The 71,757-nt window shown below is 31.7% G+C and overlaps 6 protein-coding genes and 1 pseudogene across 7 annotated transcripts; 3 read left to right on the forward strand and 4 right to left on the reverse strand.

Moving 5' to 3' along the window:
- Positions 1-8,890: 8,890 nt before the first annotated feature.
- LOC129915063 (serine protease 3-like) lies at positions 8,891-11,047 on the reverse strand. The gene is made up of 3 exons (XM_055994523.1): positions 9,617-11,047; positions 9,304-9,548; positions 8,891-9,257 (listed from the first exon to the last, which is right to left on the reverse strand). The coding sequence occupies exons 1-3, from the start codon at positions 9,841-9,843 to the stop codon at positions 8,932-8,934; spliced, it is 798 nt and encodes a 265-aa protein (XP_055850498.1). The 5' UTR covers positions 9,844-11,047; the 3' UTR covers positions 8,891-8,931.
- Positions 11,048-16,916: 5,869 nt separating this feature from the next.
- Positions 16,917-19,103, forward strand: LOC129916784 (collagenase-like). The gene is made up of 3 exons (XM_055996918.1): positions 16,917-17,403; positions 17,471-17,730; positions 17,812-19,103. Exons 1-3 carry the CDS (start codon positions 17,177-17,179, stop codon positions 18,108-18,110), a joined length of 786 nt encoding a protein of 261 aa, XP_055852893.1. The 5' UTR covers positions 16,917-17,176; the 3' UTR covers positions 18,111-19,103.
- An 11,720-nt stretch (positions 19,104-30,823) lies between these two features.
- On the reverse strand, positions 30,824-32,747 carry LOC129915064 (serine protease 3-like; annotated as a pseudogene).
- Positions 32,748-33,421: 674 nt separating this feature from the next.
- LOC129916785 (serine protease 3-like) lies at positions 33,422-36,183 on the forward strand. Its single transcript, XM_055996919.1, has 3 exons — positions 33,422-35,328; positions 35,398-35,657; positions 35,729-36,183. The coding sequence occupies exons 1-3, from the start codon at positions 35,066-35,068 to the stop codon at positions 36,025-36,027; spliced, it is 822 nt and encodes a 273-aa protein (XP_055852894.1). The 5' UTR covers positions 33,422-35,065; the 3' UTR covers positions 36,028-36,183.
- Positions 36,184-37,025: 842 nt separating this feature from the next.
- LOC129915065 (uncharacterized) lies at positions 37,026-38,282 on the reverse strand. Its single transcript, XM_055994525.1, has one exon. The coding sequence runs from the start codon at positions 38,280-38,282 to the stop codon at positions 37,026-37,028; it is 1,257 nt and encodes a 418-aa protein (XP_055850500.1).
- Positions 38,283-38,850: 568 nt separating this feature from the next.
- LOC129916786 (serine protease 1-like) lies at positions 38,851-39,753 on the forward strand. Its single transcript, XM_055996920.1, has 3 exons — positions 38,851-39,123; positions 39,201-39,460; positions 39,520-39,753. The coding sequence occupies exons 1-3, from the start codon at positions 39,026-39,028 to the stop codon at positions 39,657-39,659; spliced, it is 498 nt and encodes a 165-aa protein (XP_055852895.1). The 5' UTR covers positions 38,851-39,025; the 3' UTR covers positions 39,660-39,753.
- Positions 39,754-51,451: 11,698 nt separating this feature from the next.
- Positions 51,452-56,566, reverse strand: LOC129916789 (uncharacterized). 2 transcript variants are annotated; one of them, XM_055996926.1, is made up of 6 exons: positions 56,369-56,566; positions 54,293-54,442; positions 54,149-54,223; positions 53,653-53,942; positions 52,667-52,932; positions 51,452-52,609 (listed from the first exon to the last, which is right to left on the reverse strand). In XM_055996926.1, exons 1-6 carry the CDS (start codon positions 56,559-56,561, stop codon positions 52,555-52,557), a joined length of 1,029 nt encoding a protein of 342 aa, XP_055852901.1. In that variant the 5' UTR covers positions 56,562-56,566; the 3' UTR covers positions 51,452-52,554. The 2 variants fall into 2 exon arrangements, with proteins under 2 accessions (XP_055852901.1, XP_055852900.1); XM_055996925.1 differs by having other exon boundaries at positions 54,149-54,442.
- Between the last annotated feature and the right edge of the window lie 15,191 nt (positions 56,567-71,757).

Below are 71,757 nucleotides of genomic sequence, written 5' to 3' on the forward strand. Positions count from 1 at the left end.
ATAAAACTTGCCTTAGCTTAGTGAGTAAACCATTTATGAATGTACACAAATTAAAGAATCTTAAGAGAATGTTTCTAAGAATAGCATTATAAAAAATAAACTACGAATGACAGAAGCAATCGTGTAATACAACTTGATAGAAGAAACAACGAATTTTGACTTCGATGTGGTAAGCTACTTCTAGCAATTTACAAAGAATTTTCAATGTAACGCACTTTCAAAAACATCAAACTCGCTTCCAATGCATTCCTTGCTGACGATGAAGCCATCATATGTCAAGATCCGATATCCCTGCAAAGAGCGCCTAACGTATGGGTGGATGTTCTGGAAGAAAGTTGATAACTACCTACCTACCGCATAAGCACGAAAAAGACAGAATACCTTTTACCACGCATGCTTATTCCTGCCATTTATTTGAATAGATTGGAGTTTCCAAGATTGTCAAAAGTTTAAATATCTGGGGTCTTTCCAATTTTGACAAACCCGAGAAAAAACGGCAAAATAAAATAAAAAGAACTAGTTAAACTTTTTGTCATTTTAAACTTATTAATACCCAGTAAAATAAAATGCACGACTGGGGTCGCACGAACTTGCTCTTAGAGTTAAAGTTGCTTAAATTTTTAAGACTTTTTATATAGAAATTTTGAAAAAAAATAAAATTCGTTTTTAAAAAAAAATAAAATAAAATCTGAAATTAAATTGCCCTCCAAAACAAGTATGCAGTTTTGATTGATATATTAACATGCATTTTTAGAAAAAAAATTTTCAAAATCGTTAGAGCCGTTTTTTAAAAAACTAATTTTTTATAAATAATTTTTTGGAAAAAAAGTTTAAAAATAAAATTGGTATGCCATTTTGTAGAAATCACTAATAAACATCTAAAAACAAAATTTCAAAAAAATTAAATGTCCCGTTTTCGAAAATTTGATTTTTCAAAAAAAAAATTTCAAATTTTTTTTAAAAATCCAAAAATTATTTTTTTCAAAATTTAATTTTTGGCTTATATTTAAATTATATAAATGCTTCTTCACAAAAAGTTTCGTTGAAATCGAATAAGCGGTTTTGGAGATAATCGGATTTGAAAAAAACGGTTCTATGGCAGGTACCGTTAATAATGATTTTCATAAAAAAATGTTTTCATTAAAAAATATACCTTAACTTTAAACTAACACTTGAATTTTTTAAACAAAATCGTTAGAGCCGTTTTCGAGATATTTCAATTTTACTAAAATCGGTATATGACAAGTACCGTTATTTTTGGTCCAAAAAAATTAATTCCAAAAACCCCTCTGGAGAGTCGCCAAATAATGCTACATACCAAGTTTGACATTAATCGGTCCATCCGTTTAGGCTGTAGCTCCTTATACAGACAGACAGACAGACTGACAGACAGACAGACAGACTGACAGACAGACAGACAGACTGACAGACTGACAGACTGACAGACTGACAGACTGACAGACTGACAGACTGACAGACTGACAGACTGACAGACAGACAGACGGACTTCCGGGACCCACTTTTTTGGCATTGTCTATCATCGTAATGTCATGGAAAAATGTTATCTCAACTTTTTTTTTTGTACGAATGCATAACTTGATATATAGTACCTATATCGCAAGTAAAAAAGAGACAAAAATAAATCATGGGTGTGCAAAACCTTCCCCCATTTGGAATCACCCAACAACCCACAAACACTACCATCCATGTCATTTTAGAACGAATCCGAGTTCAACTATTTTTATCGAACATGTTTTACGTAATCTCGTTCCAGTTCTACTACAGCGAGTACCCGCCAATGGTTTCTAAAACACTGTGGTATCAGATAAGGTGTCCAAACAGAGGAAGAAGTTCCGATCGAAGAAGAAGTCGTATAAGGCCGTCGATTATTGTGCAGCTCTAAAACTCCACGTCCCCTGAATATTTTTTTTCTAGACTTAGGCTCAGATTACTTGATTGTGGAGGTACAGTATAAGCTGCCTTGTTGCAAATGGCTTTGATTTACTGAAAAAATGCAGCCAAAGCATTTGAAAATATTCTTCCGAAGTGAAAACATCAAACAATGGCATAATGCGATTTTCCCAGCGGCATCTTTATGAAGAATTGGAACGTATGTATGTTAAAACTCTTATTCTCGTCCCATTTTTGCTCGTCACATCCTTGGTCGGCTCTTACCTATTTCAGTCACCTCAACTCCTACAAAAAAGCTTCGAAACCATTGTAGTAATGATGATTTGTTAACTTTGGTACTGGTAGTCATTAGTTATAGACTTCCTCTTTTTCCACAAGCTGACACCTAGTGCAGACAGCAAATCTACATCCAATCAAACAAAATAAAAGTCATATTTGACGATATACAAAAATTAAAAGGTATCATAAATAATTTGCTGGCATATTAATTTCCCCTGTATATCTGTAGGATCTACTCCAATCAAATATATTATTATAATTCCAATGCGGCATTATACATCATAACATTCATTTCGTTATTCGTTTGACTCTCTACTTGGTTCATCAAAAGTTTTGCTCGTATCATCAGAATTCATGGAATTTCTTATCACTCCTATAGCCGTCCGTCCGACCCATCATTCATGATTTAATTTCACCTACCCAGCTTCCAGCTGCTATATATCTACCATCATCATCATCGTAATTCCAAAGAGAAGAATCAGGTGGCTGAATATCCGGAATATTATAGTATAGTATAGGTGGAAGTGGAATGGGGTGTACAAACGCGTAAGCACGTATACCATCCATTTTGAAGAGCTGCTCGGGGATGCTGGATATGCTGCTCTTTCCTTTCGACTTATGGCTCATGATTCAATTGAATATTATGTCTGACAAAAAAAAAAAAAAATGAGGAAGTCCATTAGGTATACGTGGGTCGGCATAATCAATAATTCATTAAGGATGTTTTTTTTTTTTTGGTGTTGTTGTTTTTGTTGTTGTAGTGAAGTATAGAGGCATCAGAAAACGGAATTCCGCCTCAACTATAATTCATGGATTTTGTTGTTATTATTTAATAAATAATTTAACATGAAATTTGTTCTTTATTTCAGACAAAGGCAAAAGTATTTTATATTATTTTAATTTTAACGAAATGTTAAAGTAGATACCTACCTGATGGTAATTACTAATTTTGCTTTTATGAGTAAAATTTTTCGTAACATGCAATTAAATCAAATTTGATTTCGATTTAAAAAAAAGTTTCCATCAGTCACATGTATCTAGGGACAGACTTCTTAATTCTGGTACCACAACAAAGCTTTGTACATACTTCAAAGCCGCATTCAGTAGCCTTTTCAAGCTCGATCTGCAGCTATCAGTTTCCAATTTCGCACCTCAAGACTTTGGAGATCAAGATCACATTCAACTTGATCGCATCGCTCCATCGTTGTTGTTTTTCACGTCTCTGAGTTATTAATTTTTAATTCGTAGCTTTTTGACACGTTATTTAACAGCTCGAATCGTTTGTCGTTGAACCTTCTCATCCAGATTTTTTTACGAGAGTTATCCTTTAGAAGAGTTTGCCAAGAGGTCTATTGGGTATATTTTTTAGCTAATCGAAATCGAAACTCAGTCATGTGTGAGTGGTTTAAACAATGATGTACATTTGGTTAACGTGAAATCTTTATTGCGCTTTCAGACACTTAAAAATAATCGACTCAAAAAGTTCGTTTCAATGCCTTTTTGCACGATTTATTTTGACAAAAATCATCGATGATGTCATCGTAAGTAAATTGTTCATTAATTCCGACTCCATGCACAAAAAAGCTAAAGCGTTTAATTTTTCTTGGCTCAAGGTCGATCTAAGATAATGGTTTATCCTTTTTAGATAAGAAAAGCTTCTTTCACTAGAACAATTCGTCGCTGGTGTAGATAAGGCCATACGAAAAGCTATGTCCAAGTTCGGATTAAGGTTCTGCAAACTCTGTTTTCGAAGAAACGGCGATAGGCTCTCTTATGACGTAGAATCAAATTTTACCAAATTGCTTTGTGAAGATATGTAGCCTAGAAAATGTATGCATTCTTGAACTAACCCGTCTCTAAATCATTAGGATACACTTCTTTTTATGAGAGAACTTTTTCGTAAGAGTTCATAATGCCAGTTTGATCGTTTTGGTTAAAAATGAAGTTTTTTCAGTAAAATTGTAGTATCTACGCCTTCTTCCTTTTTTGTAATTCGGATATTAGTCTGTATCGGGTTGGAAAAACACCACGGATCGCCTACTTAATCAAAGCGGTTGGCCACTATAACCAGGATACGTTAAAATTAATGATTTGGAGACAAGTTTCAGGCAAATTTTCTTGGCCTCCATTTATTGTGTCTAGTTTCAAATTTTCTTAAGGGTATAAAGTCATGGACACGTCTTAAGAAATTGTTGCCATCTCAGTTTCCTCTACTGGATTTATTCCAAATACCCTTGCACTTATGCCATGAACGGACTAGATAAGAAAAGTTATTCTGACGATAGCTTCTTCGAATTCGCTAAGGGCTGTTCAATTTATGTCATTAAAGCTTGACTTCATTACCCGCCAGAATCTTTCGATTTAAAATCAGCCCAAACTTTGAACCAAAACGTTTATTACTAGTTACATGCAATTATTAAAAACTTCATACATCTTGTCCTTAGCAAAAGGTCCGTAGCTATACAGTTTTTCTGCAACTACTGTCCAAAATCGGCCAGTTTCTAGACTAGTAATGAAGACTCAACTTCTTTTAATAATCCCCCAACATGTTTTGTTTTAATTTTTGCTCTTTTTGAAGTTTTACTTCTTATTCGGCGTTGGAGCAAAAATTTACTTTTTGACAAGAACTGTCAAAGGGATTAAAAAGTATGATGACGCAATTGCCATCTCCAAATTGACAATTGGGAAGTTGAGCCAAACATAGGTGTCCAAAGAAAAAAAAAATAGAAAAAAAGACGAATGCGATTCCAATTGTTAAATAAATACAAAAAAATATCTTGAAAATACAAGTAGTAATAAATAAAGAGATGTTTTTTTACTTTTGATGTTGATTCAACTTTAAAAAACAAAAAATATATTCTAGGATCCATTTTTTTCTTTCACTTTTTTTATGTGTAATAATTATGCACTTTTTTAAAATGTAATTTTCACTTTAACTAGAGAATTTTTTTATTTATTTAAACATTGAAGTGGAGAACAGGTTTTCATTACTTCACAACACACTTTTTTTCACGAAAATATATGACAATATTTGTTCCTGTTGCGCAAACCAGATATAACCAGGCTTAAAGCCGAGCTAAAACTCCAATACAAGTTATCGATAATTTGTATGAGGTAGCTCAGCTAATTTCTTTCTATAATTTGTATGGGAGCTAAAATTTAGCGCTATCTGCATGCTAGGCTTAAATTGATCCAGATCAACATTAATCAAAGCTTTTGTGGTCTTCGTTCTAGTTATGTATGTAACTTTTGTCATCTTTGTGCCCTTTTCTCTTTTGTCCTTGTCGTCGCTTCCCTTGCTCTAGTCGCTCTTGTGTTGTTGTGTCGCAGACACCTTCACAAAACGGCCCATCTAAGAGCGCAATTTAAGAAGATAAAACTATCGATAACAGTTTAATCGATATCTTTTAAAATATCAATTAAAAACAAACAAAAATTAAGATTAAGACAAAATATTCTGTTATTCCAGTAAATGTTTATGTTTATTTGTTTTTAAACCGTGCTTGAATTGAATTCATATTTTAATACCCTCGTTCTAAGTTAAACTTTAGAAACTTTTATTTAAACAACAATAACAGGATAAGTTTACAAAATAATACAGTAGTTTCAACCATACAAATATTTCCCAGAGAGAGGATGTTGTTCTAATAGATTGAGAGGTGGCTGTGGGAACAGATTTTTTTAGCAAAAGGTAACCGATTGACATTTTTTGCTATAAGCACAAGGAGGTCTGATGACGAAACGTAATGAATGTAAGTCTGTAGGCTTATTTCTGAAAAAAGTGCAATACAACGCAGTGTTTTCAAATGAGATGAGATGGAACCAAAAACATACTAGCTCTACAATTGATCTTCCACCCGTAATACCAAATTATAATTAATGAAAATTTTAACGAATCCATCTGCTCACAATATGCACTCAAATTCTCCTGACTTTTAACATCTCGATTGTATTTTTTGGACAGAAAGCAACAAGTAAGATCACTTGAACCAAATGTCTTGAAATCAGGAAATTATGCTCTGTTGTAGTCTTGTAGTGCTAATAATATTTTTGGTTTCATTATCATTTAAGAAACTGCACTGTTATTGAAGTTATATTTCTTTTATGGCGTTGGGGGTTGTGAAAATTTACTAACAAAGGGATAAACAAGTTGCATCTAGTGCTTATAACTGAACAGTTTTATTATGGTATGAACCTACTAGGTGAATTTCTGTGAGTGAGTAGTATAACTTAAATCGCGTGTACATGTGTACGCACACCCTTTTTTTCTTAACGTAGTGTCTTGAAATCACTTTTCCTTTTATGGAAATGGTTTAAAGGCAATAATAACAACGCAAACCGTCATGATTGGTTGTTGAGAAACTTGCTCGTTTTATTTTCCATAATCAAGGCCTGAAGGTCCAAACATTAATAAGTTTAATATTCTCCAATTCGTCCTATTGTTCGTCGGTTCGTCGTATTGGCAACGTGTATCATTTTTTCAAATTTGTTCCCATTTAATCAAAAACCCTGCTCAGGCTCACCCGCTATTTGTCTTCTTCAAACTAATTTTCCTATACCATCCAAGTTTTGTTTACCCTTTTTTTCCAGTACCAGCAAAAAAAAAAAAAAACAAGACAAATTTAATTAAAATCGTTCCTTTTCCTTTAGGATATCTGAACTTGTCAAAACATCAAACATATTTTCTCTCCTTCCTTATAATCCTTTTATTTTTTTTCCTCTAGTCTTGCATTTTTCTTTCCGTCGTCGTAAGAAAACTGATATTACTTTGGTCAACATGAGGCGATAAGCACTATGAATGAATATAACCATGGTGTGACTGTGGGATGTATACAAGAGTGTCCTGAACCTGAACCCAAATCAAAAAGAAGGAAAAACTTTTTGAATTGCGAATAATATCTAATAAAAAAAATCTTGTTTTTTATAACATTTTATGTAATAATTTTTTATTTTGTCAACATTTTTAAAAAGGCTTATATACTCTTACACTTCTTTATTTTTATTTAATTCAACCCATGTTACTGTCGGAAGGAAATAACAAGAAAAATTTCAACAAATTTCATGCTTTTTTTTCCCTCACATTTTCCACGCCCGCCATCATGGCAGAAAAATAAATGTAGTTGTCAAAAGAAATTGCAAAATGTATATAATTTTTACACCGATACACATGCAAAGATATACTTCAATACAATTTTTTGGGGAGGGGGGTAATTCATTAGGGGTTGTTTTTTTGGGGGAATTTTCGGTTTGTGGTCTGTGGGCAATTTAATGTAATTTTTTTTCGTTTGTTTGCTTTATAAAGTAGAGTTTAGAGATTCCATGAGACTGTCAGCACCTCTATAATCTCTAAGGGACCTAGATTAATTAAGATTTATTACACCAAGTCGTTCGGAATAAATTTGTTTGAATAAAAAGCGTATAAGTACGTTTATCAGAGTTAATGCATATGAGTGCTGATTAATCGGTTACAAAGATAAACTTTATGTAGCCTCTGGAATTTTTTCCTTATTTTTATTTTTCGAAGAAGAATTCCGAAAAAAAAGGGAAACATTAATATTTTTTAAGTGCACTTTTAGAATAATTAACAATCTCTCTTCAGGAAATTTTTAAAATGTTTTACATAAGTTCAACAACATTCAACACAAAACTTATATTTAGATGGTTTTCCTGTTGTTTTTTTTAAGTTGCAAGGATGGTTTAAAATGTTTCCTTTTCTCATTCATGCGAATGGAAAATAGTTTTGAACTTTATAAATATTTGCATGTATGTAATTTTGAGTGTTGCAAGTAGACTTTAATGACTATTTTGAAGTATTTGTTTCTGTGGTAGGTTACAAGAGTACAGTCTCGTGCCTCGTCCAGGAACAGGAAGCAGTTGGTATACAACTATTTCAAGCAAAAGTTAAGGAGAGAAAATAAGTAAATACATATAGGAAAATGGCGTTACTGGAAATGTAAGCTACCATTGTAAGTATGTTTTCTACAAATCGTAATTAATTTTCTTTTTCGGTGTGAAAATGAGTAGATGGTTTTAGGCAAGCAATGGCACGTGAAGTGTTTGGGGAAAGGTAACAAAAATTTTTTTTTTAGGAAGGTTTGAGGTAATATAGGTTTGAGGTAAGAATTAGTCGAGCTTAGCTTTAATATTAAAGACTGATTTTTGTGAGTTTTATCACGTTAAATTTTCCATAGAAAGCTGCCTCCAGTTGCCACCATCAACTTGGTTGAGGTAGTTCTAAAACGTTGCCCATGCCGCAGGGACAAAAGTCCCGATTTTTTTTTCGGGACTAGTGTCCAACTTTACTGGGTCATACATTCTCCTACAAACTTTTGGTTTTCAGTTATGAATAGAGTCTAAAGAGCCCTTTCTTTTGATATCTCATTCGACAGATTTGGGATTTTTTTTTAGACGAGGGGTACCCCTTGCATAATTTTCGAAAATCTTAAAAAAAAATAAATTTGTAACTTTTTTAGCTGAATGCCTGTTCGCTGTGATCTTATATCTGCCAATAGAGAAATTTTGAAATAATTATCGTTTTTATTTATTTTATTTTTATCAGTCGAACGCTTTTTAAAATATTCAAGGTTTTGTAAAAAAGTGACTCAGAGCTACAACCAATTGAAAAAAATGTTCAAAAAGATCACAACACATACAAATTTTTGAGTTTGCATTTTATTTGAAAAAAAATCTACAAACATTATCAAATTGAATTGAAACAAAATTCCATGTTTTTCATCAAATTTAGACTCCAGTATGCTCTAAGATCCATAATCTGTACTTGGTGACACGAGTAAAACCATCTGGATTACCTGAAGTGCAACCATCATCTGATACAAATGATGTAACACCAATAAGCGTTTTTGATGATTCAGTGACAAGTGGACCACCAGAATCTCCTTGGCATGTTGATGTTGCCTTTTGTCCTTGAGCGCAAATTGTCGTTGGTTTGGTAGTTTTTTTGTGAACCAACATACACTCAGAGTTTGATATTACTCTTAACGGAGCGTACTGAAGGTCTGAGGAAATCCCTATATCTTCATCTTCAAGGAATAAAATCAATTCCATTTAAGTCATGGAAAAAGAAGTTTAATATCTTACCATCACTAATCTTGCCCCAGCCGGAAGCAATGACTTTTTCGTTCAAATAGCTTTCATAATCATCAGAGCTGGATAGAGCAGGCAAATTGACGACTCCAATTAGTGGTCCAAGAGTGATGGGAGCAATGCGCACGAGAGATATGTCGTTTTCAATTAATCCGGTTGCATTCCAATCGCTGTGGTTGATTGTTTCCAGAACCTCAAATTTCTTACCATCTAAATATGTGTTGCTTCCTAGATAGGCAGTAACAGACCTAGCTCTACAAAAAGAGTAAGAAAATAAATTTTGATGGTTTTGTCAAAAGAAAAGTTAGCCCCTGTATCTTACTCGTAAGTACAGTGAGCAGCAGTTACGATCCATTCGGGAGAAATCAATGAACCTCCACAAAATTGGATTTTGTTACCGCTCATCCAAATGTACAAACCAACTTGGTAGTTGAATTGTCCAGCTTTGGCTGTCAAACCATTAGTAATCCGAGGACTTGGGCTACGTCCCACGTTAAGGGCCGATGTTAAGACAGCCCCCAAAAGCAATACAAAAATTAAACCTTTCATTGTTTTATTCAACTCTACTACCGTGAAACTGATGACTTCTGAGCCTAAATTCCAGGTTTTTATACTAAAAACAAACAACGATAGCCTTTCTGATGACAAATTAAATGTGTGTGATTAGACAAGACGATTTAAATCAATGGATGTGGTAGTCCTTATTTTTCGATTTTGCTTGATAAATTCGTTTATAATAAATTATGAGAAATAAGTTTTCGTTGAAGTTAAACTTTGGATTTTATCTTCATCTATTTAATTATGTACATACGTTTGCTGTTGAAAAATTCTGAGAAATCTTTTAATTGAAATCTTTAAACAGTATCGCAGATAAAACCAGAAATAAAAATCACAACACCGGTGATAAGCAACACAAAAATCTTTGACCACACCGGAAAGGTATGCGGTAGCGACACGAGTAATTTTAATAGCGATACGAGTAATTGTATTAAAAAAATTCCAAACGTTCATACATAAGTCAAACTTTTTTCATAACATTAGCCGTTTTGCTATCGCATACCTTTCCAGTTTGGTCATTCCTTTATTTTTTCTAATCAGGTATGTCCATAGTAGGACACAGAATCGGCTGATCAAAAGGACTTTCTTTAAAAACGACAAAATAAAAAAAATTTTCTAGAAACCAACCAAAAAAGAGAATATGTTCTCCTTAACTTCGGTCTTTCATAACTTCGGTTTTTCGTAACTTCGGTTTTGGGTTACTTTGACGAGCATTACTCTGGTATTCATAACTCCGTTACCATTTGTTATTTGTCTGTCAAAAAATTAGTCTTGTTACCAGACAGACACGGGCTGTCGTTTGGTCTAACTCTAATCGACCGAATACTTTGTCTTATCGAAGCGCGAACTTATCAGAAATAATGAATGTTTGAGTGAGGGAGCAATTTTGGCAGTTTATATAGGGTTTCCCAGAACGAAATAAAAACATTTTGAGGGATAATTCTGGGGTATATTCTTAGGAAAAAATTGTTCTACAGTAACTCTCTATCTGCAAAGTTGATACCCGTTAGCGATGATTAAAGAAAATGCTTACATTGATTTGCCTTTACTCATGTTAATGTTAATATCTCCGTTAGTACTTATGATAGAAATTTTATTAATGTCTTGATTTTTAGAAAAAATTCTATTCTTTTTAACTGCATACCAAAGTAAGCGTTTTCTTCAATCATCGCTAAAGGGTATCAACTTTGCAGATAGAGAGAGATAGAGAGAACAATTTTTTTCTTAGAATATACCTACCCAAGATTTATCCCTCAAAATCTTCTTATCTCATTCTGGGACACCCTGTATGATTTTTTCTTTAATTTCAAAGAACACATTTTTGTATTTTTAAAAAATATTTCAATTTTTTATTTTTTTTTTTTTTTTGAAAAATCAATTTTTTGAAAACGGGTTGATGTTTTTTAGATAAGATTTTATTAGATTTTTATTTCAAGATGACATGTCCTACGCCGCCGCCACAAGGTTGTCCAAAAAGGGAAAAGTCGTGGCAATAATACAAAATCTGATGTTTTATTTTTATTTTTTATTTCTAAGAGAATTATAGACAGAGTTTCAAAGACAGCAAACAAAATAATTTTTTGATTACTAGTTTTAGACCAGGGTCGATAATTTTTGAAACCAAAAAAAATCATAGTAGAATGAAACCCATTGGAAAAGGAGGTGAATAAGATGAAAATTAAAGGAAAAATAAATTACGGGCGAGCCGAGTTCGGGAAGTGGGTGGGTTGAGTTTTTAATGGTAAAAAATTGTATATCTCGATTTCCGGCAAAACTACAAATCCTATAGAAAAAAGTTGTATCGCAAAGTTGTAGATAATAAAAAGATCTACAACTTTTGTATCAACAATTTTTTCACATAACCTCAAAATTTATGTGAAAAATTCAAAAAACCGAGTTTTTGGTTTTTTATTTTTATCTTTTTAAAAAACAAAAATTTTTCTACGAAATTTGGTGAAAACTTACCTTATTATGTCCCAAATACACTGTAATTTATTTGATTTAAAATATTAATTTGTTCACCTTATTTTGACTTAATACCAAAAAAACACCCTAATTTTCAATCGAAAATTCACGTGTCAAAATATCAGCTTTTTTCAAAAAGTCGGTGGCCATTTCGTTCATTAAAATGTCTATTTTCTGATGGTGTAAAAAAATTGTACATTAGTATACTATAGAACATGTTCTAGTAAAATTCAAAAAATGAAAAAAGCTTGAATTCGAAAAAAAAATTTTATCATTGTTTACAATTTTGGCCTATTTATTCAAATTTACACTTTAATTACTCAAAAAACGTAAGATTAATCAATGTTACATGAAATCTTACGTTTTTTGAGTAATTAAAGTGTAAATTTGAATAAATAGGCCAAAATTGTAAACAATGATAAAAATTTTTTTTCGAATTCAAGCTTTTTTCATTTTTTGAATTTTACTAGAACATGTTCTATAGTATACTAATGTACAATTTTTTTTACACCATCAGAAAATAGACATTTTAACGAACGAAATGGCCACCGACTTTTTGAAAAAAGCTGATATTTTGACACGTGAATTTTCGATTGAAAATTAGGGTGTTTTTTTGGTATTAAGTCAAAATAAGGTGAACAAATTAATATTTTAAATCAAATAAATTACAGTGTATTTGGGACAAAATAAGGTAAGTTTTCACCAAATTTCGTAGAAAAATTTTTGTTTTTGAAAAAGATAAAAATTAAAAACCAAAAACTCGGTTTTTTGAATTTTTCACATAAATTTTGAGGTTATGTGAAAAAATTGTTGATACAAAAGTTGTAGATCTTTTTATTACCTACAACTTTGCTATACAACTTTTTTCTATAGGATTTGTAGTTTTGCCGGAAATCGAGATATACCATTTTTTACCACTAAAAACTCAACCCACCCACTTCCCGAACTCGGCTCGCCCGTAATTTATTTTTCCTTTCATTCTTATCATATTCCTCTCCTTTTCCAATGGGTTTCATCCTACTATGATTTTTTTGTACTTTTTAATGTTTTTGAAGGCATCGGCACTGGTCTATTTAATTTATAGCGCTCTTAAAAGTTAGTAAATTTTTTTCTAGAGAAAAAAAAAGAAAAAATTGAACGCTTAAGGCAAAAAAAGTTTCTTTGCCAAATTTTAGCATTCACTGTTGTGATGAATTTTATTTTAGAACACCCTATAAACACTTAAGAGGTCATCATTTTGTTTTTACCAAAATTTGCAAAACTAAAGACAATTTTTAAAGTTTTACCTAATTGTTTTTTTCTGTAAATTCCGTTTTTTAGGAAAATCTGTTTTCGGCCGATGATTCCGAAACACCCTGTGAAATAATGTTCTTGAAATTCATTGCTGTAACCACTACCTCAATCCGTTCGAATGTTATGATTTTTGCAACGAGATAAGTCATTTTGGACAACCGTGCGCCGCACACTGGGGCAGCTCCATAGAGATCAGTGCGCAAAAGGTCACTTTTAAATGTTGTCGAAAGAAGAAAAAACTTTTTCTTTTTTGAAAGAATACAGTATTTATGATATGAAAAATCCATTTTTTTTTTATTTTCATGCCTTGCACTATGTTAGACACGCGATCAAAGTTGATAAGTTCGTTGTGAAATTTGCAATTGGGAAATAGTACATAAATAAGTTCCTTTTGTTTTTTTAATAACTTTGTTATTTATTGTGCCATTTAAAATATAAAATATGTCCATGGAAGGTAAAGATGTGAAGATTTATTTTTTTATTTTAAAAATGAAAAAAAGAATTCTTGTAATTAATTAAGGGATATAAAGTGCGAGTGTTTTTTTTTAGACGTTGTTTTAGCTTTTGTACAATATCTTCCGTGGCGGCAAAAGTTTAGCAAACCTAATAATTGGCGAAGACTAAGACATACTTCCTTAATATGAATGTGAAAGCAGAAGTGCTAAACTTCTGCCACCTATATTTTTTTTTTTATTTTTGAAAAATAGTGTTCGCGATGGGGAAAATACGATAATTTAGGCGACAAGAATTGATAACGGTATTTTGTAGAAGAGTTCAATACAATCATTTTTTACTATGGGAGGGGGGGGTCTATCTCCCCCCGTTTAGGCGGGAGGGGCAATTTTCTAAAATATGACGAAAAATAAAAAAAATTATTAAAAAACAACGGCTACACTTACAGTTATGAACGATACCTTTTTCAAAAGCCAGAATTATATACTTGATTCTAATTTTTAAGTCAAATTATTTAAATTAATTTATCTCTAAATAATCAACTAAAAAGTCAAAATTTGGGAAAAAAAAATAAAAAAAAAACACATTCAATACTATTTTTACCAAGACTGTGAATTTAAATATGAAATTAATCGATGAAATAAACTGCCTCAATTAATTTCTTATCAAATTCTGAAAACCATATGCTTCTATGACTCCTTGTTTTTGAGAAAATTGAAAATTAAAAAACTACCTTTTTATCAGATTTGTATTTTTAGCTGTTTTTTCGGTTTTTACACAAACATAATGTTTGCAAGCAGTGTGCCCCTAGCAACCCCCCTACTTAGGCTTACTATTATAATATTTCGGGTGGGTGCGATTTTGGGTTTAGCCAAATTTTATTTAAAATTTAAGTTTTTCGAATCCAAAAGAAACTTTGTACATACCCAACCTTGCCCCCACCCCAAATCTTTTATTGTGCCCAAGCAGGGGGGTTGCAGGGGGATAGCATGCGGGACAAAGAGGGTCCCAAAAAGGGAGTTAAGTTAAAAAGGTGTTAATATTAGCGAAAATAGCCAAGAAAATGAAAATCTTATACAAAGATAACACTCTTATTTTCAATTTTCTCGGAAACTAGAAGGCATTGAAGCAAATGGTTTTCAGTTTTTGATAAAAAATTAGTTGAGGCAGTTTATTTTATCGATTAATTTCATATTTAAAGTCACAGTCTTGATTAAAATAGTATTCAATTTGTTTTTTCAAATTTTTTTTTCACAAATTTTGACTTTGAAATCGATTATTTCAAAAACAATTGATTGAAATAACTTGATTTTAAAACTCAAATTAAGTGTACAGTTTCTGCTTTTGAAAAAAGTATCTTTTATACCTGTAAGTGTTGCCGTTGTTTTTTAATAATTTTTTTTTTAATTTTTCGTCATATTTTAGAAAATTGCCCCTCCCGCCTAAACGGGGGGAGATAGACCCCTCCCTCCCATAGTAAAAAATGATTGTATTGAACTCTTCTACAAAATACTGTTATCAATTCTTTTCCCCGAAGTAATCGTACTCGTGCCTTTTTTTCCTGTGTAAACACGCAAGTTTATGTTTAAGCAACTTTGTCTTTTCTTAGTAAAAATTAAATTTGAGCTCAGTTTTACTATTTTACATAACTATTAAAGACAAAAAGTCTCTTTAGACTCTTCAAAATAATTAATCGCACAAAACCACTACTTTTGCCCCACTGTGCGCCGCCGCCTTCTATCAGAAAACGGGTTGATGAATTTTATCGAAATTTCGCTTTTATGTGTTGTATAAAAAAAACCCTTTTTTTGCATTTTATAACGGTAATATTTCAAGAACGAAGGCAAATAGAATTTTTCTGATTGCGTATTCGAGTTCAGCAACCCAAAAACCTTCAAAAAAGTATATTTTGGTTCTTGTGGCAAAAAAAGTTTAACTTGAGTGGACTGTGTTGTTTCTGATTCAAAGACCGCTACTTAAATTTTTCATAATGAACTACACCACATAAAAACATAGCCTCAAAATAGCCAAAATGACGTTTTTTGACAGTTTCTAACGGTAATATTTCAAAAACGGAGGCCAATAATAATTTTTTGACTTCATATTCGAGTTCAGCACATTAAAAACTACTAGAAAATTATATTTTGGTTGTTGTGGCAAAAACCTTGTTGACCAGCGTTATCAAGCCCATTTCTATCGCGGGTCGTAGCTCAAGTCCTCGCATTACCAATGGTTTGACCGCCAAATCTGGACAATTCAACTTCCAAGTTGGGTTGAGCAGTAGAATGAGCCTTTTCACCATGCAATTATGTGGAGGTTCTTTGATCTCTGCCGAATGGATCGTAGCTGCTGCTCACTGCACTGAAGGGTAATTCTCATAGAGGCTTCACCTTTGATTTGAAAAACCAACAAATTTATTTTCTTACTCTTTTTATAGAACTAGGTCTATTGCTGCCTATCTAGGAAGCAACGAATTTTTCGCTGGTAAGGAAGTTAAGGTTTTGGAAACAATCATCCATTAATAAATTTGCAAACATTTATATTTTCCCATGAGCTTCGTGAATGGCATTATTTTCCATTTCACATAGAACGTGAAATAGCAAACGTCTTTTTTATAAACTAGACCTGTTTTCAAAACAAAGTTAGGAACTATTTCATATTATAATTTCTAACTTTTAGTCATTCGTCAAGAATATCAAAAAATCAACATCATCATCGGTTCACACGCTCATCTTCAATGATAACCAGCAGTTAATCGTAAGGTTCATTCACAAAGCCAATTTGTACCTAGTAGCAACATGAGATCACCTGTACGTGAGAACGTAAGATTTTCCATAGGACAAATAAATTTTCGCACTCGTATACAGTCGCTAGAGTACTCAAAGATCACGACAATCTGTAGGTTCCGATTGAATTTTACCCATTATTTTGAAGAAAAGCTTTTCCACATTGGCGAAACCCCTTCATAATCTTTTTTATCTTTTCTATTCTTCGGGTCGTTTTCCAAGTGGATGGAAAAAGAATTTGTTCAACCAATTCCCAAGAAATTCGAATCTTCTCCGACCAAACGCACTCACCTCGTATTCTATCTAAGATGTTCATGACAGAAATCTTAAAACCAGAAACGTTCTCTTTCAAGTTCCTTGTCAGATATGGTTTAAATGAACTCGGTAGTTATCAATTTTTATTTCTATAAACAATGAAGACGACCTTCTAATAAATAGAGATAGCTTTAAGAATTTTGTATACTAGTAATCAGTAATTGTTTTGTAATATAAATGAAGAATTGTTAATTTAAATTAACAGATTATTATCCATTGCTGAATAAATAATCAGCATTGTTATTAAAAAAATAATAATAAACTCATCTTTTTTATTTTATGTAGAAATATTAGTGTAAGATTAAACAAAGTTTTCCTTCAACTAAATAAAATTAAATCGAGTTATCAAGAAAAATTGAAAGATATGGACGATCCATTGATTGAAATTGTCTAATCACACAAATTTAATTTGTCAGAAAGGCTATCTCATGTTTGCTTTTAGTATAAAAACATGAAATTTAGGCTCAGAAGTCGACAGTTTCTTTCACGGTAGTTGGAGTTTGAATAAAACAATGAAAAGTTTAATTTTTGTATTGCTTTTGGGTGTTGCCCTAACATCGGCCCTCAACGTGGGTCGTAGCCCAAGTCCTCGTATCACCAATGGTTTGACAGCCAAAACTGGCCAATTTAACTTCCAAGTTGGTTTGAAGAGTACGATGAGCTCTTTCTCCACGCAATTATGCGGAGGTTCTTTGATCTCTCCCGAATGGATCGTAACTGCTGCTCACTGTACGGAAGGGTAAGATTCATAGGCTTACCTGTCATTTGAAAAACCAACAAAGTTTATTTTCTTTCTCTTTTTATAGAACTAGGTCTATTACTGCCTATCTAGGAAGCAACGGATTTTTAGTTGGCAAAGAAGTTAAGATTTTAGAAACAATCATCCACAACGAGTGGAATTCAACAGGATTCTTAGAAAATGATATATCCCTCTTGCGTATTGCTCCCGTCACTCTTGTACCACAAATTGGGATCGTCAACTTGCCGGCTCTGTCCAGATCTGATGATTATGACAGCTATTTGAACGAAAAAGTCATTGCTTCCGGCTGGGGCAGGATTAGTGACGGTAAGAAATTTAACTTCTTTCCCATGATTTAAAATAAATTATCAATTGTAATTCATTAATTATATTATTTATTTCTTGAAGATCCAATGAAAGGTTATCCCAAAGAGCTACAGTACGCTCCGTTAAAAATCATATCAAACTCTAAGTGCATGCGGTTTTTCGAAGGTAATATCAAACCATCGAACATTTGTGCTCAAGGTCAAAAGAAAACATCAACATGCCACGGAGATTCCGGTGGTCCACTTGTCACTGAATCATCAAAAACGTTAATTGGTATTACATCCTTTGTATCAGGTAGAGGTTGCACTTTAGGATTTCCAGATGGTTTCACTCGTGTCACCAGCTACAGATCATGGATCTTAGAGCATACTGGAGTCTAAATTTATGTTTGTGGATTTTTTTTTAATAAAATATAAACTAAAAATTGAAATATTCATATTTTAATTATTATTTTCCATTTGACGTGGAACGTAAAATAGTATAAACCATCATTTTTGTCTTTTTTATAAACAAGACCATTCTCCAAAACAAACTAAGGAGTAAGGAACCATGCATGCGCATGGTTATAACCAAGATGTTTTATAAGTATTTTGAATGCTCCAAAAACGGTTAAAATTAAAAAAAACACCCAAAAATGCTCCTAAAAAAGTAGGTGTTTTTCAAAAATTCATATTTCGAAAAGCGGGGACTTCCAAAAAATTCGTATCAGAACTATTAATGTTTTTGTTTCATTATCTTTTGAATATCATTTTTCAAATTGTAAAAAAAAATTACCCCTATTTAGTGATTGAATTTTTAAAAATCCTTCATTAGTATTCATCTTTAGTTTATAATCTTTCAAATAAGTTATAGAAGGTTTTGATCTCCAATAGTTTCTTTTTAATTTTTAATTGAAGTTTATACGGCTTTGCTAAAAATTTCAGGTGGAACGTGAGAAAATGGCGTCACTTTTTCGTGGATGCTGCCATGGTTCATCGATTTATAAGACGTTATCACGTTAAAAACAAAATTACCAATTTATTGATATTCAGCGAGGTTGGCCGATGCATGCGATCTTGCCACTTCTCAACTGATTCTATTTGCCCAAGCCCAATAAAAATTTTCTTTGAGTTAAGAGCAAATCTCTCTTACAAAAATATGAGAAAATTGATATAATAAATCACAGAAACAACTTCAGGAACATCTCATCAGACGAATAATCAAAATAACACTGATTTTCCCATTCTTCAATCACGAAATAAGAGCTGTACTCAAATTTTATCATTGCCAATGCCAACTATCGGAGTTCGCAGCTGATAAAAACCTTTCGACAAACAGCAACAACAATGATAATCCGCAAAGCTTTTATACTGCTGAATTGATAGGTAGCTCTCTTCTTGGTAAATATATTAGTAAAGTTGATCAGTTTAACACTATTTTACAATAAGCTGTTATGTAAGTATTTGTATAATAAGTCCAAATGATCGGTGATACAATATTTATGGAAAGTATTTGTTTTAATGCTAAGGGTAATAATACTAATACATTGAATTCTATCTCTGCTGAGTATAAACATAAAGTAGATATAGGTTTAATTTCTAAAAAATGGCTTTGTAGATTAATTACATACAGGACCCTCTCTTGAAGTAATACGAATAGTGATGGAAAGCAAAGAAAGATGACTGTGGAGAAATTGCAGAAATTCAAGTTCCATTTGATGCAATATGTTTGTGTTCCGGACTTACATATCCGAAATTTATGCATTTTTTGTTGATAGTGCGTTTCGCGAAACTTCATCCGTCGAAATATATGTACCTAACTTGAAAAGCAAGCCGAATTTGAAAACTTTTATTAAGAATTTTTTCCTATCGATATGTAGGTATCCTTTAAAATTTTTTTTAAATTTAAAATATTGTAAAAAACTTAGGAAAAACTATTCAAAAATGAGAAAAAAGGACATTTTTGATGTTTTTACTAAATAGTCTAATTTTATCCTTTGACCATTTATCGATATTGAACATGTAAAATAAGATACTTAAATTTTCAGCATAATGGTCTTAAAAATAAAATACGTCTAAAATTGGATAAAATATGGGCTTTCAAAATCTATTGTTTTTGAGCAATTTTTCAAAACAAAAAAGTGCACTTATTAAAATCAAAATCGAAATAAAAACTGACCGATATAGAAGCTACAAAGTTGAATAAGGTAAACAAAAGTTAAAAAAAAAGAAACTTAAATTTTCTTAAAAAGAAAAATAAAGAGCAAAGTGGCTCAAATTTAGTCTTGCCCCGGGGCCCCCGCAGCTGAACGTACACCTTTATTCAACATCAACACATACAAATTTTTGAGCTTGCATTTTATTTAAAAAAAAAATCTACAAATATTATCAATTTGAATTGAAACAAAATTCCATGTTTTTCATCAAATTTTGACTCCAGTGTGCTCTAAGATCCATGATCTGTAGCTGGTAACACGAGTGAACCCATCTGGATTACCTGAAGTGCAACCATCATCTGATACAAATGATGTAATACCAATAAGCGTTTTTGATGACTCAGTGACAAGTGGACCACCAGTATCTCCATTAGGGTGGGTCAAAAAAATCGAAAATTTTATTTTTGATTTGGTACTCCGAAAAATCGATTGCTAGACCCCTCTAGATTATACACACCAAATATGAGCTCTTTATATTAATGGGAAGGTCCTCCGCTTTGCAATTTTCCATTTTTACATCAAGCTTCTACTAAAAAAAAATAATTTTTTTATTAATTGACTTTTTAGCAAATTTCTTTTCATATTCTTGTAGGAAATTGAATGCTCTACAAAAAAGGCTTTATACACTTTTTTCGTTTATCTAACCGTTGAATAGATATTTGAGGTCCAAAAATCGAGAAAATCTTTAAAAATTCGTTTTTTGTTCTTAATTTTGTAACAAATTGAAAAATTATAATGATCAAACGCGCAAGACATATTCTTTGCTCCACAAAAAAGGTCTTATTAACTTTTTTCATTAATCTAACCATTCTAAAGATAATCGAGGTCAAAGTTAAAAAAAAATATAAAAAAATTTTATATTTTTAAAAAATTTCTAATTCACTAAAACTTCATTATTTTCAAATTAGCAAGATATATTCTTGTAGGGGCTTAAACGTTCTACAAAAAATTACTTGGAATGAAATTGATTGCTTTAACCGTTTAGAAGATATTCGTATCCAAATCGCAATGCATACGGGTCATAAGAAAACTATTGAAATCAGTGAGCATTGGTTTGGATACGAATATCTTCTAAACGGTTAAAGCAATCAATTTGATTCCAAGGAATTTTTTGTAGAACGTTTAAGCCCCTACAAGAATATATCTTGCTAATTTGAAAATAATGAAGTTTCAGTGAATTAGAAATTTTTTAAAAATATAAAATTTTTTTATATTTTTTTTTTAACTTTGACCTCGAATATCTTTAGAATGGTTAGATTAATGAAAAAAGTTAATAAGACCTTTTTTGTGGAGCAATCAATTTCCAACAAGAATATGTCTTGCGCGTTTGATCATTATAATTTTTCAATTTGTTACAAAATTAAGAACAAAAAACGAATTTTTAAAGATTTTCTCGATTTTTGGACCTCAAATATCTATTCAACGGTTTGATAAACGAAAAAAGTGTATAAGGCCTTTTTTGTAGAGCGTTCAATTTCCTACAAGAATATGAAAAGAAATTTGCTAAAAAGTCAATTAATAAAAAAATTATTTTTTTTTAGTAGAAGCTTGATGTAAAAATGGAAAATTGCAAAGCGGAGGACCTTCCCATTAATATAAAGAGCTCATATTTGGTGTGTATATTCTAGAGGGGTCTAGCAATCGATTTTTCGGAGTACCAATTCAAAAAAAAGAATTTCGATTTTTTTGACCCACCCTTATCTCCATGGCATGTTGATGTTGCCTTTTGTCCTTGAGCGCAAATTGTCGTTGGTTTGATAGTTTTTTTGTAAACCAACATACACTCAGAGTTTGATATTACTCTTAACGGAGCGTACTGAAGGTCTGAGGAAATCCCTATATCTTCATCTTCAAGGAATAAAATCAATTCCATTTAAGTCATGGAAAAAGAAGTTTAATATCTTACCGTCACTAATCTTGCCCCAGCCGGAAGCAATGACTTTTTCGTTCAAATAGCTTTCATAATCATCAGAGCTGGATAGAGCAGGCAAATTGACGACTCCAATAAGTGGTCCAAAAGTGATGGGTGCAATGCGCAAGAGAGATATCGTCGGTGAAACCAGAAAAGTGTGTAACTCCAAATTTTCTGAAAATTAGATTTGAATGCCATCTGTTAGACAAACCTGATATCTACCGTTCCTTAAACTGGGAATCTCCTTAAAGTTCATAGTTTTTATTTTATTAGCAAATTATAAAATGAAAACTCATACAAATGCCTTCAAAACGATTTTGTTTTTTTGTTCTCCTATAAAATTTGCTAAAATGGAGTTACACACTTTTCTGGTTTCACCGACGATATGTCGTTTTCAATTAATCCGGTTGCATTCCAATCGCTGTGGTTGATTGTTTCCAGAACCTCAAGTTCCTCACCGCCTCACAGTGCGGCACTCCTTGGACAAAAAGAAAAAAATATATGTGCGATTTTTACAAAAGTAACGGTTACATCATATAGTCTAATAACCAAACCATTGGAAAACAAATCTTTTTTCCCATTGGGCAGAATAGTTTTTCGACAAAGTCTGCTGCAACTATGCATTGGCAACAAGAAAAAATTTATTTTAGTCAGCCTGGTTTGGTAAGTCCGAACGATTATTTTTCTTAACAAGTACGGGTAACAGTTAAACAAAAATTTTTTTTTGGGTTATCAAGAAGGTATAATGCTTTATTATACACAATATTTTGGAAATCAATTGGAGGTTTTTAAAATCTTTTTTTTTAATTTTGAAAATAACCATTTCATTTCCTTTTTTTTGGAAAAGTTCAGGATCTTTGAATAGACGTAAAAAATTAGCGGCTCAAAATATCCTGTAATTTGTACAGAAACGCATAGACAATATGTTTGGCTATATGCTACTGTATAAATTTACTGCTACAAACTGCTACACTATTTTTAATGATTTTTTAAAAGCGTAGATCAAACCATAAAAAAACATTTTTGTGTAAATAAAATTTTTTAAATTTTTATTTAATTTATTTTTTTGACAGCTGTCCCGTATAAGATAAGAACAATTTAAGGGGTGATTCATGGGTTTATTCAAAGAAAAAAATTGTTTTACAGTAACGCTCTATCTGCAAAGTTACTACCACGTTACGATGATAAAAGAAAACGCTTACTTTTATATACCTTTACTCATATTAATGATGATTTTTCTGTTAAAACAATTGGTATAAACAAAGTTAAGATTTTTGTTTTTAGAAAATATGTTATTCTTTTTAACTGCGTTTAAGAAATTTTTAAATCTTTTTTGGTTGCTCGGATATTGATTTTTAAAGGCTGTTCATTTTTTCTTGTCCATGATAATTTTTGACTGAGGCCAATATTCTTCGAGAAATGTGTTATAAACAAAGCGTTTTATTAATTTATTTTTATGAAGGAAACAATTATAAACAAAAATGTTATACACAAGTTTACCAAAAAACTTATACGTACGTACATTTTATGATACTTAGGAAAACCTGCACCAGGAAAAATCTTAAAAAGATTTGTTTGTTTTTTTTTTAATAAGTCTTAAAAGGTTAAAAAAAAAAATGTTTTTGTTGTTTGAGATAATTTTTATTTAAAGTGCAGTTACAAAAAATATTTAAAGTCCCTACCTTGATTTGGTAAAAGTTAGGTCAAAGTATAGCATTTATAAGTTGCCATGAGAGTTTTGAAATTCTGAGAGCCTTATTTATAACTACTCTTTGAACATAATACTTCAGGGTAAAAGCATAGACTATATAACCACACGAGTTTTGCGGTATGTAGATATGCAGCTTTATGTTATTCTATATTGCAAAAACTTGAGTCAGTATAAATTTTTAAAGATAATCAATAAAGCAAGGAACATGATTTTTTTGCGGCATCATTTGGACAAAAGTAGCGGCTTTTTTGCTCTAAAACAGAAAAAGACAGTTTTTAGCAATGAACCAAAACTGGCACAAAATCAACTGCAACTGCATAAGCCAAACAAAAGGAAAATAATAACTTATGTTATCTCTCATCAGAGAAGAATTTCCGTATTTTAAAAATATTTATGAAATCAAAACTTGTGTTTTATCTTAAGAAATTCTATGTTAATCTCTATTTGTACAAATAAAAAGAAAAATGTACCTATAAAATGAAGAAAATGATTTTTGTCCAAATTTTCTTCAAAAGGCCGCACTGTGCGCCTTGATATTTGTTGCTTCCTATAAAAGCTTAAACAGTCCTAACTCTATAAAAGGAGTAAGAAAATAAATTTTGATGATTTTGTCAAAAGAAAAGTAAGCCCATGAATCTTACTCGTAAGTACAGTGAGCAGCAGTTACAATCCATTCGGGAGAAATCAACGAACCTCCACAAAATTGGTATTCGATCTTGTAACCGCTCAACAAAATGAACAAACCAACTTGGTAGTTGAATTGTCCAGCTTTGGCTGTCAAACCATTAGTAATTCGAGGACTTGGGCTACGTCCCACGTTCAGGGCCGCTGTTAAGACAGCCCCCAAAAGCAATACAAAAATTAAACCTTTCATTGTTTTATTCAACTCTACTACCGTGAAACTGATGACTTCTGAGCCTAAATTTCTGGTTTTTATACTAAAAGCAAACATAACGATACCCTTTCTGATGACAAATTAAATTTGTGTGATTAGACAAGACGATTTAAATCAATGGATCGGGTAGTCTTTATCTTTCGATTTTGCTTGATAAATTTCGATTATAATAAAAAATGGAAAATTAGTTTTCGTTGAAGTTAATCTTTGGATTTTATCTTCATCTATTTAACTATGCACATAGGTACGTTTGCTTTTGAAAAATTCTGCGAAATCTGTTTATTGATATTTTTAAACCGTATCGCAGCTATAACCAGAAATAAAAATCACAACACCGGTGATAAGCAACACAAAAATCTTTGACCACACCGGAAAGGTATTCAGTAGCGGTACGAGTAATGGTAATGGTATTAAAAAAATTCCAAAGGGGAACGTCAACGTTCATACATAAGTCACACTTTTTTCATAACATTAGGCGTTTTGCTATCGCATACATTTCCAGTTTAGTAATTCCTTTATTTTTTTCTAAACAGGTAGGTACATATGTAGTAGGACACAGAATCGGATGATCAAAAGGGCCTTTTTTTAAAAACGACAAAGTAAGAAACTTTGCTAGAAACCAACTATGGACAGGGACACCCTATCGATATGTGACATGTTTATTTAATTATAATGTTAGTGTTTTTTGAAGGAATACATAAATATCTCTAAATCTTGATCACATTTGAATATTATATCTAGCCGAATTTGGCCTTAGCAACGCAACGATAAATTCTAGCCCTTCCAGGCGTGGGACTTTTACTCTCTTGGCTAGGTTAGTGTCCTTGTACAACCCGTAAAGTTTGTCCACACAGGACCAAAAATCGCACAAAGGACTTTTCTCTCCAAACAATCCAAGATATTTTCATCCGCCTTCCTTAAAGCTCATGCATCTGCACCATTATAGTAGGTCAGGGAGGCTCCCGGAAATTACGCCAGATTTTTTTTTGTTGAAAAAAAAAAGCAAACAAATTTTTCATACAAAATCTGCCTGAGTTTTCAGGGAATATTTCCGATTTTCTAGAATTTTTCCAAAAAAATTTCTGGTGCTTTTATCTACATAGATAAAAGTATTTTCAAATTGCAACCACAATTAATAATGCTGGATTATGATCGGGGAATGCGAAACGCATAAAAAAAAATGTACCCCAATGCTAATCAGTAATCACTTAGCATGCTGGTTCCATTGTTGCCAGGCCATAAAAAGAAAATGTATGTACCAAAATTCCAAATATTTTTTTCTGAAATAAAAAAAGAAGAATCCACCCTGAAGTTGTACTAAAAGTTTTTGGCTTTGGCTTTACTTCCAAGTGACTTAATTTGTTTTGTATAATGACAATGACACTTAAATTGGTACCCATAATTTTATTAATTTTTAAAGAATTTTTGGTTTATTATGTTATGACACAGCATTGGATTAACCCTGAAGCCTGAATTGATCAACTTTTTCCATTGATAACACCTGAAAACTTACCTGAGAATTCTTTTGACAATGTCTATGCCGTCCGCATCGAATTGTTAAAACTTAATTAGTACTTAAAGACATAAAATTTTTTGATGTTTTTGAAAATTAATTTATCAAAAAGAATGGTAGGTATAAAATGGCTTAACTTACATTTTTGTAAAAGACTAGGTTTTTAGCTTTATTAAAAATTATAACACGTTATTGTAGGTATAACCATTGATTTTTAATAACAATGTGCTACAAAATAAAAAAAAAAATAAAATGTATGTATTTTTAATTCTTTGGCATTAAACGTGTTAAAAGCGATTTTTGAAAAAGTCTGAAAAAAAATGATTTTCTTTACCAAGCTAAATCTCTAAAAATATAACAATTAAAAATCTGAAAAATGTTCACATGATAGCTACACTTATAAGGTTTGAGTCTTCAAAGTTTTAAATTTTATGAACAAATGGTTTGGCTGGAATATAAAATTGATCGAACTAGGTCCAAGAAACCCCATGTTATTCAAATTAGAAACTTCAACCGCTTGGCGGCACGGGTTAGAATGAAGTTAGAGACTTGAAACTTATTGAGTATTATTTTTAGTTCATTTCCAACCATATAAGATGTTAGGAGCATACAAATTATAATTATTTTAAAATAACGTACCTACACCCTATTGTGCACCTTGTAATTCACATCATGATATGCCATATTTTCTAGTTACGGAAAAAAGTAGCATAGATTCCGCAGTTTCGGTCAAATTCAACAAAACAATACACCAATTTGTGCCTAAATAAATATTCTTTCAGAATATAACCTAACTTAATTTTTTTGTTTGTTTTATTTTGCAAACAAAATTGGGTAAAGTTAAAAAAATTGAGAAAAAATCACTTTTTCAAGATTTATCGGATAAAACCCTACACTTAATTTGTTTGAACAATAGACTTATATACATCATTCAAAAGGTCTGGAAATCTTTTTAAAAACATATAACATATTGAGAATTCTTTAAAAAAATTATTGAGATATTGATAGATTACATCGTTAAGTCTGTAAAAATGGTTTTTTGTAAATAAAAAAAAAATGGAGGGTTCCAAAAATATAACAAAAATATTTTTATGCATTATTCGACCATACAAACAGCCTACAGTACGTAATTTTGTCGGGTGACCATACAAACAAATAACACGGTGCCGCACCGATAATACTTTGTCTTATCGAAACGCGAACTTATCAGAAATAATGAATGCTTGAGTAAGCGAGCAATTTTGGCAGTTTATATAGGTTATAGGGTTTCCCAGAACGAGTTAAAAACATTTTGAGGGATAGTTCTTGGGTATATTCTAAGAAAAAATTCTTTTACAGTTACTCTCTATCTGCAAAGTTGATACCCTTTAGCGATGATTTAAGAAAACGCTTACATTGGTATGCCTTTCCCTTTAGTCATGTTAATGTTAATAACTCTGTTAATACTTATGATAGAAATTTTATTAATGTCTTGATTTTTAGAAAAAATTCTATTCTTTTTAACTGCATACCAAAGTAAGCGTTTTCTTAAATCAACTTTGAGTTGCTGTAGAACAATTTTTTTCTTAGAATATACCCAAGAATTATCCCTCAAAATCTTCTTATCTCATTCTGGGACACCCTGTATAAAAATTTTTTTTAATTTCAAAAAACACATTTTTGGATTTTTAAAAAATAGGTGTGTTTTTTTGTTTATCTATATAGATTTTGTGCAAAAAAACGACATCGAGATTTTTGAAATCAAAACAATTTACGTGTTAAAAACAACAAAAACTTTATCTGTATAGATTTTTGAAAAATCCAGATAATTATCCAGATTTTACTTTCTCTCGATAAAAACAGTAGTGCCAAGGTACTTTATTTGTTGTGTTCATACAAAAATATCTGAAAATATTAACAAAAAAAAAAAGCGGAGAAAAAGATTTTTGAAAAAAACTCTCATAGAAAAAAATAATTAAAAATTTGTTTGACATGGTTGCATTGAAATGTTAATATCTCGAGATATACGCAATGCGCAATGAAAAAACAATTTTTTGAATCCAACATGGATGCCATGGCCATATGAAAATTTTTGTTTGCATCCAACATGGATGTAATGGCCTTCCCACTTCGGAGTTAAAATAAAAAAAAAAAACAAAAGCAACATTTTTGACAGACAGCTGCCAAAGTATATGTACAGTGGTGCCAAATGTTTGCATGGATTTCAAAAATCCCGATGTCGTTTTTTTGCACAAAATCTATATAGATAAACAAAAAAACACACCTAATATTTTAATTTTTTTTTTTTTTGAAAAATCTATTTTTTGAAAACGGGATGATGTTTTTTTATATTAGGTTTTAATAGATTTTTATTTCATTTTATTTCAAGATGACATGTCCTACGCCGCTGCCGCAAGGTTGTCCAAAAAGGGAAAAGTCGTGGCAATAATACAAAATCTGATGTTTTATTTTTATTGTTTTGTTTTTTATTTCTAAAAGAAATATAGACAGAGCTTCAAAAACAGCAAAAAAAAAATAATTTTTTGATTACTAGGGCTCCTCAAAGTTAGTTAATTTTTTTCTAAAAAAAAAAAAAAAGAAAAAATTGACCGCTTAAAGCAAAAAAAAGTTTCTTTGCCAAATTTTAGCATCCACTGTTGTGATGAATTTAATTATAGAACACCCTATAAACACATAGGAGGTCATCGTTTTGTTTTTACAAAAATTTGCAAAACTAAAGACAGTTTTTAAGGTTTAAGTTTAAGTCATTTTGAAAAACCGTGCGCCGTCTGTCAGAAAACGGGTTGATGAATTTCATCGAAATTTCGTTTTTATGTGTTATTAATATTTTATTAAAAATGGCATACCAAATTTTTTTTTTTTTTTAATGGGCACGTTCAGGTAAAATTAGAGACTAGATATTTAGGTAATTTGAGTAAATTGACTAAATTAGTTTGGATGTGATGCTATTGTCAAATTTCGAAATTTATTTAAGAATTGTACCGGTCGCATGTGTAAGACACCAAATTTCACTTTACTGTAATGAATAAATAAAATTAATTATAACCGATAATGCACTTTTTAGTTGTTTTTCACACGAATAAATTTAATTTTGCTTAATTAATTCTTTAATTAAAATTTAAAAACAATCTGCTGTCATGTTGAGAGAAAAAACTTTCCTAAATTTTTAGGGAAAATTTTCTTGCCTAACCTTCCAGTCAGCTTTCCAATAAAATTACCTAAATTGGAAGAATTTTTTTGACAGCTGACCAATCAGAGACCGAGAAATTACCTAAATATTTAGTCGCTAACGTTTCTGAATCTGCCCAATGTAATTACAAAAAAAGGTTACATTTTTTTGTTTTAAAGAACTTTTACCATACCTAAGAGAAAGTACGTGCGACCTCAGTCGTGCATTTTATTTATTTATAAAATTATACGAAATAATTTTGTATGTTAGGCCCATTTCACACATAGCAATCAATTGCTTTACTTTGCCCTGCTCCTGAAAAAAACTTTAAAATGATAAAATCACCGGAAGAACTCTCTCGAAACATTAGAAGGTATTCGTGTTAAATTAATCTAATTATTTCTATCAACTAAATTATAATTGAATTTAACAAGAAAACTTGAAAGATATGGGCAAATCCATTGATTGACTTTATTGTCTAATCACTCTGATTTAATTTGTCAGATATATGCTATCTTATGTTAACTTTTAGTATAAAAACCCTAAACTTATGCTTCAGTTCCATTTAGAGAGTTGAGTTGAATAAAACAATGAAAAGTTTGATTTTTATATTGCTTTTGGGTGCTTTTTAGATAATTTTCGATAATTTTGGATAATTTTCGAAAATCTTATAAAAATAAATTTGTAATTTTTTTAGCTGACTGCTTAGGCCTGTTCACTGTGATCTCATATTTGTGAATCAAAACCTGTTTCGAGTCTTTTGTCCATTTTTGTTACATTCAATATTTTCGATTTTTTTTGGTTACTTTTTGAGTTTTTGTCAATAACTTGAAAAGAAAGCCGAATTTGAAAACATTTATTAAGATTTTTTTTGTAGATACTTAAATTTCCTATCGGCATGTATCCGTTTTAATTTATTTCAATTTAAAATATTATATAAAAAAAAACTTAAGAAAAACTATTCAAAAATGAAAAAAAGGAAATTTTTGATGTTTTTACTAAATAGTCTATTTTTATCCTTTGACCATTTATAGATATTGAACATGTACATAAAGGAAAAAAGAAGATACTTTATTTTTCAGCATAATGGTCTTAAAAATTGAATACGGCTAAAATTGGATAAAATATGGACTTTCAAAATCTATTGTTTTTGAGCCATTTTTCAAAACAAAAAAGTGCACTTAAACACTCTAAATAATAACTGACCGATATAGAAGCTACAAAATGTTGAATAAGGTAAACAAAAGTTAAAAAAAAAACTTACATTTCCTGAAAAAAAAAAAAATAAAAAGCAAAGCGGCTCAAATTTAGTCTTGCCCTGGGGCCCCAGCAGCTAGGGCTGCCAGACGTCCCGATTTCACAGGGACAGTCCCGACATTTAGACTCTGTCCCGATATCTATCCCGATCTATAAAATGTCCCGGTTTTGCCCGAAATTCTGTTTCTTCATCAGCGACCGGGAGCTAATGTTAAAACTGAATGAAACCTCAATGTAAGACTCTTTCCTTAAAATGGATGAAAATGATTTTTTTTTTCTGTTTAAACTCACACAAGAGAATTAGGTAGAGAAATAGGTAGTTCCGATTTGTGCCGACTTTTGAGACCTGTTGTCCCGACATTAATAAAATTTTATCTGGCAGCCCTACCAGCAGCTGAAAGTGCGCCTTTTATCAACACATACCTACAAATTTTTTAGCTTGCATTTTATTTGAAAAAAAGAATCTACAAACATTATCAAATTGAATTAAAACAAAATTCCATGTTTTTCATCAAATTTAGACCCCAGTATGCTCTAAGATCCATGATCTGTAGCTGGTTACACGAGTAAAACCATCTGGATTACCTGAAGTGCAACCAGCATCTGATACAAATGATGTAATACCAATAAGCGTTTTTGATGACTCAGTGACAAGTGGACCACCAGAATCTCCATGGCATGTTGATGTTGCCTTTTCGCCTTGAGCTCAAATTGTCGTTGGTTTGGTAGTTTTTTTGAAAACCAACATACACTCAGAGTTTGATATTACTCTTAACGGAGCGTACTGAAGGTCTGAGGAAATCCCTTTACCTTCATCTTCAAGGAATAAAATCAATTCCATTTAAGTCATGGAAAAAGAAGTTTAATATCTTACCGTCACTATACTTGCCCCAGCCGGAAGCAATGACTTTTTCGTTCATATAGCTTTCATAATCATCAGAGCTGGATAGAGCAGGCAAATTGACGACTCCAATTAGTGGTCCAAAAGTGATGGGAGCAATGCGCAAGAGAGATATGTCGTTTTCAATTAATCCGGTTCCAATCGCTGTGGTTGATTGTTTCCAGTCCCTCAAGTTCCTGACCGCCTTGATATTTGTTGCTTCCTATAAAAGCTTTAACAGTCCTAGCTCTATAAAAGGAGTAAGAAAATAAATTTTGATGATTTTGTCAAAAGAAAAGTTAGCCCATGAATCTTACTCGTAAGTACAGTGAGCAGCAGTTACAATCCATTCGGGAGAAATCAACGAACCTCCACAAAATTGGTATTCGATCTTGTAACCGCTCAACAAAATGAGCAAACCAACTTGGTAGTTGAATTGTCCAGCTTTGGCTGTCAAACCATTAGTAATTCGAGGACTTGGGCTACGTCCCACGTTGAGGGCCGATGTTAAGACAGCCCCCAAAAGCAATATAAAAATTAGACCTTTCATTGTTTTATTCAACTCTACTACAGTGAAACTGATGACTTCTGAGCCTAAGCAAACATAACGATAGCCTTTCTGATGACAAATTAAATGTGTGTGATTAGACAAGACGATTTAAATCAATGGATGTGGTAGAAGACTGATTAAAAAAAAAAATTTTTTTTTTTTTTGTTCAAAGCATTGTTGAAAATATTGTTGGAAATGACGAAAAAAAAATACTGTAAAAGTTTCAGCCCTTAATGTTAACATTTAGTACCGCCGCATCGCAAATTTCTATTTCCCATACGATTTGTATGGGAAAGATTGTGTATTTGTGTTTAGAATTTTTTATCTTTTTTTCAATCAGTCTAATGTGGTAGTCCTTATTTTTCGATTTTGCTTGATAAATTCGGTTATAATAAATTATGAAAAATTAGTTTTCGTTGAAGTTAAACTTTGGATTTTATCTTCATCTATTTAATTATGTACATACGTTTGCTGTTGAAAAATTCTGCGAAATCTTTTAATTGAAATCTTTAAACAGTATCGCAGATAAAACCAGAAATAAAAATCACAACACCGGTGATAAGCAACACAAAAATCTTTGACCACACCGGAAAGGTATGCGGTAGCGACACGAGTAATTTTATTAGCGATACGAGTGAGTCATGGTATAAAAAGAGAAGGTATGATCATTAGAAAAAACTCAGTATCGAGAACTGTCAAAACTTATGGCTACTTAAGGTTTTGACAAATTTGTCTTGGAAATTGTTGTTGCTTTTGACTTTGCCAAATGCCAAACGTCAAAACCTTACTACCCCATTTTGTAAGATGGCGGCTCTAATGATCATACCTTGTCTTTTTATACCATGCGAGTGAGTAACTGTGTTAAAAAAATTCCAAACGTTCATACAATTTCCCTTTAAAAATGGCCGAATATTGAGCGGCATCTTTAGTTTAAATTGGTACAAAGAGTGATAAGTTGGTTTTTTTTGAGAAACAAATTTTAACCATTCTTAGGCTTTATACAAAAATTATTTCGTAAATTTTTATATATAAACCATTGAAAAATGGACTTTTTCCTCGCACTGAAATTTTGTAGCAGAAAATTTTTAGGTAGGTACATTCTATCTATTGAGTTCTAAATTAAATTGGCAATATTTAAAAACAAAAATTTTAGGGCCAGTTGTACAAATATTCCATCCGTGGTTCAGCTACTTTTATCTTCTGAAATGATTTTTAATGATGCAGTTTTACTAATTTGAGGGTGCTCTTTCCGAATTTTAAAACATAGAACAATAAAAACAGGAAGTAGCCTTTAGAAAATGAGCCCGAGTATTCTTGATAGTTTTAAGTCCCATCATATTTTGTTCAGGTCCACTTTTTATTTAAAAGTGTACCAAGTTCTGAAGTTTGGTTTCAAATTTGTATCAATAAAATTTTGATTGTTTACTTGGCAATTTTTGAAATAACTTTAAAAATCGGCAATTAAAAGAAAAAAAAAATATGGCTCATTTTCCAATTCTTGAAAAATTGACAAAGCCTCCATTTCTCATAAAAACTACGTTTGTGTGTGAGAATTGAAAAATACGTCGTTTTCGATTAGCCTTCCGGAAGCGTACGGAATCAATCAGAAGCCTGCTGAAAGAGTTTATTTATTCACACGAAAATGCTTCGCTTCTCAGAAGAGAATTTCCCTTCTTGATTTCCAAACAGAATTCACTCAAAATCATTGATATTTATGTCGCTTTCGAATGGCTTCCACTAAATTCTGAAATTTGCACAAGAAAAGATATTTATAGTACCTGCAACTTTGGTTAAGCAACTTTTTCGGTCAAGCCAATAGTTTAGTAGATATAGACCAATTCGCGTTTTCCAAAATGGCGGATTTCGCCAGGGGGTTAGCGTCCCGAAAACCTGGACTTAAAGTTTTCTAAAATTAAAATCGTTCTCTCAGATTTGAAAAAATCAGCCGTCCTATGTTTCGTTCCACGAAAAAGTCTATCTTTCTTGTACTAATAATTGATTTACCTTGAATAGTATCCTGTTGATCAATGGCGTGTTCAGAAATCATAAAATCCTCAACGGTTTCTTTTTGGATGTTAGGACAAAAAGCCTTATCGCCATTTCTCTTGCTTTGAAGATTATACATTTTTGCATCACAAAAATCAGTTTCAAGCTATGTTAATTATTTTTAAAATTTTTATGGTATAGGTACAAATTCCACAAACCTCTGCTATATACATATTGACACCAAGAGGTCTTAAATAATAAAGCGTAGGTCAATTGAATTCCTATCAGTGGCACTAACAGAATGCAACTAGGAACATAAATACGGTTCTTATTTAGACTGACCTATATTGCATTAGTTTTTTTATCATCACCTCTCTCAGCCTCTTGTCAACTTCAAGTAATTTGAACGTCAACCATGCAACCAAGAATGCAGCTGCTCTTACATGTTAAGAGAATACTCTAATTTCTAATTTTGTAATGATATAACTATTGATTTATGACATAGAGTTAGCAGGTATTCTTTCCGAATATGGAGTTAGCTGTTTTACTCATCACGCGATTTCGTCAACTTAAAAGTGTAACTGAACGTAAATTTTGATGTCAGACGATGCACCTTCCCAATACCTTTCATGCTATATCCTGTATACCTAACTCAATTTAGCCCAAAAGTGGAGTTAGCAGGTTTACACTCTAAGCCGACGATATAAAATTATACGAAATAAGTTTTTGTATCAGGCTTAAGAATGGTTAAACTTTATTTCTTCTAAGAAAATTTCACCTTTGTACCTCCTATTTTTTATTATTATTTCTTATTTCATAATTTTTCTTAACAATTTAAAAATCAAAATACGAGTACTATACAAAGCGTACGTACATATTTAAATAATTTTTCTACGATCAACTACATTTTTGCATTCGTTCACCGAAAGTAGGGCAAAGTAGAGCAATTGATCTTCTAAAAAAAGTTTGAAAATGATGAAATCATCGGAAGAACCCTTTCGAAACAATAGAAGGTGTTAAGATACATCAGCATTTGACAAAGTTAAAGTAGGTAATCATATAAAATTAATCTAATTATTTCTATCAACAAAATTATAATTGAATTTAACAAGAAAACTTGAAAGATATGGACAAATCCATTGATTGAAATTGTCTAATCACTCTGATTTAATTTGTCAGATATGATATCTTATGCTGTTAGTATAAAACCCTACATTTAGGCTTTACAAGCCATCAGTTTTGTTCAGAGAGTTGAGTTGAATAAAACAATGAGAAGTTTAATTTTTATATTGCTTTTGGGTGTTGCCCTAACATTGGCCCTCAACTTTAGAACATCAAAAATTATCAAGCCCATTTCTATCGCAGGTCGTAGCTCAAGTCCTCGCATTACTAATGGTTTGACAGCCAAATCTGGACAATTTAACTTCCAAGTTGGTTTGAGCAGTAGAATGAGCCTTTTCACCATGCAATTATGTGGAGGTTCTTTGATCTCTCCCGAATGGATCGTAACTGCTGCTCACTGTACGGAAGGGTAAGATTCATAGAGGCTTGCACTTCATTTGAAAAACCAAAAAAGTTTATTTTCTTACTCTTTTTATAGAGTTAAGTCTATTACTGCCTATCTAGGAAGCAACGAATTTTTAGCTGGTAAAAAAGTTAAGGTTTTGGAAACAATCATCCACAGCGAATGGAATATAACCGGATCCATTGAAAATGACATATCTCTCTTGCGCATTGCTCCCGTCACTCTTGGACCACAAATTGGGATCGTCAACTTGCCAGCTCTATCCAGATCTGATGATTATGAAAGCTATTTGAACGAAAAAGTCATTGCTTCCGGCTGGGGCAGGCTTAGTGACGGTAAGAAATTTAACTCCTTTTCAATGATTTAAATTAAGTTTTCAATTTTTAATTCATTTTATTTATTGAAGATCCAAAGGAAAAGTCTCCCGAAGAGCTACAGTACGCTTCGATGGAAATCATATCAAACTGGAAGTGCAACCTGTTTTTCGGAGGAATGATCAAACCAACGAACATTTGCGCACAAGGACAAAAGGCAACATCAACATGCCAAGGAGATTCCGGTGGTCCACTTGTCACTGAATCATCGAAAACACTTATTGGTATTACATCCTTTGTATCAGGTAGTGGTTGCACTTCAGGTTTTCCAGATGGTTTCACTCGTGTCACCAGCTACAGATCATGGATCTTGGAGCATACTGGAGTCTAAATTTAAGTTTGTGGATTTTTTTTTAAACTAAAAATAGATGGGATGTGAAAGGAGACACTTTTTTGCTTGGAACTGTAGGCAGGCATGGAAAAGTCGATACAATTGTATCGAATTTGATACAAATGAGTTTGTTCGAGTACAAAAATACAATTTGTCTTAATTCGATACAAATTTTTAATCTGTGTCTTAAAAATTATTTTCTTTTTATTCAATTCGTCTGTATTTTTTTCCTCAGATTTTTTAACCAAAATAAATGTTACAATTTGAGTGTAGTGATTTGTTCATTGTTCTATTTTTTCGACATTAATCAGAAAAAAATAAAATTGCACTTTTATTTTTGGGTCCTCACAATTTTTTTGTCCGAAATTAAATAAAATTTACTCTTTGCGCAGAAAATAATGAAATGTATATGGAAAATTCAAAAGTTTTTGCAAACATAACATTTTGTTTATATTTTAAATTAATTTCTCGTATGAAAAATATATTTCAATACAATTGTCCCCATTTCAGTACAATACAAATAAAATTTTCAGTACAATTAAAAAATGTCATTTTCCATCCCTGACTGTAGGGTTTTTCAGAGTGGGTTTCTCGAAGAGTATGCAAATCGTTATTTTTTATTGGGATTGATTGAGAAGGTGAAAATTTGGGTATAGAAGGATGGGAGAAATTAGGGAAAAGATTAGTTTTAATTTAAAGCTCCAGTTATTTTGAATATTAGACTTAATTTTATTGTTTACGATCTATTTCTTAATACTAATATTTCCTAAGAGTAATGGAGTGTGTGTATGCCCTTTTTGAAAGGCCGGCACACAAGGGGTGAAAAAAATTACCGCACAAACCGCTACATTTGATCAATTCAGCTTGGAGGAAATTTAAAATACGTCGGGATAGTTTGCTGTGGTTGAATGAATGAATGAATGAATGTGTTGTGGGGGAAAGTTGCACTGCGACCTTAAAGGTCTATTGTGCCCCCAAATTTGGCTGCAATTAACTACTTACAGTACAGTCTCCAGTTTGATACTTTTTAGGTATTTGATTAACTGGAGTATTTCTATCGACGGTAGATCTTTACTTGTTACCTGGTGCTGGCCCAGGTATCTGTGTCGATTGTGCATTAGTGCTTCACAGTTGCCCAGTATGTGTTCTGGCGTCTCTTCATTATTGTTGCAGAATCTACAGGTGGCACTGTCTGCCAGGCCAATGTTGTTGAGGTGTTTTCTCAGCTTGCAGTGGCCTGTAAGGATCCCTGTTATTATTCTCAGGTTGTTTCTACTCAGGTTAATGCAGGTTTTAAATCTTTTTTGGTTGTAATTCCCAAGTAGTGATTTCGCCTGTCTGAGTTTAGGAGTCTCTTTCCAAATTTTAGTTCGTTTGGCCTCCTCATCGGTTTTTATCATTTGTTTGATCGTGCTGTCTCCAATTCCGCAATATGGTTCTGGGCCCATAAGAGGTGCGGTTGCACCTGCTTTTGCTAAGGAGTCTGCTACTTCGTTCCCTTGTACTCCAACATGTCCGGGAACCCAGTACAGTGTTATTTTATTTGCCTTGCCAAGCTCGTTCAGCTTCTTCACACATTCCCATACGAGTTTGGAGTTGATGGCGTATGAGTTTATAGCTTTAAGTGCGGCCTGGCTATCAGACATGATGGCAATGTTTTGGTTTTTGTATTTTCTTTCGAGATTACGTTCTGCGCATTTATCTATAGCGTTGATTTCCGCTTGAAAAATGCTAGGAAACTGTCCCATTGGAATGGAAATTTTGGTTCTAGGCCCAAATATTCCTGCTCCAGTTCCATCAGCTGTTCTCGATCCATCAGTGTACCACTTGATGGCGTTTGCATTGAAAGTGTAGTTCGTGGATTCACTTACCCACTTTGCCTTGCTACTAAACTGTGTTTGAAAGTTTTTCTCAAAGTTGTATTTCTTGATCATGCAATCTCTTGGGATGTCAAGGAGGTTTTTAACTGTGGTGTTCGATATTGAGTCCCTTTCTTTGAGACCAATACTCTTGCCCGTACCAGTTCCCTCTTTTGCAAATCTCAAGATTGTTCCGTTAGCAGTACTACTTATTACTTCATGGAGTGGTGTTAAGTGGAGGATGACTTCCATTGCTGCTGTAGGGCAAGTTCTCATTGAGCCAGTAATGCATAAGCAGGCCAATCTTTGAACTTTGTTTAATGTCTTTTTAGTTGTAACTAGTTCGGTTCTTTTGTGCCAAACAACCGCACCGTAGGTGATAATGGGTCTCACCATCATGGTATACATCCACCTTAGGATATTTGGTTTGCACCCCCATGATTTATTTGCCAGTCTTCGGCATATCATAAGGGCTTTTGTGGCTTTCCCGACTGTTATTTCTAAGTGTTTATTCCAGAGGAGTTTACTGTCTAGTGTGATACCTAGATATTGCTGTGGTTGAATTGTAGTGTATTCTGTCATAAATTCCTCTAAGTTTAACATAACTTAGGGGGAAGAAATAGTAGAACTTGAGCAGTTTATGTTCTACTTAAGCAGTTTTATTTGAGAAATAAAGAGAGATTTTCGCTAAAAAAATAATGTACCTATTAGTTACTAAAATGACCACCAATTAATATTAACAATATGAGTTAACATACCTTTACAAATATTAACCATCTTCAGATGTAAAAATTAATTTCAAAAATAGCTGATGGAATTTTCACTCTTTTGTCGTTTATTCCCTACACAAATTTTGACATACACAATTGAAAGATATGGCCGATCCGTTGAATGTAATTGTCTAATCACACAAATTTAATTTGTCATATCTGCTTTTAGTATATAAATCTGAAATTTAGGCTTCGGAAGTCATCAGTTTCACGGCAATGGAGTTGAATAAAACAATGAAAGGTTTAATTTTTGTATTGCTTTTGGGTGTAGCCATAACATCGGCCCTCAACGTGGGACGTAGCCCAAGTCCTCGTATTACCAATGGTTTGACAGCCAAAGCTGGACAATTCAACTAGCAAGTTGGTTTGATGAGTAGGATGAACAGTTACGACCTTAAACTTCAATATTGTGGAGGATCGTTGATTTCTCCCGAATGGATCGTAACCGCTGCTCACTGTACTTACGGGTAAGATTTAAATAGGCTAAAGGCTATCTTTCATTTGAAAGAAAACCAAAAAATTTATTTTCTTACTCTCTTTATAGAGCTAGGTCTACTACTGCTTTTATAGGAAGCAAGGAATTTTTAGATGGTAAGGAAGTTAATGTTTTGGAAACAATCATTCACAGCGATTGGAATGCAACCGGACTAGTTGAAAATGACATATCTCTCTTGCGCATTGCTCCCATCACTTTTGGACCACAAATTGGGATCGTCAACTTGCCAGCTCTATCCAGATCTGATGATTATGAAAGCTGTTTGAATGAAAAAGTCATTGCTTCCGGCTGGGGCAAGACTAGTGATGGTAAGATATTCAACTACTTTTTCATGGTTTTTAAATTAAATGCATTTTATTCCTTGAAGATTACGAAGGGAGTCCCGTAGAACTACAGTACACTCCGTTGGAAATCATATCAAACTCTAATTGCATGTTGGATTTCGAAGAAAATGTCAAACCAACGACAATTTGCGCTCAAGGACAAAAGAAAACATCAATATGCTAAGGAGATTCCGGTATTCCACTTGTTACTGAATCATCAAAAAAGGCTTATTGGTATTTCATCATTTGTATCATATGCTGGTTGCACTTCAGGTAATCTAGACGGTTTCACTCGTGTGTCGTGTCACTAGCTACAGATCATGGATCTTAGAGCATACTGGATTGTAAAAATTAAAAATTATGTGTTTGTAGATTGATTTTTAATATAATAAAATGCAAATTCAAAATTTCTATGTGTTGATTAATTAAAATTTGATTTGCATTTGTTTTCACATTCTTTATTTATAAATTTTATAAATTAATTTTCAGAGATATGCGATGTTGAATTTTCATTTAATTTTTTTAAATAGTCTTTCATATAGTTTGATATTGATCCTTGGTCAGGCACTTCTCCGGCCAGTCGCCGAATAATTTGACAAGTTTTTTTAGTATACTGCTGTTAAGTTTCCCTTATTAACAGCCGCAAATCCGACTCATATCCACTAATTCGATCAATTTATATTGTTTTTTTTTTTGTGAGCCAAAACCCAAACCCACATCCAGGGTATACCTCCTTCTTTGTTTCGCCCCCAGTAAGATATATTGAAGATATCTTAAAACTTTCAATCCCTTTTTCAAAATCATCTTCTTCCTCAGTATTCTCTTCAAGATCACAAGTGAAGCAGTCATGTAAGGTTTTAATAAAACTCAGAAAATATTATATATATTTTGGAGGTCAATTTCAGCAGCATTTTCTGTCGCATTACTATCTTTCGGATAACATTCCTTCTTGGTCAATCAAAGATTGTTGTATGATGGAAAAAAAGGTAAATATTGATATTTCGTTAAATTAATTTCTGCAACAATTGATAAGTAGTCTTCATTGTTATCGGCAGGACAAAATTCTTTGTTGCAAGATGACTTTTTCCGAATCGATACAGAAATTGGATCATCAAATTAAGACACCTCACACAACCGCCTTTGTCATGTCCTGGAACTACACTCTGAAAAATTCTTTCGTGGACGTCCACGTTTCAGGGAATCTTTTGATGTTGATGCAACAGGTGTTTCTTCAAATGGACATGGTATTTTTACAAACATTGTTCAACCATTCAGAATATTTTTGGAGAAGATAAGTTTTGTTGTACCTGCACTCTTTCAGTTTAATATTGAAACAGTCAAAAATATTATCATTAAATGTACGAGTTTTCTGGTAAACTTGTAGATCACTTTTTTTATCACCTATTGTTTTTTTTTTCATAAAAATATAGCTATAGATGAAACACTGTGTTAATGAAAGTTGATGAAGGTGATTTCCACGATTGTGACACAGACCCTCATTTCCAAGACAATTCTGATGTCTTTTCAACCAGCGCTTCCAACTATGCAGATAGTTCCACCGAGTCTGAAGAAGCACCAGAAAAAAAAGACGAAGTCAAAGGAAGGTCACGGAAGCCAAAGCTTTAAAGAAACTCTGGGAAACCCTATTTGACGGCATCAAAAACAAAGAAACTGTTGTGAAATTAGCGAATTTATGATCTTCAGGCGGTTATGTCTCTACCACGGGGACTCGTTTCTTTATTTTATTATTAAAGTAAAGTTAATTGCTTAGCTATTAAAATAAGTGCAGATTTGGATATAATTTTGTACAACAAAAACTTGCTCTAGTTCTCTGCTTATTCATACGCAGTTAATATGTATGTTCACGCACCTTTAAACAAAATCATCGACGAAACAATATTTGGCATCACCAAATATTTTTTCGTCGTGTTTTTGTGGCGGGCAGTTGGCTGCCTTTCCTACTTTTTTTTCTTCCATTTCCTTTCAATCATTACTTTCATTCAATCTCAACATCTCATCGGCACAAGTTCGCCATTTTTAATCAATTGTAAACAGCTCATAAAAAAAAAGTTCAATAAAAATTATATTGTTCATATAAAACAAAAAAAAAAGTGTTTTTTTATTAAAATAAAATTATAAAGAACAAAAAACCACATAACTAAAGACAAAAGGAAAAGGGAACAACAAAAACCAGAACAATACAAAAAAAAAAAAAATTAAGGACACATTCAGTCGCAGCCGCAACCACCACCAAATTAAGTAAGTCATCGTATTACCAAAATCAAACCCCGTTCTGATTCTGAGCAATTCAAATTAAATCTATGAAATGCTGTCAAAAACCGAAAATTATAGTTTTGGTCCGTCAAGTCTAAATTCCTGGATTCGATTTTTCGAATGTTGCTTGCACATCGGGTATATGTAGAATTGAAATTATAAGTTGGCTGGAGTCAAGGTAGGGGAGAAAGCAGAACAAAAATGGAGGCATGAAAAAAATCATTAAGGACAAATTTAAATGTCAACTTTGGAATTCTTGTGGATCAGCCAAAGTCTGGTTATGGATCGACTAATACAGGAAATACTGCCGGGTATTTTTTCGGAATGCAAAATCATATGCATAGATTACTGGCATAGACGAGGAAATAATTCATAATAATTCCATGTAATACTGCAAACGATCTCATTCGGATACGAAAAGTTGGGTCGCAAAAAAGTTAACTGTTCCCTTCAAAGAAAATGCGTCCACTATGTGGCAGAGTTGTAGCTCTAAAATAATTGAAATCACCCGATAGGAACTTTTCAAAATTACTGGGATCATGCAGATAAGCAAAAACAAAGAGAATTCATTGCAAGACACACATACCAAATCAATAACCAAAATATCAATATTCAACTGGCCTTGAGATTTACTTATGGTCATCGCAAAGGCCAAACGTACTGGAAATTGTAAAAGTTTAAAATCAAATGGTAAATCCGTTGGACTCATCAGTATACGCGGGATCATCCTTTCCTTTGTATTTTCCCTTTATGATTCTCACCCCAATGATGCTATTCATCATCTTTTTCACAGCCATTGTTGTTCCATTGCACAATCGAGGTTGATTAGACAAAGTAACGCAACATGATGGGAATCCCAGTTCATTTAAAAAAAATTCGTGGGATAAATGACTACGTCATCCTGGTTTAAGGGTGTCGACTAATTTGAAGGAAATAACTGTCCCGGAAGAAAATACTAAATCGTCGTAGGATTTTATCCATTGCGCTATTTTTGACGATGTTGCCTTAGCGTCCTTTAAAATGCTGTGGACCATGCACCAGAATTAAATTTCACCCAACTGTGCTTGATACTCATACTGTTCCAAATTTATTGCTTTTGAATAAAATCGAAGAAATAAACAATTGAATATTTATCCGAGAGGAAGAGATCACCAGAGAAGGATGACGAGATGACGAGATGACGAAAGAAGCAGAAAACTAATCGCAATCGCACTTGTGTTAGATTTGCAAAAAAAATATTCAAAGTTTCAAATAAAACTCATTAACTATTAAAACATAAAATAATCATAATCAACGTACATTTTATTTGGTATACCTGAAAATATAAAAAAAAATTGATTTATAAAATTCTAATGCAAATGTAAAACATTACCCACTCATTGAATGAAATCCATATTCGCAAAAAAAGTATAAGTGAATCCACCCGTCATTTAATTAAATGAAAAACATAACAAAATATATGACATCTGAAAATAAATGAATTAAAACTAGTAAAATAAATAATATTAAAACAAAAAAAAAACTTACCCGCAAGAACTATTATTCGTAGCCATGAATTTTCTCTTCGCTCCATGATAAACTGTAAAATAATCTATAAAATCTGCCGCAAACAAAAGCATTAAACTCAGCAAAAACAAATAAATCTACACATTTAGGGCGGAATTCATTGTCGTCACTCAAGTTGAGAAATATCTTAAGCATTCGCTCAAGCGAATCCTTATTCATAGTCAACACTGGAGTCGAAATTTTTCTCAAGTGAAAATCTAAAGAGTCTTTTTTACTTGACATTAAAACGCAAGTGTCATTGCGAGCTTTTGTTTTTTTTTATTATTTAACAAAATTTGGACTCTCTTGACGAAGGACATTTTAAATAGTTTGTATTTATTTATTTTTAAATATTGTTTAATCGCGACAAATCAAACCGATATGGCGAATTAATAAAAAATATTACACATTTTTTTATGACAGTTAATTCAAATAAATCAAATTTTCGAGTTTGAGAAAAAATTTCCTCAAGACAAGATTTTTCTTTACTCAAGTTACAGCCCTATTTTCAATTCCCTTGAACGATTGCTTGAAATATTTCTCAACTCACGAGTTGAGAAAAATCTTAACTCAAGTAACGACTATGAATTCCGCTCTTAGTCTTCTAGTATTTTTTATAAAAATAATAAATAATTAAAATATTTCTAGCAGTAGAAAACACATCACATTACTATGGCTTCATTTTATATACATATTAATTAATTTAATTTAAAAAAATCTTCATTTAACAGAACACAATAAAATTAAAAAAAAAAAACTACATTACAATCACATCACAAATTACACAAAATATAATTAAATTGAACTCAAATAAAATTATTTAAACTTACTTATATACGATAAAATCAAAAGCAAATATAAATATGCAGGTGCATGATGTTGAAGATATTTTTCGGCATCACACTCTTACAAAATTAGAACAAACACAGATCACAACTAATTTATTGCATGTAAGTATGTATATGAATTTTTTAGCCGAACACAAATAAATTAATAAATCAAATTAACATTATATCTCATATTAAAACTAATTTAAAATATATCAATTAACAAATTGAAAAAATTAACACATCGCGATTGCCACAATTATTGATGTCAAAAGTCAAAAATGTCAGAATGTGACATGAGGAAGAAGGAAGTAGTTTCCTAAGGCCCTTAACACACCGTATATGTGACGTCATGTTTGTAATTTATACCATACAACGATTTTGAAATTTACACATTATGCAATTTATTTTTCAAATTTATTTTTTTTACATTTTATTAACTTTAATTGTATTTTTTTTATTTTGTTTTGCTGAAATTACAATATTAGTATTTTGTAGTTGTATTGCTTCCTTTAATATTCAAATAAAACGCCATTTATTTTTAATTTGCCAATATCTATATTTGGAGGTATGAACCTCATCTTCAGGGCTATTTTAAAAATATTTATATACAATAAGAGTTTTAATATATTATAAACATATACAATAAAATAATAAATTACCTAGGTATTATAAAATTATATTTTGTTATAACATACAAATTATTTTTCCGGCTACAACATTTTTCTATATTATGAACATGATTGTTTTAATTTAATTTTTACTTGCTCAAAGGACAAGTATTGGTTTCTTGTCAAAAAAAAAAAATTGAGGTTTTAATCAAAACCAACATTACGATGATGGAGTACTCCGAGAAAGTGGGTCTCGCAATTCCTTCCGTCCGTCTGTGCGTCCATCTGTACACATTTCCACAGCCTAAACGGGTGGATGGATTTTCTTGGTTTATAAAACTGCATTTTTATTTTTTCCAAAAAAATGAAATTAAAAAAAAATTTTTTTTCATGTAACAAAATTTTGCCCTAAATGTCGGCTCTTCCCCAATATCAAATTTATTTAGATCCAGCTCTTAAAATCTACAAGTAAACTAACATAAGAGTGCTTTGAACTGCAAGATCAAGTACGTGCGACCCAGTCGTGCATTTTATTTATTTTTGATTTTTAATTAAAAATCAAAAAACAAGCAAAAAATTACTGAGTACAAACAAAGTGATTATTTAATAAATTAATATTTATCTAATTTTAAGACCTAACTATTAAATTATGATAAGTTTTACTATAGTCTTTTTTATCTGTTTTAAAGTAACAAACAATTTCTTCGTGTTTACACAGAGAAAAATATGACCCGCTAAAAACTAACAGATTGCCATATTGTTTTACCGTCCATACATTTCATAAGGAAATCTTATTAAAATCAACGATTAATAAGGTTTTTTTAAGGAGATTTCTTATTATTTTTATAGAGAAAATCTTATTAAAATTTGACTGAAAAGTTGATTTTTTTTGCAACTTAGCACTAGAACAAAAATCGCGATCAATATTTTCATGGCAGGTTGGTTCAGGTGGTAAGGTGGGCGACTAATGATTTGAAGTCTCCAGTTCGATTCCCAGCCTGGTGATGGTTTTTTTTTATTTTTTTGCAGATTTTAAAACAATAAGGAAAACCCGATTGTTTTAATAAGGTTTCCTTCTTGGATGAAAACCATAGAGAAATCTTATTGTTTTTGTTCTATTTTATGTGGTCTATTTTTCTCTGTGTAATAATTTGACCACTTGTAATTTAAATTTTTGTTTTTCCGATTTTAAAATTTTAATTTCATCAAATTTAAATGAATGGCCATTTTCTTTTGTATGTTCAGCTAGAGCGGCACAATTTTTGTTAGATGAAGATTCATCTAACAAACATGACTCTAAGTGCCGGTTTGTTCATAGTCGATTATCTTTTAATCAAGGATTATTCCATACAAAAATCCTTGATTAAAAGATAATCGAGTGTCAACAAACCGGCCCTAAGCCTAGTACGCAGGTCGGGAAAAATTTTATTTCTCATACAAATTTTTTCTCGGGACAAATTTTGTCTTGAATATTTTTCCAAGCAGTACGCAGTTCACGTGCAAAATTTAAATATTTGGAGCCGCTGTAAAAAAAAGTCTCCACTTAATTTTGCGCTGACAAATAATATTCGAAGCATTATTCTGCCGGCAAAAATTGTGACAAGGAAAAAAAATAAAACAAAATTGAAAAAAAAAGTTCAAACAAAATTAAGGTGGACTCTTTAATAAAATACTCGGAAAGTGAAGACGAAGCAAATATAACTCAGAATCAAATCAAAAACAAAAAAAAAAAAATAATTTAATTTGAAAGAAGAAAAAAACTATTGATAGAAATTACTTAGGGTAAACTGCCCTATTGTTGCCACTCCCCATGTGATTGGCACCTTGAGTTTAAAAACCATTTACAGCAATTTTTTTTATTTTTTGTTTAAAAATTTACTCTTCCCGCCTTTTTTAGCATATTCTTATGCCGACTTTTCACGAGTCGATTTTAGCCGCACGATATGTCGGTCGACTAGGATTTTTCTATGGGGAATGTCACTTTAGACTTACGTATTTCGTTCACACGAGTCGAAAAGCTTCGCCCTACGGCAGAAATCGACTCGTGAAAAGTCCCCATTAGCAAACGAGATACTGATAATTACAAAAAAGTATTAATAATAGTTTTATGCTATACGGAAAAAACTGCGAACTAAAGTTGGTGCGACATTCGCTTAAGGTGCCAATGATTGGACAGTTTACCCTAGGTAATTTCTCCAACATCAAAATTTTGCGCAGGATTAATAAATGTTTTGTAGAGATTAAAATTGTAGAGATAAAATTTGTTTTTCCCGATCTGCGTACTAGGCTTTACTTGCAAAATTATCTTATTTGGGCTGTAGTGAAAACAGGCTACAATTTTAGTACGCAGATCGAGTTAAATTTTAGCTCCCATACAAAATTCTCTCCAAAATTTTATTATGGATAACAATTTCAGCCAAGTTGTAGCGTCAGCATTAAAAAAAGAAATCTTGAAACATGCAATTTGTGAGTGTTTTTATAATTCAATAATTACCTTGAGTTATCTGCCTCTTTAAATTGCTGCAATTCGGAACTTTAAAGTAATCAAAAGTATTTTTATTTTTTTTTTTTTTTCAATTTTCAACAAATTTAAAATTTAATTGACCCACAAATTGTATCAATTTTGTAAGCTTACTTCTTACAAGCTTTTTATGCGCATCTAAATTATGTTTTTTTTTTAAATATAACACTGGTTAACAAAATTAAACTTTTTTTTGTTGCCGGAACAAAAATATACTTTTCTGAAGGTTTTCGGTATGCTGAATTCGAATCCGTAGTCAGAAAAAATTAATCAGCTCCCGTTTTTGAAATATTACCGTTAGAAAATGCAGTACTTCGGGCCTTATATTATATAAGGTAAATTGTTTGAGCTTATTTAATAACGGTTTTTATAAGAACTGTTTTCCACCTTTTTAAATCTGTTTAAATCTTTCCGATATCTTTTTTACTTCCTGAGATATCCTCAGTTGTTTGCATATTTCATAAATTTTATAACGACATTATCTCCTTTATGATATATGAAGCCAAAGCCACTTACTTCCCTTTAAGATATTTCGGGCAATAACAAAGATATTGAAAAGATTTAAAAAGTTCTTGAAAGAAGGAAAATATATATAAACCGTTACTAAATATTTTCTAACAATTTTCCTTATATTAAAAAATAAGGTCCGAAATAGTAAAAAAAAAAAACGTTGTTTTGTATTTTCTAACAGTAATATTTCAAAAACGGGAGCTGATCAATTTTTTCTGACTTCGGATTCGAATTCAGCATACCGAAAACCTTCAGAAAAGTATATTTTTGTTTCGGCAACAGAACCCTTGTTAACCAGTGTAATTTAAATATAATATAACCATCATATTTATGGTTTTCTAAAATATCACCGTCAAGAACATGGTTGTCTAGTGCCGTATATAGATTGCTTAAGGAAGGTTAGCTCTCTAAGATTGCTTGAACCTATTAAGCTTAGCAAATTTTTGTTTGTAAGTTTGTTTTTTGATTCTAATATGAATGTATATATTTTTGTTTTAAGCCTTACAAATTTTAACTGTATTGCATTTTTTACAACCTATGAACTTTATTAGTTTGTATTCAAGAAATCCACTGATTGTACAAAATAATTTTTTATTATTTAAGGGAGTCTTACTCAATCCGTCAAATAATAACATTTCATCACCTTCTTGTTGGTATTCGAAGTGTTTTTTCTTGTAGGTAGAAGATGCAACCAAAATACTTGTTTCATCACAAGATAGATAGTTTGCTTCAGCAGACGATCGAACCTCGTTATATACAATACAAGAAGTCTTTTGTATTCTGAAGCAAACTCTGATGCTGTTGGATTATTGTTGAAGCCTCCACTTGCTCGAACGTTAGAAAGAAATAATCCAAGATGATCTTGGGAAATCTTGTAAATTAAAATGTAGTCCAAGGTCTTTTCTTCTTCCACATTTTTCAAAAAGATTCAAAAAGGCTTATTTTTCATTTGAAAAAAAAAAAACAATTAATTTATTTTCTTACTCTCTTTATAGAGCTAGATCCACTACTGCTTTTATAGGAAGCAACGAATTTATAGATGGTAAGGAAATTAATGTTTTGGAAACAATCAACCACAGCGATTGGAATGCAACTGGATTAGTTGAAAATGATATATCTATCTTGCGCATTGTTCCCGTCTCTCTTGGACCACTAATTGGAATTGTCGACTTGCCTGTTCTATCCAGATCTGATGATTATGAAAGCTATTTGTACGAAAAAGTCATTGCTTCCGGCTGGGGCATGACTAGTGATGGTAAGATATTTAATTACTTTTCCATGATTTTTAAATTAAATGCATTTTATTCCTTGAATATTACGAAGGGAGTCCCGTAGAGCTACAGTATGCTCCGTTGGAAATCATATCGAACTCTAATTGCATGTTGGCTTTCGGAGAAAATGTCAAACCAACGACAATTTGCGCTCAAGGACAAAAGAAAACATCAACATTCAAAGGAGATTCCGGTCTCCGGTGGTCCATTTGTGACTGAATCACCAAAAACGCTTATTGGTATTTCATCATTTGTATCAGATGCTGGTTGCACTACAGGTAATCCAGATGGTTTCACTCGTGTCACCAGCTACAGATCATGGATCTTAGAGCATACTGGAGTCTAAATTTGATGGAATCATAATTATAATTATTTTAATGTAATAAAATGCAAACACAAAATTTCTATGCGTTGATTAAAAAAAATGAATATTTTTATTTAAATTTGATTTGCGTTTGCTTCCACATTCTTTACTTATACATTTTATAAGTTCTTTTAAACAGATATGTGATGTTGAATTTTCATTTATTATTTCAAATAGTCCTTCATAATAGTTTGATATTCATCCTTGGTCGAGCACTTCTCCGGCCAGTCGCCGAATAATTTGACAAGTTCTTTCCGTATACTGCTGTTAAAGTTTCCCTTATTAACAGCTGCCAATCTAACTCATATCCACTGATTTTTGGATCGATCCATTCATATTGTTTTTTTTTTTTGTGAGCCAAAATCCACATTCAGGGTATACCTCCTTCTTTGTCCCACCCCCAGTAAGATGAATTGGAGATATCTTAAAACTCTCAATCCCTTTTACAACATTATCTTTAACTGTTTTGTCTTCAAGAACACATGTTAAGCGGCCATGTAAGGTTTGAATAAAACTCACAAAAGATTTAGTTAATAAAATATTTAGGAGTTTTGTTTCTAAAAATATCTTTTTTCTGCGTTTTTCGTCTTTCCACGGCAACTGGATTAGATATCTTATTAGAACTTGGTGAATTTTTTTGAATTACGGTCAAATCAACAACTTTTTTTTCCTTTGATTTGACCCACCAAATTAGCGCATACGTAGTGTTTTTTGCGTTGATTAAAAAAATTTATATTTTTATTTTATTTGTTTCCACATTCTTTATTTATACATTTAAAGAGATATTCGATGCTGAATTTTCATTTATTATTTCAAATAGTCCTTCATAATAGTTTGATATTCATCCTTGGTCGAGCACTTCTCCGGCCAGTCGCCGAATAATTTGACAAGTTCTTTCCGTATACTGCTGTTAAAGTTTCCCTTATTAACAGCTGCCAATCTAACTCATATCCACTGATTTTTGGATCGATCCATTCATATTGTTTTTTTTTTTTTTGTGAGCCAAAATCCACATTCAGGGTATACCTCCTTCCTTGTCCCACCCACAGTAAGATGAATTGGAGATATCTTAAAACTCTCAATCCCTTTTACAACATTATCTGTAACTGTTTTGTCTGGAAGAACACATGTTAAGCGGCCATGTAAGGTTTGAATAAAACTCACAAAGATTTAGTTAATAAAATATTTAGAAGTTTTGTTTCTAAAAATATCTTTTTTCTGCGTTTTTTCGTCTTTCCACGGCAACTGGATTAGATATCTTATCAAGAACTTGGTGAATTTTTTTGAATTACGGTCAAATCAACAACGTCTTTTTCCTTTGATTTGACCCACCAAATTAGCGCATACCTAGTGTTTTTTGCGTTGATTAAAAAAATTTATATTTTTATTTAAATTTGATTTGCGTTTGTTTCCACATTCTTTATTTATACATTTAAAGAGATATTTGATGCTGAATTTTCATTTATTATTTCAAATAGTCCTTCATAATAGTGTGATATTCATCCTTGGTCGGGCACTTCTTCGGCCAGTCGCCGAATAATTTGACGAGTTCTTTCCGTATACTGCTGTTAAAGTTTCCCTTATTAACAGCTGCCAATCCAACTCATATCCACTGATTTTTGGATCGATCCATTCATATTGTTTTTTTTTTTTGTGAGCCAAAATCCACATTCAGGGTATACCTCCTTCTTTGTCCCACCCCCAGTAAGATGAATTGGAGATATCTTAAAACTTTCAATTCCTTTTACAACATTATCTTTAACTGTTTTGTCTTCAAGAACACACATGTTGAGCGGCCATGCAAGGTTTGAATAAAACTCACAAAAGATTTAGTTAATAAAATATTTAGAAGTTTTGTTTCTAAAAATATCTTTTTTCTGCGTTTTTTGTCTTTCAACGGCAACTGGATTAGATATCTTATTAGAACTTGGTGAAATTTTTGGGATTACGGTCAATGAACAACTTCTTTTTCCTTTGATTTGGCCCACCAAATTAGCGCATACCTAGTGTTTTTTGCCTAACGTTGATAGGTACTTATTATTGATGTTAACTTCCCAAATAACATTTTGTGGTTAGAAAGCGGAAAATAAACCGGATATTTACTCTGGTTATTTAACGGATAAGTTACTAAACTCGTTAAATAAACGTATTTAAGACGTTCCAGAAACGTCTCCACAACCGAAAATGGTCAGTTATTTTTTAACTTCGTCTAAATCGGGTTTTTAAAAAACCCACTTTTTTCTACAAATACTGGGTTTTTAAAAACCTAATTTTCACGGTTATTAAATAACTGTTTATTTTTAGTCAAAGAAAAACTTGAAATAAACCATTTACGGCTATTTTATAACCGTTTACAAACCGTTATTATACAGTTTAAAAAAAACCTGTACTGAGTTGTTTGACGGTTTTTTTTATAACCGTTTTACTACGGTTATTATAAAACCTGTAATTAACGTTATTACAGGTTTTTTTGAAACCTGTAATATAACAAGTTCTTTTAAAACCTGTATTAAACGTTAATTTACGGTTTTTTTTATAACCTCTTACCTATAGGTTTTTATAAAACCTCTAATAAACGTTATTTGACGGTTTTTTTATAACCGTTTTCTTCCCGTTTTTTTTAAAACCTGTAATAAACGTTGTACAGGTTTTTATAAAACCTATAACAAACGTTATTTGACGGTTTTTTTTATAACCGCTTACCTATAGGTTTCTATAAAACCTGTAATAAACGTTATTTAACGGTTTTTTTTATAACCGTTTTCTTCCAGTTTTTTTAAAACCTGTAATAAACGTTGTACAGGTTTTTATAAAACCTATAACAAACGTTATTTGACGGTTTTTTTTATAACCGCTTACCTATAGGTTTCTATAAAACCTGTAAATAACTTCGTACAGGTTCTTATAAAACCTGTAATAAACGTTACTTCACAGCTTTTTTATAACCGGTTATTTACAGATTTTAAAAAACCTATAAAATGTTTGCTTACCAACATGCTGCAAACCATAAGATTCTTCCCAGCTGAAAATTTAATATTTGAAATAAGAACGCTGAAATTTAAGTTTAGTGAAACATTATTTAATGAAGTAAAACTAAAACTAAAACTTAAAGTAAAAGTAAAACTAAAACTAAAAATAAAAAATAGCTTAACTTAATTATGTTGTGGATTGCCCGTCAGAGGCAGAGGAGCTGGTGTTGGAACTGGTATTTCTGTAATGAGAAAAATGTTAACTTAAATGTTGATTATAATTTTATTTTTTAACTTACGTGGACGGTTTTCCCATTCGAAATGGGGCTTGCTTCAAAAAGCCTTTAAAAAATGAAGCACCCTCAGCTTCACTATAAGTGGGGTACCTTGATCGGACCGCTTCCAATATAGTTTTATACAGGAATTTGTATTGGCTGAAACTTTTTTTGGCATTAGTCCCCAGCCAAGAATGTTCTGCCAGTAGTGGATCCGTAAAAATGCACTTGCAAATAGTGCGGATCGTTTTCATTCCGTTGGCCCCCCCATAGGAGCTCAACTTACGGACCTGAAAGAAAACAAAAATATGTTTTAAGATGTCGTTTTTTAAACTTTTTCGTAATATAAAATGCATTTATTTTCAAATATTTTTGGCCGCATTTATTATGATTTGAAATTATAAAAGAAAATGTCAATATGTATTACGGTTTATGAAAAAAATTAAAAAGAATTTCATTTTCGAAGAACTTTTTTTAATAAAAGTTTTGAAAAAAAATGTATCTTATTTTTTTTCAAAGTTCAACATCTAAACATAAAATTATTTTTTATTTATTTAATAACCCTTACTGTTGAAAGTTAAATAGCAAAAATTTAAAGTTCTTATTTACCAAAGTCTTTTAGAAAATTAATTATTTGGATGCAAAAATTCAGTTTTTATCAAAAAAAAAAACCAATTGAAATTGAAGTTATTTTTAATTGTTTTTTCAAAAGTGTGATATATATTACCTTTTCTGCTTCGGAATTCAACTGATAATATTTATTAGAAAAAGTTTGGAAAAAAGTCATTTTTAATTTTTTTAATAAATTTTTTTTTTAATTCTGAGTTTGAGGACCATTTTTTCAAAAACTCTTAATTAAATTTAGTGAATTTAAATTTAAGATAAGCTTCTGGCTTTGTAAAAATGTATTTTAAAATATTGTAGGTGTTGCCGTTGTTTTATAAATATTTTTTTTGTGTTTGAAGTCGGATTGTGAGAAAATTGCATATTTCGTATATTTTGGTACTTACCAATTTTTTTTTGAATGCTGCATTTTGATGGAGTTTTTCCTCGATTTCCTCAATTTGTTGGACAGAGGTAAGTGGGAAAATTTCATCCAGTTGCAGTTCCTCATCCACTTCCTCTGCATTCTCTTTTGCAATTTTGGACGCCAACAAATTGACCGAAACTTCGGACTTCGCCATGAATGCCTCCAGCATTCCTTGCATGGCCTGCACCTTCACCTCAGTGGAACGCTGTCTTTCCAAAATTTCGTCTATTTTGGACGACAGTTCCTTGAATTGGGTACTGGTGCTGGGGCCTATAAACAATTAAAAATAAGAGTTATAGTAATATACAAAAAAAAGTAATACGGTTAGTGAAAGAACTAATATGCTATCTCAGCTGTTACTAAGAGGGACTGGGGTTTATCCTATTCAAATAACATTGGATAAACCCCAGTCTAAGATAAGCTGGAGTTTAAAAACGACTTTGAAAATTGTACTAGTGCTAAAATACATTTTTTACCTTCAAACGTGTATAAGTCGGAAATGACATTAGTGATGGTAACATCTTCATTTGGGGGGGTGAACGAGGAAACGTCTTGAAAATGAGAAGTAAGTATGACAAAATTAGTAACTTTGTTCCCATGTTTATACATTTTAAACTTACCAGAATTAGGAATCAAAGTTGACATCAATTTGTTCATATCTGTCATGTATTCCGAAGAATTGGTGTCGATGGTCACTTCTTCCGTATTTTCTTCAGAAGAAGACAAATACTCGGCATCCTTTTCCTTCTGAACTGCTTCCTCCCAGGAACCTTAAAAGGAAATACATGTTTTGTCGTAAATATAAGTGGCATGAAAGGGATACAAGAAAATATTTGTTCAAAAGGTGAAGCGGCTTAAGACCGGCCGAACAGCTCAGATTTTGACGATTTTTTTTCAAACGTAGGCAATTAAAAATGCTTTAAAGTCTATAGATTAAAAATTGCCGATGTTACCGTATTGTTTTTTAAAATTACAATTAAATTTTTTTTGAACACAACCATTTTTTTTCTTAAATTTCATAAAACAAATGATAGCAAAAGATTCTCTAGGTTATTTAAGGAAAAAAAATATAAGGGAGTAAGGGACAATCTTCCATCGTTTAAGAGATAAATGCAATTTTCTCATAATCTGACTTTAAACACAAAAAAAATATTTTGAAAACAACGGCAACACCTACAATATTTTAAAATACATTTTTAAAAAGCCAGAAGCTCATTCTTATCTCCTAAATTTAAATCCACTAAATTTAATCAAGAGTTTTTGAAAAAAATTTCAATTTCAATGGGTTTTTTTTATAAAAACTGAATTTTTGCTTTGAAATAATTAATTTTCTCAAAGACTTTGGTAAATAAGAACTTTAAATTTTTGCTATTTAACTTTCAACAATAAGGGCTATTGACTGAAGAAAAAATGACTTTATATTTAGATGTTGAACTTTAAAAAACAAATAAGTAAAATTTTTTTTCAAAACTTCTATTAAAAAAAGTTCTTCGAAAATGAAATACTTTTTAATTTTTTTCATAAACCGTAATACATATTGACATTTTCTTTTATAATTTCAAATCGTAATAAATGTGGTCAGAAAAATTTGAAAATAAATGCATTTTATATTACGAAAAAGTTTAAAAAACGACATCTTAAAATTTCTTCAATAATTTTTTTTTTTTCAAAAATCTGAGTTCAGATACCATTCTTTCAAAAGCTCTTAATTCAATTAACTTAATTTTAATTTTACAAATATGACTAAGTTTCTAGCTTTTTAAAAATGTATATTTAAATGTTGTAGGTGGCGCCTTTTCGTTCACGCGCGCTCTCGTGAACGAAGCGAAAAAGGGTTGCTGTGAGTTTTGTTATTGCACCCGCTCGCAAAAACACCTGCTGGTCGAAAATTTTTTTTTAAGGCGCCATTGTTCTTCGCGAAAAAAAGGTCGCTGTTTTATTGTTTTATCGCTGTACACTTATTGATCTTGTATCGAACACACAAGAACAACAAGTCGACCGTCGGTCGCGGGTGGCGCTTTGTTCAAGCGCGCTGTCTTGGACGACGTAAAAAAAAGGTCGCGGTTTTATTGTTTTATTGTTGTACAGTACACTTATTGATTTTGTCAACGAAGTGAAGTGAAAAAAGGTCGATGTTTTATTGTTTTATTGCTCTTGTATCGATCACACAAGATCAACATGTCGATTGTAGTCGTGGGCGCCGCGCCGTGACGCCTTTTCGTTCACGCACGCTGTCGTGAACGAAGAGAAAAAGGGTTGCTGTGAGTTTTGCTATTGCACCCGCTCGCAAAAACACCTGCTAGTCGTGTTTTAAGGCGCCATTGTTCTTCGCGAAATTTGCGATATTGTTTTGCAAATTGGCTGATGCTGAATTGCACTCGATGACAATGTAATGTGTTTATATAAGAAAGACCGGTCTAAAAAACTTTAATTTCTGTAATAAATCTCATTGTGTAGAATATTATGAAGCGTTATTCAAATATAAAAATATTGAAAGGCCATAACCGCGATTACTTTAAGTATATGAAAGGGGACCTAAAGTGTATCAAAATTAACGTAACTAAGCTGTCAAAAATAGGCCCCCAGGATAAACTGCTTTAAGTTTAGATACGAATAAAATTTTACTTGGAGAAAAGTGGTCTAAGTGAACTTAATAAAAATAAAATAAAAAAGATGTAGTTAAACTTGTATCTTACCGATGTCATCAAATATTAATTTGCATGCTATGCTTTGCCAATCATCCGATGCTGTGATGCAATTTTTCCGACCGCAAATGGAATCTTTCTTGGACTTTGGCCATAATAGCTTCGTTCCATCGATGACCCAATTTTTGGGAACTGCCGTCACGAACTTCCCTTCATCTTCGAGCGTCTCCACAACACAATACATTTTGATTAACAATGTACTAATGGAAAAAAAACAGATTCAGTGTTTGGTAAAGTTATTTTGAAAAATTTAGAGGAAATATTTTCTATGTTATAAAAATTAGGCAAATTTTCTTCTTCATTTGATTTATAAACGCTTAAAAATTTAGAATAGAACGGTTTTTCGTAAAAATTTTGTTTTTGTTTTAAGCTTGAACCATAGATAACTGGGATGCCATGTCGATATGTTGCAAACTCCATTCTAACAATTTCTTCTGAGTTTGTTAAGAAGTAACTATCTGCAAGTGACGACTTCAAAACAAAATGTTGAAGCTGAATTGCTCTATAGATTCCAACACAGTGTTTAATTTTGCATATTTTATTCCTATCTTTCATATAAAGCATAGGAGTTTTGTTTTCATCTACATCAATTAGATCTACATTCTCAAAATCTTCGATAATCCTATTTGCAATTTGTTCCAGGGGTCTGTTTCCAGATCTTATTCGACGTTTTAAATATTGTAAACGATTTTCATATTTGAAAGCACTTATATTATCTAAAGGTCCATGGTATTTAACATCATCTACGACATGATATAAATTGTGAACGTTATAACTTATGTTTTCAGCTCCATAGATACTAGAAAAGTTATATATGAATGATTTGAACAGACTCTGTGCGACATCAACAAAAACTTGTTTATTTTTACTCAAACATATTGAAACAGCACAGTGTAGTTCCATAAAATTGGCATATACTTCTTCATGAGTTTCATTTTGCAAAACAACCGGACCTAAGTACAACAAAAACATACGAAATTCAGTGGCCTTCCAAAAGCTTATCACATCAAGTCCACGAGGTGTTCTATTGAAGTCGCATGGAACATATTTTCGTAGTGATACTAAGGTCTTAGAGATTCTCTCAATGTTTTTTGCCGAGAATTTTGTTTTAAGGGTTCTATTCTTAATCCATGTAACCAACAATTTTTTCATGACACCTAAGCACAACAAGTGCATGTAATCTAGAGGAAAATTCATAATAATATCTATTGGAAGTTTTTCTAATGGAGATGGTTGCGTATGATGATCTTCGTGTATCCCAGCCCGGAAAGAATCATTCGTGCGAAGTGATTTTGATAGGTTTGGAAAACACATTTGGTGAGATTTGTAATTATAATCCCCTTCTACATTACATCTTTCACAAGCAAAATAACCATTATGCCCTTTGATTCCTTTTAAATAAGAACGAGCGGGGGCGTCACAGATGAAATTCCTGATTTTAAAACTTATTTTTTTGGAACCAATGTTCAAATCATCAATGTTAACAGCCTCCTCAAGAAATAATCGCAGAAATTCATTAACACTTGAAGGTTTTGCCATTCCGTAGTAAACACCTATTACTAGCGGCGGCACACGAAAACCATCTGGTGAACACAAAATAGGCCAAAATTGGCCCTTTGAACTTTTGCTAACAGGAATCCCATCAATATTAAAGTCCAAGAATATTACTGTTTGACATGTCTGAACACTTTCAAAAACCTTAGTAAGAGCGCGAACCAAACCGAAATGCCAGTATCTACCAGGTGGAACTTCGATAAAAATTTTCTCAAGGGAAACGCGAGTTTGTAATAATGTTCGAGGGTCTAATGGCAAATAAGGATGAGAATTATGCAAAATGTTAAGCAAATCACGCAAGCAAATATTCGATATGTTATGCTGAATAGCCCATAATACTAAGTTTTTTTTAAATTTTCTGGAATAGCTTCAAAATTAGTTGAGACAGCGACACAATTGTTTCCAGAATTTTCACTGTCACTTTCATGTTCAGAAATAATATTCGATAGGTGTTGCAACTCTTCAAATTTCGTGTTAGAAAAACCTTGTTCACAATTAGCACTTATTTCATTTTCCGAAAGGTGTTGCTGCACTTCAAATAACCTCTTGCTAAGAAAAACTTGTTCAAGATTTTTAATTCTTTCTTTTTCACGCATTTCTAATATTATTTTTTTAACTTTTCTTTTAAAAGTAGTTCTACTACAAATTTTATTTTTAATGATAGAATACATTTTTATTATAGTGATTTTATCAACAGTCAAGCTTGGAATAATAACGCGGAATGAGAAAGACAAATGAAAAGACGCGCTAAGTTATCTGTATGCCTACTCTCAAGTTATTTTTCAAACTCAGAAGTTATTTTCCAAACTCAGAAGATATTTTTCAAACTCAGAAGTTATTTTCTAAACTCAGAAGATATTTTTCAAACTCAGAAGTTATTTTCTAAACTCAGAAGATATTTTTCAAACTCAGAAGTTATTTTCTAAACTCAGAAGATATTTTTCAAACTCAGAAGTTATTTTCCAAACTCAAAAGATATTTTTCAAACTCAGAAGTTATTTTCCAAACTCAGAAGATATTTTTCAAACTCAGAAGTTATTTTTTATACTCTGAAGTTATTTATTAAACAATATTTAATATTTAACCCTTCGCTCCCGGAAAAAAATACAAATATCTTGAAAAAAAGTTTTGATATTTTCTAACAACACACTAAAATGAAAAAAATAATGATTGTACTAGTAATAACATTGTATAAGGAATGTTTTGAGCTGAGAGTACAAAAGGAAAAGTCCATTTTGTAGTAAAAAAAACTAACAAAGTAATTAATAGGTGGTATCATGCTGAAACCACTAGGAAGCAAAGGGTTAAAATAAATTATAAACAAATAACAATATTTAAAATAAATTATAAACAAATAACTTACCTCTTAATAATTTTTCACAGACAGATATTTTTTTTATTTAATTTATATTTTTTCACAAAAACTTTCTCGCACAATAACTTGCTACCACCAGCCACAAAAGAATACTGAGAGATCTGAGAAAAATGAGAGACAAAAATATGATGGGCGACGCGCGACGCTCGAGTATGGTGAATGTGTATGTGTGGAGAGTTGTTGGTTAGTTGAAATTGGGTTGGAACTTAGTTGAAAAATTGCCAGGGTTGTTAAAAGGTAAATAACGAGTTGATTAAAAACTTATACGTACTTATAGTAGTTATTTAAAATCTTACTTTAAGCTTAGGATTTATAATGGATTAATTTTAAACCAATAAACAACTTTCATTGTAAAAAGTCAGTAATTTAAAATCTCGTTTCAAACTTAAGGTCAAATTTGGTTAATTTCTAGTCTATAAATAGCTTTTTGCGTAAAAAAGGAGTTATTTAAATACTTACTTGAAACTTGTAATGAAAATTTGGTTATTTTTTAGCCCATAAAAGACAAAAATAAAGAAGTTAATTAGAAACTCACCTTGAACTTAAGATTTATAATGGGTTAATTTTAAACCAATAAACAACTTTAATGGTAAAAAGTCAGTAATTTAAAATCTCGTTTCAAACTTAAGGTCAAATTTGGTTAATTTCTAGTCTATAAATAGCTTTTTGTGTAAAAAAGGAGTTATTTAAATACTTACTTGAAACTTGTAATGAAAATTTGGTTATTTTTTAGCCCATAAAAGACAAAAATAAAGAAGTTAATTAGAAACTCACCTTAAACTTAGGTTCTATAATGGGTTAATTTTAAACCAATAAACAACTTCCATCTTAAAGTGAGTAATTTAAAAACTCGTTTCAAACTATAGATAAAATTTGGTTAATTTATAACCTATAAATAACTTTTTGGGTAAAAAAAGAGTTATTAAAATACTTACTTAAAACTTTGGGATCAGATTTGGTTAAATTCTAACTTAAAAAAAAACTTTTTGTGCGAAAAAAAAAGTTATTAAAATACTTACTTCAAACTTGGAGCCAAAATTTGGTTATTTTTTAACCCTTAAAACACAAAACTAGAAGTTATTTAAAAACTTATTTATGACTTTGTGTCAAAAACGAGTTATTTAAATACTTTTCCGAAACTTTTGAAGAAATTTGGTTATTTTAAAACCAACTTCAAACTGAGGTTATAATTTAACCAAAAAAATTGGGTTGAAAAAATAACAAGAATGTAACCTGGGTTTAATAAAAGTAAATAAATAGCCAAAATATTTCCTTAGTTTAAAAATGGAATTTTTTAAACTAATTTATGACTAAAAAGTTTATTTTACGTATAATTTTAACCCAAAACAAACCTTCGAAAATACTGGGTTTTTTTTCTAACCTAAAATTAACCACAGACTTTTAACAACCCGTTTATAGCCGCTTTTTGACCGCGGTTATTTGCAGTTATTTTATAACTTTGGTTATTTTGTAACCGAGGTTTGAAATTGTTACTTGGGTTGTTAGATTTTTATTAAAATATATTTGTTTCAGGTATAAGTGCGTGTAACAATTTCAATTTGATTTGCGAAATTTACAATTTAACCGCTTTGGATGATCCTTGGTCTTTGGAGTATCAGGAAAGAATCAATTTCTTAGAAGAATTGTCCGCCCTTAAACATTATTTGAATTTTTTTAATCCTGCAACTCAGTTTTGTAGAACTTCCTTATAGTTGATAAGTTTTGGTAGCACTTTTTTCCAGCCGTTTAGCTTTCATAGACATTTTTTGTTGTGATTGTTATCTATTCGTCTCTTTCGCACTCACCCGTTGAACGGTTACGTTCAATAATCCTCCCTTTTATTTTTTCAATGCCACGGCGATGATGGTGATGGAATACGACTTTTCCGGCTTTGTTAACATTTACTTTAACCTGATATCTGTCTGGTAGATTTACGGTAAATTGTTTCCGTTTACTGTTTTGTATCCTTTCGAAGTCGATTCTACTTAAGGTGGTTCGATTTGTTGTTTGTCCGCATTTTTATTTCCTGGACGTTATTTGGCGGTCGTAATCCATCCAACGAATGTATTTGTATGGTCGACATTAATGGTAATCAGAATCGGTTGCGAAGAAAAGCGTGGCTTGAAAAATGGCGTCGAAACGGTTCCAGAGAAGTGATTTCTGTTCAAGTTTCAGTCTGGAAAATCCCATAATTGATCTCAAAAATGCTTTAGAATTTTACAAAAATAGATGTGATCAAATATAAAGTTTTCAGTTCAAATCGGCGCAGAAAAACGCTTCCCTGTTGAAAAAAGATCAATGTGTTAGTATTTTTTTCGATATTCTTAATTTTTTCGTATTTCGTTGATGCATGAACTTGATGAACAGCCTCTAACTTTTGTTCTATTTTTTTCTCTTTAGAGTAGAGAGCAAGTTAATGATATTTTTCTATTTATTGCACTCATCTCCATCAACAGCTTTAAATTTAAACTCAATAAGAAAGTTTAGACTTAAGCTAACATATAGGTACCAGAAATTCTTACACTGTCATGACTGTTGGTTTCAGATTTCTAAAATTAGGAAATTATGAAAATCATATAAAATAATTATTCGATCGTTGGGTTATCACAGTGGATAACAATTAAAGCTACGCACTTTCATGTTTCACGTTTGGATTAAGACTCAACTTGTCGTGTCATTCCGATAGTCGCGAGCCCAACATTCATTAGAGGAAACATAAGATAACGTTCCGTACAAATTAAGAGTCTGTGATTAGACAAGCAATGAATTGTCCAAGTTTTACTGATAAATAATATCATGCTTTAGTTGAAGTTGAAAAATATCTTACACTAGTTGGTATCTTCCAAAAAATTAATTTAATTTGTAATTTTGAAAAGATAGATTATATAGGTTTTGTTTTGTTGGATAATCTGCTAATAGTTTAATTGAAAAATGTAAACATTAAATATAAATTATAAATTTCTCAAGAATAATAACAGTGATTGGGATGTTATCGAACTCGGTGAGGTGTTAGAGTATTCAACAAGCGTGTTGTTGCTGATAATGCTCTGATTATGGGTAAACATCATCAATTTTAGTCGATCGATATGGATACAGAAAGTTGTTTAAACCCCAAAGATAGTAAGATTAAAAAAGTGTTTCAGTTGATATGATAAGCAAAAACCAAAAGAGTTTATACAAATATGAAAGGTGAAAGGGTGTTTTTTTCGAAAGAAATGAAGAGTTAGATATACTGACTGGAATTTTATTTTTGAGTAGGTATAATGGAATTATTTTCTGCATGATTTAAGGGTATTTTTTAATGCTGGATTATGACTTAACCAAAACATAAAAACGCGGCAGGTTGTTGAATACAGCCTTGAGTAGTTTTTAAAAAGACATGAACTGTATTTCTAAGGTCAAGGGTTTTGCCATGACAGGGAACACTCTCTTCGACTCTACATATCGCTCGCATCAGGACCTATAATCGCAAAGATCATTTTGTTGTTTTCGTCAATGACATCCTTACTCGAACAACTACAAACTCCTGTTTGTTTCATACTGTCCACCTTGCACTATTTAATTATATAAAAGACATAAAAAAAAAACACTCCTCGAAGAACTTTTTCGGTTGGGTCGGGGCGCCTAATATTTGTAACTGTTATACTCGCTTGTGGCGGATAACATTCAGTTTTCGCTTCACTTAAAGTTTGTTATGAAGGCAGCACAGCTGGCAAGTTCTAATATGAAAGACAGTTCCTTAAGTTAATGTACTGATTCTTTGAAAGGTCAGTTTCAATAAACATACTTAAGGACTCCTCTTTCGTAAAAGACGTAAACTTCAGTGGTTGTAATGGCCTCCAAACTACGAAGAGTTTTTTCCATCCCCACTCTGTGGATTCTAAGTAGTTTTCAAGCCATATTTGAACTTGAAGATATGTTATATATATTTATATGTTGTTTAGCTGCAGCTGCAGCTGATGTAGGTGGAACGTGGAAGCGTTGCAAGGCTATAATGTATTTTTGTTACTGATTTTGTGAACAGCTTGAGCCGAAGTCTGTCAAGCGACTTCTCCTCTCGACTGCCCCCAAATAAAGCTATCAAAAGGCGGTCCCCAGAAGTTACTAAGCTTTCTTTACAAACATTTTTTTTCTCGCAACAAGTTTAATCCTTGTTCTAAGTCTGGAATCTTCTGCAGAATATTAAACACATGCTAAATGCGTGGATTAAACCTAAAGATAACACCACAAAAAAAAAAAAAACGCTCTCACTGATCCCCTCTACCGTCCTATGAAAAAATTGCACGATCTAATTTTTTCCATTTAAAATGCTTAATTCGACTGGGCTACTTGAAGACTTGAAAAACTTACAAACAAAACTTTTTTTCGTAGAAAATTAACTACTTGTCCTACTTAACGCTTATTTTTCAAAATCTTTCTCAAAGAGAGAATTTCTATTGTACTTGGAGACATCAGGAAAAATTATTTCGTATAATTGAAATGAATAAAGAGTAATAATTCAAAGCATTGAAAAAAAAAAAACATTTTAAATATTTGAGTTCCCTAATGTAGTAAAAATCCCTAACCACTCTGTGCCATGTCAAAATAAATTGCCATTCATTGCCTCGTTAAGGTCTTTACTGATTCATTTTGCAATGGTGTTGTCCCATTTCAGTTTTTCAATCCTTTGAATTATTATTATTCAAATAGAAACTGTATCTTGTTTTGGGTTAAAATGTCCTTCAAAATCAAGAGGGAACGAGAGATATCTATGAAAAAGCCAAGTCAAGGAGCAGCCATAATTTACCCTAAAAAAAAAATCTTATGAATCTATTCAAATTAATTTCTGTAGAATAAAAGAAATAAAAAAAAAGAAAAATGTAAATGTAGCTTCGTAACCATTCCGTTTTTCATTTTCAATTGAATATGAAAACGGACCCTACTTAAATGAAACCACTAAAGGCTAAAAGCATTTCAAAAAGAAAATGAAGGTAGACAAAGGTTGCCTGGTATTGTGCCTTAGAGGGCATGGTGAATGCTTTTTTCTTTTTTGGTAGGAGTGCATCCGGGGCCAACAATGAAAGCAATATCCTCAGTCAACCAACTTAGAAGAAAAAAATAAAATCAAAAATTTTGAAAATAAAATTAAAATAAACGAAATTAAATTGCGCTTGAAAAGAAATGACATTCCACTTCATTTATTGAAAATCAAAAGTCGAAATGCACGACAAGGACGACGCACAAAAATGTTTGAGAATCTCATTAAATTTTATTACGTTTTTAGCTACGAGTAGCTATCTAATAGCAAAAAAAAAGTACAGTAGTGTGAATTTTTTTTAACGACGTTTAATATTAATTTTAAATTTTTGATTCAAGTAGATTAGAATAATTATTACAAAGTTTGAATAAGAAGCTTCCGCATAACGCCACAAATTCGAGCAAATAATCTATTTTCATTTAAGTCTATGTAATTATGTGATGTAAAAATTCTAGTACCGGCAGATCCTGAGAAAACAGAAATAATTTGACCTAAAATATTCTCACAGTACTACAACAGGACACAGAATAGGGATAGAACCCAGGATTTGTCTTTTGAACTCTGTGTACCTATCATTATGTGAAAACTCAGATTTTATGTCGAATCTTTAGTTAAAGAGCAAAATAAAATTAAAGGTCTGCCAAAAGAAATGATTATAGAACAAAGAAGCTGAATTTTATTTGACACAAAAAATTAAAATTCAAACAAAATTTGTTTGAAAGTCAATAGAAAAGTATAAACTATTGTGGTCTTTGGCCGACTAGCGTATTTTTAATAAATACAAGTATGTACTGTCTTCTATTCTACTTTTCTACTTTTACTTCTTTCAATTTATTTTATAAGGTTTATGTATAAAGTATGTTCTGTCTACGGAAAGAAAAGGTCATGGAGGGAAGATTGCTAAAGTATACACTGATTGAGCATTGGGAAAATTTAACAAAAGATGGCATCGAGAACAAGAAAAATTTTGAACCTGCCAAAAACGATCAAGTGTTCCTCAATTTATTGAAAGTAAAACTGATGAAATACCTACTTCCGAAAGAACAAGTTACCCCGACTCCGTTTTCCGACCGGTTACAATTTTGTCCCACTTCTCCTCAATCAAAGATGTTCAACAAAACAAAAAGCTTCATCAGCAGATAAACAAGATGGGAGACGAACAGAATCCCGAAATTCGAAATCCAAAAAGCCTAAAATCCAGAAAACCCTAAATCTCAGAATCCCGAAAACCCAGTATCACCAAACCTAAAATTCAGAAAGCCCAAAATCCCGTAATTTAAATTGAAAAATCTGCCAAAATATGTCACTGTTCCAATTTTGCAACTATATATTACACAATAACAAAAAAAAAAAAAATCATCATGATAAAATTACTAAAAAAAAATTAATAACAAAACATAACATAATACAAGTAAACAAAACAATATCTAGTAAGAAAAGTTTAGATTGTATGAAATCCCCATTAGAAAATCTATTTTGGAACGATCTTTTCATTGCGAGGCAATTTTTTTGATCCTTTTTGCTTTGATAACGACGAGAGTGTGAAAAGCATTTAGCGGAAATGAACTTTGAAAAGGCTGAGCAAGAACGTCACGTGCACGTAACGATGAGCAAAAAATAAGTTCTTTTCAAGCACTAACTTGAATTGATGATCGCTGAACCCAGTGCTGTATAAAATCTTAGTAATTTTTTTCGGTCTTGAGACGGATTTAAAGATTGGCAAAAAAAGCTTTAGTTAGAACAGTGAGTTTCCCATGTATGTCTCTTGTTCGATTTTATAGAACTCGTTTTGAAATTGGAAACAAATTTGTTCCATACATATGGACGCCGTTTTCATATAGATAATTCTCCTAGGTGACGTGAAATAAAGCCCTACGAAATAAGGCCGCATAGGGCCTTATTTGCATTTGTAATAGAAAAAAGGCCCTGACAACGCTTGCGGCCTTATTTCTATTTCAACAACGAAATAAGGCCCGTGTCGGGCCTTAATTCGTTTTTTTGTTTTGTTTGTAAGTACTCATAAAAATACTTACCTGAACAAGTAGATAATCTGGAACCTATATTATTTTGAAAAAATATTTCAGTAAAAATAAAAAAAAAACAACGATTTTAAAGGTAAATCTTTATTTTATCGACAAAATGAAGAATACAAGGTCAAATTGTAAAAACTGGTGTATGGTTCTTCATATAGTTTTCAGAAATTTTTGTAAAGCATTGAGAACAAAGTTTAAAATGTTTGCATGGATTTAAGAAAACTGTTCTCTCGTTCACACAACATATGACATAATATTTTCTGTTCCTCGACATTGATAGCTTCCTCCGAATCCGAATCATCGTCAGTTAAAGCATTTGCATTATCCGAATTTTGTTCGAGTGAAGCATGAAGTGTACTTAAATTTTCAAGGATGGATATATTATTGTTGTTATTAGTTATTTGTTAAAGGAAATCATCAACTGTTATTTCTTCGTTGTCCAGTTTTGCTGTTAATTTTTCGATCAAAAAATTTCTATCCCTAAATCTCTTTTTGGGTGGCGGGAGAACATCAAAAGTTCCATCTGTCGACATTATAAAGTCTCTTGATTGTGCCTGGTCTAGGGATGCAAACGATACATCGATGTTTTGAAAACATCGATGTTTTTGTGAAAAACATCGATGTATACATCGATGTTTCTCAAGCCGATACATCGCCGATACATCGACGCTAAATTTGCAAAACATCGACATCGTTCATTTTGTTACCCTTTTTTCTTTTTTTGCATAATAACAGAACTTGAACTCTCAAACTCAATCTTTTTTGTCTAGTGTTCAAAGCTTCAAAGTTTTGTCTGAGAGAGATGCAGATGATTAGGATTTTGATATATGGAAATATCAAAAATAACTCATAAAACATACAAAATAAATCGTCTTCGACGACAATCAATACAACTATGAGTGAAACAGAAGTAGAAATGTACCTCTCATCTCCTGTTACACCAATTAAAAGTGACGCAATTTTGTTTTGGCAAGATATGAAAACTCTTTTTCCAAAACTTGCACTGGTTCAAATGGTATATCTTCCCATCGAAGTTACGTCTGTTCCAACGGAACGTTTGTTTTCGGAGGCTGGGGCAACAATCACCCAGGATAGAAACAGGCTTCTGGGCACTAGACTGTCCAAACTTCTTTTCCTGAACTCAATTTCTGAATTACTTTCTACCAAATAAATAAACAATGTAAATCCAATGTAAGAAATAAAGAGCTCCGTTTGCTTAGAATTGATAGTATCTATATACTATAAATAAAAACGAAAATCGCATTAAGAAAATATGTTTCATTTTGTTGATAAATTTTTCTGTTTTGTGGTCTTAAAACTGAATTCAAGTTAGGTTTTTGGGTTTTAAACAGATAAGACATACAAATTTTGTTCTTTAGATACAGTAGATCGTATTTATGTCCAACAAAAAAAACATCGGAAAAACATCGATGTATCGAAGATAGAACCGATGTTTTTTTAACATCGATGTTGTAAATAAAACATCGATGTTTTCAAACATCGATGTTTTCAAACATCGATGTTTTTTTTAACGATGTTGCATCCCTAGCCTGGTCTTGATTTAAGATACAATCTAGAAATTTAAAAAAGTTTCCACATTTGGCTAATTTTCTAGATAGCTGATTGTTGAATCCTTCTAAAGCACTTGTTGTGCGACAAGAGTTTTTATATACAGACCAAACAAACGGAAGTTCCTAAAATGTTTCAAATTTAGAACATTACAAAAATGAAATTTTTTTATCTGCGCATTTTTTATTATTTGCTGCGTACCAAGCTGAGTGTTGTAAAATTTAATTTATAAAAATTATGTTTTAAAAAACAATCTAGTCTCGGGTTTTTCAAACTATTTGTCTGGCAAAGTTTTCAAAAGGAAAATCACTTTTGAAACTCAGTTTTTCAATATTTAATTTTGCAATTCTCTATGGAAAGGTTTGCAAATAATTATTTCAATCCGGAATTTCAAATGCGAAGCGGAAAAAAATTTTTCATTTCACACAAAAAATATAAATTTATTGTTTTAATATCAAAACAAAATTTGTAAGTATCAATTTGATAAGAAAAATGTTATAAAATTTATATTTGCTTGTCAATTTGGTATTTTAAATGTTGAACGTCTTTTGTCAAATAACTATCAATTCTACAATTATTTTTTCGGTGTATATGTATGTAATTTTTATAAATGTGAAAATATTGGACGAAACATATATTTACATAATTTGTATGACATGTGTATGTATTTATATGGCACTTGAAGTTATTCAGTAAACTCTTCCCAGGATTCTTCTTTCATTAAACTCGTCATCTGCATATTCATTTTCACTTTCTACTGGAAATATAGAGTCCTCAAAATTTTTGTACAGAAGATGAATTAGGAATTCCACAGGTTAGCATTTCAAGTGCTTCTTTCGTAAATTTCTTAGATTTTTTTTAACAGGCAAAAGCCGTAAGCTTGTTATTAGAGGATCTGAACTTAAAAGTAACCTAAAGTACCAGGAAATGCAAGCATATCTAATGCAATCAGCATCGACGAAGTAAAGTTAGCTATAAAAAAGCTAGAAAATAACAAAAAACGTCAACTTCGAAGGCATTCGAATCCTAGGTCCCAGGAATCTTTCTATAGCTTACAAATTAATCCGACTGGGTCGGACGATTTTGAGGTTAGTGTTTAAGTATCTAAATTTGTTATACTTTTTTTTTTTTGAAATTTGCCAAATTTAGGAGTAGGTATATAAAAACAAAAAAATGAAACAAATCATTAAAATTCGTTTTTCAAAGCTCAAGAATTTCAGCTTAATGCTATTTCCAAAATTGAATCCACTACCAAACATGCACGGTTGGAGTTTGAAGAAGCCGTAATGAATATCGTAGTTCTTTCTTTTCACTGCCCTCCCCCTCGCTCTCTCCATCTTGTTTCTTTGATGAAAGTTATATCTTCCTTCTAATTCTCTAACGAAATACCTTTACAAAAACTGTCGCATTCTGTCATGCTTAATGATTCGTTTGATCAAAAAGGGATAATTCAAAGGCAGGAAAGGTCATGTAATTATACCATTCATTCTGTGAAAATATTTTAATAATTCAATGTGAAAGTGTACATCCTTAATAAATACAATACAAATTCTTAAGGTCACTCGGAAAATAAAGGAGTGCAGAGAATTAAAGAGTAAAAAAGGTTTCAAGATTTAAGCCATTTAAAACAAACCAGCCCTATTCTTTGACATTCTAAAAAAATTGTCGTTACATAAATTAACCATAAGGATATAGCTTTCTTTTTTGAATTTTTTGTTTGTTTTGTTTTTTTGTTTGCTCCTGAAATGCCATCGCTATTTTAATAGTGCCATGTGCGCCACTTAATGCCAACCCTCATTTATTTAAACTTGTAAATGGCTCTAATGAAAAATAACGACCATTCCTCAATTCGCAAAGAAAAATAACCAACATACCTCAGTTTTTCTTTTTTGAAAAAAAAAAAATAATAGAACTTTTCTTTTCTTTCTTTGTTTTGTAGAAAAAAATATCCTTCGACAGTTGTGTGTTATACTATACACCTTCCTCTACTGCTAGTTAAGGGACAGGTCGCACTTAACAAAAAAAATGCGAACACTATAGGCATTATGTACTGTTATTCATGATGATTGTATGTTGGTTATTTGTTTTATGCGCCCTCCTTGACTGTGTTAACGCAACAAACGTGAAGGTGTTGAGAACGTGCTTAAAATATTTAACAAATAGAAATTAGAAATAGAATAAAAAAAACTTTCTTTGGAAATTACAAAAGAAACGTGCACCAGCAGCGCCCAGCAATGGTTGGCATTTTTGCTAAATACGAAGAAAGAACTAACAGGGCCCATTTAAGTATTTGCAGAATAAGGATAAACTAAACGATTTTAGGATTTTATTATTCCTGGCATAGGATCTAACCTAACAATACGGATATAGGATAGGTAAGTGAGAGGAATTTACTGTGCAGGTTCTTAGCGTAAGACGTTATTTTGAGTTAATGTAAAGAAAAAGGATATCGACGATTAAAGATCGTTATTTGTTGGACGGAATTGGTATTGTTTCAGAAAGAAAAACTGCTAAAAAGGAAGTGTTCTTTTTTAAATTGTTAATTAATTCACAGAATGTTTTTATCAGCAGTTTTAGAATATCCTACCTTAAGGCTTAATAAGACATTTGACAACATCAAAAGACCTCATTCCCAAGTGCTGAATAAGACAAGTTAAGAACTTTGAGTTATTTTTTTTCCTTGAAAGGTCGTTTATTTTAATTTCTCTTGGTTTTGTTTTTTGTGCAGGTAAAACACAACCCAATTAAACACCGAATGTGATCGATCCTATTCAATTCGGAATTGAAAAACATTCTTCCCTAATCTTAAATTTAAATAATAGCTTCGTCGAATTCAATTGCAAATGCGAATCCTGAGAAGCATGATGAGTTTTCAATGACGAAATGTTACAACGTTCCAATATACACTAGCAGAAAAACGCTAGAACTTTCTTGTTCGGAGAAATTACAATGAAACATTTTTTCAAGTTACGCCAAATAGAATTTTTTGAAAAAATATAATTATTTCAGTACCAACACAAAAATGTAAGGGCTCTGTCCATGCTATACTAACTTACCAAATTATTCTGCTTTAAAAGGCAACCCTTATAACAATGTTTGCAATTTATATTAAATAAAATTTCAAAATAGGCTTTTCCTTCATTCCTGTTATATCTGACTTATTGATAATTTTGAAAAAAAATTTCGTGCTGTGTTCCCGTTAATGCTGTTTCCTGTCCCTTGCCGAGGCTTACCAACACGAAAAATTTATTCTGTTCGGAAGCGACTTTGAACAAGTTTCTTCTTTTCTTCTTTACTCTTCTTGTTGTGTAAAGTTATCGCAGACCACTTTTCAAAAGAAAGATTATATACGACGTGTAGCACCAATTCCATGAATCTAATCCAGGCGTGTAGTGTCGAAAGTCCATATTTGAAGGCATTTTTATATTTTAGTTTAGATGGTACTTTTACCAGTTTATTCATTTCTTTTGGTTTTTGCTCCACATATTGTACAAAAAGCACTCGAACTTGTTTCTGTTAATACTTGGCCAACTTTCCCATCAATCATTGTTAGGAAAAACTCATGTTTGATTTTCACTTCACCATCACTTCATTAAATGTAATTTGATTGATCTGCGTTTGTATACCAAAACTGCTTGTATTTTCTCGGGATTTTTTTTTTTGCAAACTATCAGAATTGGTCGGCTAAAACGTACAGAAAAACACGTTCGATTTTGTCATAAGACGATGTTAGAGTCTTCGTCTACTAATTTGATTGGAACAAGTGATGCTATAAACAAGTTTGCATCAGATATTACCTCATTTTCTTCTAATAATATCTGCTTGCATTCAC

The sequence above is a fragment of the Episyrphus balteatus genome, chromosome 3 (genome assembly GCF_945859705.1).
Source record: "Episyrphus balteatus chromosome 3, idEpiBalt1.1, whole genome shotgun sequence".
Taxonomy (NCBI): Eukaryota; Metazoa; Arthropoda; class Insecta; order Diptera; family Syrphidae; genus Episyrphus; species Episyrphus balteatus.

Coding starts and splice junctions, on each gene's coding strand:
- LOC129915063 (XM_055994523.1), bottom strand. CDS start 9,843: ATGAAAGGTTTAATTTTTGTATTGCTTTTGGGGGCTGTCTTAACATCG. Junction 9,549..9,616: donor GCTGCTCACTGTACTTACGA/GTAAGATACAGG, acceptor CTCTTTTTGTAG/AGCTAGGTCTGTTACTGCCT. Junction 9,258..9,303: donor AGTCATTGCTTCCGGCTGGG/GCAAGATTAGTG, acceptor TTTCCATGACTT/AAATGGAATTGATTTTATTC.
- LOC129916784 (XM_055996918.1), top strand. CDS start 17,177: ATGAAAAGTTTAATTTTTGTATTGCTTTTGGGTGTTGCCCTAACATCG. Junction 17,404..17,470: donor GCTGCTCACTGTACGGAAGG/GTAAGATTCATA, acceptor CTCTTTTTATAG/AACTAGGTCTATTACTGCCT. Junction 17,731..17,811: donor CTGGGGCAGGATTAGTGACG/GTAAGAAATTTA, acceptor TATTTCTTGAAG/ATCCAATGAAAGGTTATCCC.
- LOC129916785 (XM_055996919.1), top strand. CDS start 35,066: ATGAGAAGTTTAATTTTTATATTGCTTTTGGGTGTTGCCCTAACATTG. Junction 35,329..35,397: donor GCTGCTCACTGTACGGAAGG/GTAAGATTCATA, acceptor CTCTTTTTATAG/AGTTAAGTCTATTACTGCCT. Junction 35,658..35,728: donor CTGGGGCAGGCTTAGTGACG/GTAAGAAATTTA, acceptor TATTTATTGAAG/ATCCAAAGGAAAAGTCTCCC.
- LOC129915065 (XM_055994525.1), bottom strand. CDS start 38,282: ATGGTGAGACCCATTATCACCTACGGTGCGGTTGTTTGGCACAAAAGA.
- LOC129916786 (XM_055996920.1), top strand. CDS start 39,026: ATGAGTAGGATGAACAGTTACGACCTTAAACTTCAATATTGTGGAGGA. Junction 39,124..39,200: donor GCTGCTCACTGTACTTACGG/GTAAGATTTAAA, acceptor CTCTCTTTATAG/AGCTAGGTCTACTACTGCTT. Junction 39,461..39,519: donor CTGGGGCAAGACTAGTGATG/GTAAGATATTCA, acceptor TATTCCTTGAAG/ATTACGAAGGGAGTCCCGTA.
- LOC129916789 (XM_055996925.1), bottom strand. CDS start 56,561: ATGTATTGTGTTGTGGAGACGCTCGAAGATGAAGGGAAGTTCGTGACG. Junction 53,943..54,148: donor CGACTTATACACGTTTGAAG/GTAAAAAATGTA, acceptor AATTGTTTATAG/GCCCCAGCACCAGTACCCAA. Junction 52,610..52,666: donor CGAATGGGAAAACCGTCCAC/GTAAGTTAAAAA, acceptor TTCTCATTACAG/AAATACCAGTTCCAACACCA.